Below are 72,089 nucleotides of genomic sequence, written 5' to 3'. Positions count from 1 at the left end.
GGTTTGCTAGCATTCAAAAACCTTTTGTATTCTTCAACACTGAAAGTCAGTGAGATGGAGGCTTACATGCTGTCATAGTAAAGCTTTCGGTCTAATTTGAATTCTAGTTTCAGGACCTATGAGTTAAAATGTCACTAGAAAAGGTACAGTAACTAGAAGTCCAAAACAATGAAAATACTGAAATAAAGCAGTGTGGCATCAAAATCATAGTAAGTACCTGTCAAGATGAAAATTATTATTGCATTGTAATAGACATCAAATTGTTAAAAGTTTTGAAAGTAACAATCTTAAGAAGCAATTGGTGTTTTCTTAGAGTCTTAGGGCCCCATCCAAAGCTGATGGAATAAAATTAATGGAAAAATTCCCGTTGTCATTAGTCATCTTCTTATCGCTACTGTTCATTCTCCTGATTTCTTCCAGGCACCACTAGGTAGCACCAATATACAGTCTTTTCCCTCCCTTCAATCCTTTATCTTTCTTGATGTTTTTAAAGAAAAAATGTGTTTTCTACATGCTTCCAAGTACTAAAAGGTCAGGCTTTTTTTTTCAAAATTCTTTCTAAATTGTCTTGCATATAAATAATTCTGCCACTTTTCCAGTTAATATCGACTTTTAGCTTACATTGTTATTTTTTTTAATTGGAAAGAGATGTAGATTTTAGTCTGATCATTTAACATCATGCTTTTCTGTCTGAGGACAAAATGTTACTGATTAATGCAAAGGGACAGATTCTGTCTTCTCATTCATTCTGAACTTCATGCGCAAGTACTTCTTAACAAACCAATTTGCTTCAGACCCACCTGTCAGCACTGAGAACAGTTAAAGTGAACACTGATACTCCAACTGAAGTTAGCTGGATAAAGGACAACAGCTTGCAGCCAATTCTTCCAAAGAGCCAGGTATCCACAATGTAGCGTGTTGCATCAACTGGCACACAGGTTAACAAAAGTAGCAGGTCTCCAAAAGCCAGGCTGGTTATAAAAATATTTGGAACCGTCTGCATTGATTTAATCTTAAAGAAGACTTTGATGAGTATAGCATTCCCAAGGAGACCCACTGAAATGATCACAGCATAGGTAATATAAATAGTGCACAGTATTTCTAATCCTGGAAAGGAGTCTTCAACCCATCTTGGATCTATGGTATCGTTGTCAGCAACAGCTCTCACTTCTGTACCATTTACAGATTCATATAATGTCTGATTAGCCAAATGCAAGTGTATCCAAGACATTTTCCCCAGGCTGTCTCGAAGTTGATCAAAAATGTTTAAAACCCGTAGCGTATAAGCAAGACCATATAAAAGTGTAGAATTGTGTTTGAAAGTGCAGTTCCCTAGTGCACAAGCTCATTTCTGTCACCTCTCCCGAGTCTGAAAGCATGCTTTGGGTAAATGCACACAGATCCAGATCCAGTTCTGAAATGTGTGGGAGGTGGAGAAATGTTTTATTGGCTTTTCAGCTACTGAAGGGGAGAAGGAGGAGGAGAAAGTAGGAAAGTGTTTCTTAACGGTTTTATCTGCAGTGATATTTCTCTCATTGTGAAAAAGGTGTTTTGATACTACTGCAGCAGCTATGTTTGTATGTTATTTAGCAAAGATTCCATAAGAAATCCTAACAGTATTTTTACAAAAGAAATGTACTTCTTCAAACCAAAAACCTGAAACATATAAGTACAAAATCTGCTAACATTGTACTAAACTTAAGCTATTCTTAATATTGGATAAAAACATTGCAACAGTTAATAGATATCTGTAGCAAAAGAAATAGAGACATATGGCAGTGCTTGCTCTATCCTGATTTTTTGCTCATGTCATAAGAATGCAGTGGGCAAATTGTATCCCCATTCTGCTCACTTAGGTATTTTTAAGTTTACCCATCTGAAACACCCCTTTGACTTACATGGATGAGCTTATGCTTAAAGTTAAACATGTCTATAAGAGGTTATGGGGCTGAAGCCTGTTATTTGTGATGACCCAGACTTCAGCAGGTGAACTTACAGCACAGACCTGTGGCAGACCTATAACTTGCTAGCATCTTTCCTATTTCACAGTATCAGTTAAAAATTGCCAGTGCTGTAGTTTTCAATGCCTTTAGTTTAGCCAGTTAACAGTCAAATCTCAAATTCTGCTCTGAGATGATTTCATTGACTTGCATCTATGTAAGCAATGGTACTGGGACCTGGACCCCTGGGGCTGATTTCCAGTTTAATCATTCCCAAAACTTGGAGGAGGAAGGGAAGACTAGGGATTGAAATTTGGGCATCCAGAGTTGGAATGCTAACTGGAGATTTTTTTTCTCCATGTCTCTTTGCTGCTAGATGCTAGCTTCTTCTCCTGTATTGTAAATGTCTGTAAACAAACATGAATTCACGATGGATAGGATCCACCCAATCTCGGTACCAAATCACGGCATAAAGCAGGCCTCTTTATACAGCCACAAACCATACCCAAAATGCATGATTTTCTTTGCACCCACCCCTCGGCTCCATGTAACGTTCAGGCAGCCATGCAGGACACAGACCCACAATGAGGCCATCTAGAAGAAGAGGTCATGCATGCATAAAAGGTGTGTGAATAAAAATTCAAATTAGGACCTTTCATTGGTCTTTTTATAGAAGACAAGTTCTTGTCACGATCAGTTCTAATAGGTCCTTTTAAATGGGTACAGTATGTAGGTTGCTCACACATTTAGGTGCTGCTGAGAATGCCTGATTATGTTGTCCACCCACACTGGCATAGTAGCGCACATTATGTTTAATACAGAGTTCTGCAACTGTAGCAGATTGTGACAGCTTAATGTCAGGTACTTATGTAAAATGTTTAGATTTCCTGTAAAGGAGGAGTATGTATCTCCAAACACTGGGAACTAATTGCTTTCATTATTTTTATTCACTGGGGGACAAATACAATCTACCAACTGTTGAGTACTCAGAGTAGCACAGAGAATGAAACACCAGGTGTGTGAGTAACTCAAACTGGGATTGATCTGAGATAATCTTGTAATTTGCAGTTATGAATGCATGAGAGATTTGCTCATGTTGCCGTGTTCGGCTATGAATTCGGATCCAAACTCCCCACCTCTCTCCAGTCTCGGGATATTCCGATGCATTGGAGAGATTGGGGCTCTTGGAATAAAGCCTGAGACTCACATTTGCCTTTGCAGTTTGAGCATTTTGTACCACAGTGTCAGAAGGGAGAGGAGGAAGAGCTGGCCCTGGGAAAATCCCCTCAGTGTTAGGGATCCTCTGGTAGCATGGAGGCTCCTAAATCACCAGCCCTCCCAGCAGGTGGTAGAAAGGGCACATTCAGGGAAAAGGGATTTTCCTGGGACTCTCAGCTGCCGTGTTGGCCGCTTGGGTCTGCTAACAGTTGGCACAAGTTAAAGTAGACCACAAAGAACTCAAAAGCCCCTTTTCAAGCACACTTCACTCTGTGTGTTTCTCAGCTGAAGCCAAGGGTCTGTGATGGATTCTGGATCCAAATCTAAAGGTCCCAAGTTGATATACGGATTCGATGCAGAGTTTGTGTCAGGCCTTTTCCAAAATGTTAACAACAGCAGGTGAACGAAGAAAGCAAAGACAAACCTATTCCGCCTGCCTTTATCTCTGATGTAGCATAGTATAACTGCATAACAAGCAACACTCCAGCAATAAGCTTCTTGTTCATGTTTGCTCTTGTGATGCAAAGACCATGTACGTACCAGCTTCATACGTCCCCCTTCTCAGATTCTTTTGGGCGGGGATTGGAGGCCGTTTGCACTTATGATGGAGTATCTGGCTGCCGACTTAGCAAACCAGCAGTGTTTTGATTTCCAGACTGGAGAATATTTTCACAGCTGAAGTGTCAGAGTTAGGAATTGGAAATGTCAGCTTGAAAAAACCAAAAAAAAATCATATGCAGATTGTTCATCTTGTGAAGTTTGAATTTCTCTGTCCATCCATCCTCTGCTGTTCTCTAGTTTCACAGAACGAGCTTGCTACATTGAAAAAAAAAAACTTTAGAACATTTTAAAACTAGATTCCAGTGGATTTCAGTAATGAAATTCCAAACCAGAAAAGGAAGAGAATGGCATCATCACTCTAAACAACCAGAGAGATTATTTTAGAGCCATTTCTTCAGGTGTTAAGAGAAAATCAGTCTGGGTAATTTTGACTGTTCTCAAAGTACTACATTACAGACATGCATGTTCCTTTTAAACTCAGAATATAAGTAAAGCACTTTACAGAGTGTTTTATTTCACTGTCTTTGAATGCAAATACTCTATTTTAATGCAGCCTGATTGCTATCTTAAGTCATTTTCATATACTGTGCACCCACTCAGAAAAATTCCTTTCGAAGGCATTTGCTCTGCATCAAACCAAAATGTAGAGAAAACCACAATTTTTTTAGGGAAATACATTTGCCTGAGATATAATTATTCTCAGTCAAGATTCTTTGGGTAAATGTGATATTTTTTATTCACCCAACTAAATATTCTCTGTAGCATATTTCTATTATATTTTCATCATCCTATTGGTCATGCAGAGTTGATTGCTTTTTGTGAAATCAATCAGAATGTTTCATAGCTAAACTGGCAGTTATACAGATTTATAAACAGGGATATGCCACAAAATTCACTAACCTATTTCCTTCAGGATTATTTTAATTCACCTTGGGCGCATCTATATATGCCTATTAATGCACATCGATAAACTCTGAAGCATATCACTCCAGAGCTTATTGCTGCCAGGCGTGCATTTGCACGTGCACATGGGATCGCAGCATGCTGGACTGGGGCGGAACAGCCCTGGCTGACAGCGGGGTCCAGGGGTCAGCCTGCCAGCCCAAGACTGCTCCCCCTGGTTCAGTGTGCTGTGGGGGGGCTGGCTGAGGCACACAGGTACTTCAGTATGGGGCTAGCTGGCAAGCAAGCACCCTTGTGTCGCAGCCAACTATGTGCGCTGCTGCAGAGTTTTTTACTCTGTAAAATACAAATATTATCCTGCTATGGAGTAAATTAGTTAACTGCAGCCTAATAGGGGTGCACAAGTAGACCCTGAGATGTTTACTGCACAGCTAATTAGCGTGCTGTGCAGTAAACGTCTCGTGTAGATGTGCCCTTTCCTAGGTTATTTCTATTTTACTCTTTGTGCATAGAAATATTTAGCTGCCTTTTCATTTTTTTTAATGTCTCGAGCTTGATTACTGCAATTGCTTTGACAGTCTCACTTAATAGCTTCTCCCATCTGTTTGTGTCTGGCTGATATATGTCTCTATCTTTTTGTTACGAGGATTGACAATCATCTTCTTAAAGAGTTAAATAACAGTAAGGAGTTGCTGAACTGGCTGTCTACTCCTGATTTTGGGGAGCTATGTGTTCAGGTCCCCTCTCTCCTCATGGGTTCTGATAGTCTTGTATATGCCCACACTGAAGATATAAGTTTTACAAATTTAGTCTCAAGAGTTGACACACTTGGCCATTGAACTGTGGCAGAGCCACCCGTTTTCCCAAGAGAAGGGCTCTCAGGTGTGAGGATGGGTCAGCCATTCTTCTTGCCTAGAAAACAGTCCCCACATAGTTGTGGAGACGGTTCAGGGAGGTTTCCTGTCAGCCAGCTTCCTCGAGTGGTTCCCTAGCCACAAAAGGGACACTATGACAAGGCTTGCTCTAGATCTCAGTCCCTGCTGTCGCCTTACTGACCACAAGGATGTTTCTTTTATAGACTGGCCCCTTCTCCCAGGAGATCCAGCTCCCAGCCATAAAACCCTTCTGAGTACTCCATCTACCAGGATCTCTAGCCTCACAGGAACTGATACCCAAGTAATGGGAATGCAGACCTGGTTCACATGCTCTGTTACAGATTCTGTGACCTGGGAGCCTCTGAAGTTACAGATTTGCCAGCATTATCTGAATTGCTTCTGCTAGAACCATAAAAAGATAAGGGATCATGCACATTGTTGTAATCTCTCTCTCTCCCCTCTTGCCTTGCTCTGTCTGTTGTCTTCTCCAGTCTCTGTGATTCATAGAAAAGCCCAAAACAAACCTCTGCATTTTAATTTCTATACTTTCTTTATGATAAGACAGTATTTTTAGTATCCTTTTTCAAAGAGAAATATGTGACATCTGACCGAACAGCATGGATGATACCTTCCTCACCTTAGCTTCTATTTGACAGGTCATGAATATTTTCTCTGTATTAAGGAAGTTGTATATGGCCTAGGACTCATATAACCTGTGACCTGCCACACACAGAGCTGGGCTTTAACTTCCATCATACACCTGAGATACAGCTTTAAAAATTTCTGTTTAAATGGAAGTTGTTCATAACATTAAGTTATGACAATATAAGGTCACTGAGCTGAATACAGCTCCCACCAATGGTGAAATTAAAGAGAAGTGGTGCTGGCTCCTACCCTGGGGGTCTTTAAAAGGAGGCTGGATGAACACCTTGCCAGGTCTTTTGACTCCAGTACTCTTTCCTGCCATGGCACGGAGTCGGACTTGATGGTCTGCTCAGGTCCCTTCCGACCCTACCGACTATGAAACTATGAAATTATTATCCGATAAATACTCGGTAGCCTGCATGATTTATGGGATTTGTTTCTAGTCCATTTGCATGTGCCCACCTGGCAAAGTACAGTGCATCACAGAAAAACTCTCAATTAGCACAAACTGATACCTTTTTAGGCAAGATCATCAGAGAGGCCCAGAGCTCAAATGCAGAGAGTGTGAAATCTCTCTTCACAGATGTCCTGAACAAAAGACTGGCAGCATACACCTCTAGGTACTATTTTCAGCTCTTCCACTGTTTAATTGTGTGGCATTACTTAATTGCTCTGAGCCTACATTAATCCCTCTCTAAAATGGGCGTAATATTATTACCTGTTCTCTTCAGTGGTTTAAGACAGCTGATACTTTTCATGATTGTGCCCCATTCCTGACTTGCCAGGCATGTCAGAGGAATGTAAGAAAACTTGCACTGAAAAATGAGGTAGTTGAGTTTCTAGGGCTGTAAATCTGATGCCTTTCACCACCAAAAACTAACAAGGCATAACATTTTTTTCAACTTTCAATTTAATCATTTCCACTTTGCTGCTGGCCCCTCTCTTCAGAGGGTACCTCGTCTCCAGCAGCAGGAGACAAAACTCATCAAAACAGGCAGCCTCCCTTGAGGAAACTCAAGTAGCCATTTAGTTGGTATTGCATAACTCCAAACAGTATCTGATGACTACTTCTCAGACACTATTTCTTCATGAGCAAAATAGCCAGTATGAATATAATGTATCCAGTATGTGGGGCTTAATTTGAAATCACATATGCTGTCACAAGGCTACAAAGTCAGGAGGAGACAGACTGGGTGACAAGAGCTCGTAGTAACATCTAACTAGAAATGAGTTCTTAAATCTGGACTTGAACCTGAGTTAGCCAAATGCACTTTCAAATAGTTCACGGTTTATCATTATCTCTAGGGAAACGAATAACACCATCCCACTCCTTCAGTGTTGCAGAAGGGCAGTGCTGATGAGCTGTCAGAATCAGGGTTCAATGATGCAGCACCAAGAATGATAACTTCTTGGTTAAAGCCTGAGAGAATGGCTTCCAAACTTGTTAAAAAGTATAAGCTAGACCATTCGGTAGAGGAGCTGGTGGAATTCAATTAGCTTTGCAATATTTGACAGGAGATGAAATGCATTTAGTAGTCATTAGCTCCAAACACCTACTGTCATTCTCCCCCAGTGCTGCATCACCTCCCCACCTTCTTGACATCTTGCAAGGATCCTCAGTTTGCTTCAGTGAGTGAATGGTCAGAATCTGTTTTTGAATGGATTTGGTATCATGTCTGAGCACAGAGAGAAGTGAATATAAAAAAAGAATCTTAATTTCTCATAGATGAATGCTCAGCAAATTGAAAAAACACATCTAGAGAAATTCTTATGGGCATCCTTAAAACTTAAATATGTCTTTAATGTAGATCCATTAGCTTGCTATTATATGCTAAATACTCTGAAAGTTAAAAGTATTGTGCACTAAGGTTTAACAGCTAAATGATGCAATAGATAATTATCTTCCTCCATATTTTGATTTTTAACCTCCAAGCAGGTTTCCCATAATGACTTATTCTTCAGTTGCCAAATAAAACCCATATTCTTATATCTAAAATGATATCTAAGGAGAGCATGCACATCTAGGGAGATGCTATGCATGTAACTGAACCTGCTCCAGTTGGGTGATAGGACATCAACAGATAATTTAAATTGAGTTGTACTAAGGTTTAACACTAATCCAGTACGTATATGTCTGTTGAGCTGTGGTTAAAGTACCATAAGTAAGTGGACTAGAATGCAATTTGGCCTACATACCCTTGCAGGAAGATGCAACTCTGTGGGCACATCTACACAAGACACTAAAAGTGCAGTAGACTAATTCTACTGCACATTAGTGTGTCATGGCGAAAAGCACTAGCGCACTAATGTGCAGTAGAATTAGTCTACCTCACATTAGCATCATGTAAAAGATGTGCACTGGGGCTACTGTGCAGTAGCACCATTTATGGTGCATTAAGTTAGTACCTGGTACTACACTTAATGCACCAAAATTATGCACATGTAGATGTGTCCAGTGTGAGCTGCATGGTCCTTGGGTTAAAAGGCTTGAAACTAAGCAGCGCTGGGCTCCCATTTGCTTCCCTTTGGGATCCGCCCCACCCCTCAGGGGCAGTTGAGGCACTTTGTCTTCTGGAGCCAGCGCTGGGGTGCTGCAGGTTACCCATCAACCTTTGTGTAATGTGGACCCTCACGTTTCCATTCAACCCAGTGTTAAGAGCCAACTGTGATTTGACATCCAATAGTCAACACACATTTTTTTCCTTAAAATCCTTTCTCTAAGCCAGTTTAAAATAGAACCTGGTTTTCCAGTGTACGTATGAGCTGTAAACAAGCAATTTAAGGGTAACTGAGAACAATTTAGCAATCAAAAGGGCTTTAGTTCAGCATAATCTCAGAGAGAGCACACATGGCTAAATGCAACTGAAACCCTGGTGTGGAGGCTATGTTTGTGTTTGTAATGTACCTCAAACCTGCAGTTCATATTCCAAGCCAGACCTGCAGCATCAGAAGCTGTTTCCGACATTTAAAATAAATGATGAGTGTGTGAATCACAAGTGCATAACAATTTTTATTAGATTTGTCTTTGTGTGTCTCCTACTCCTGTGAATAATATCACTGCGCAAATCTGTGACAGAATGCCAATGACGATATGATGCAGGGGAGCAACGTAATGCCACCAGCGCGGGAGATATTATTCGAGCCCAAAGAAAATTACACATCTTCATCCTTGCTGACAACCTAAACAATGCTTCATTTGAAACATAAATGATATACTGCTTAGCTGAAAGAGCCGTTAGACATATGATGGAGAGTGGAAGTGAGCTAACTGCCTTCTTAGAACAAATGGTTCTTCGTATTTTGCTTTAGCAAGGTGACCGATTTTTTTAAAATTTGCTTTCATATTTTGCTTTTCAAAAAGAAAACAAAATGAACAGGGATGACTGAGGACTGAAAATCCACGTGCTGGAAGAGTGCTCCTTTAACACTGGAAACAGACTGACTGATTGCATCTCACCAACCTGAAGAGCAGCCCCCATTCCAGCATCTCCTTTTCTCATCACTTATCCATTTTCTTGGTTCTTCTCCTTGTGAGTGTCCTTACCAAAAAGTTTCAGTAAATCAGAACAACTTCTGTCTGCTGGGTGATCTACTTATTACATCTGTAGGCTCAGACTGCCTGGTTTCTTTATCCAGTTATGATCTTCCTTGTACAGCTCCAAGCCACTGGAGAAATGAAGTGTAAGTTGCAAGGATTTAAATCTGCATGTATATTCCCTTCCACTAAACCCACACTTTATCACAGTATACACGTTGTTTTTGAAACGCCAGCCTGGAAAAATCTTAGGGGGTGTAGCATAGCTTTGGAAATTTTTGTGTGCAGTGGGGGGGGGGCATCCAGGATTTGGCAAAGTGGGGTGCAGGAGCAGCAACCGGTGCTGCAGGAGTCCTCCTTTCAGGCTCCACCCTGGCTCACCACCACTGCTTTCCCTGCTGTCCAGGAGCTTCCAAACCCAGCCCCTGCTTAGCCCAGCTGGAGTGGGCAGGAGCAGCTCTGAAGCTCCCAGGGCAGGAGCCCCCTGGTCCCCTGGACAGCAGGGAAAGCAGCAGCACCAGGCAAGGGATGGGGGAAAGAGGAGGGTAGGGGAGGTGCCTCTGAGCACTGAGGGGAAGGGAGGGGGGAGTCTCACCTGCTTTGGGGACTTTAAAAAAGTCCTTGGAGGCTCCTGGGGCATGATCCAGTCCAAAAGGGGGGGTGCAGCCACCCTACTGCACCCCCTCTCGATGTGCCCCTGTATGTAAGCAGCCTGGTGGGCCCAATTCTCCAGGCCAGCTGGGAGAAGCAACGTATATGGCCTGAAGTCACTTTTGCATTCCCACACTGGAGCAACCAACTACTTGATACCACTTACACCAGAAGGTCATTATTCCTCACTTTCCACAGAGTAGCTTTAGCCTGGAGTGAAGTGACTAACAGCAGTGTGATGCTGCACATCGGGTGTCCTCTCCACTTCTATCACAGAGTAAAGTCATTTTATTCCCCTGGTGCCATCTCCAGACCTCCATGTTTGGAAGGCACAACGCAAAATCTCACCCTGTGTCCTTACCCACCTCATTTTTCTGTGGCCTTAAATCTTCAGAAAAAAGAACACCTTCTTAAATACTTTGTCATACACTTTCAAAGATGTTTAGTAATGGACTTAAAACTCGTAGCTGATATAAACAGCACTGCTGAAAAAGAAATAGGTAGCCCTGCACTTACCCAAATTGTGGGTGTCAATGCAAGTGTATCTCTGCCAGTTGCTGAATTGCATCTGATACTAGGTTCCTGTCTCATTAACAGAAATTTCACATCACAGAATCATTAGGTGGGATTTTTTTGCTTGTTTGTTTTTAAACACTAACCTTTCTCCCACAGTGCCAAAAACCTGAAGGTTATCTGTCTAATTTCAAGTAGGCTGGCTGTAGCTTCTGTACACTGAAATATTCATCCTCCCCACTAATTGCTGTGTAGGAGTTATTCACTGAATAAAAAAAACCTTTATACTTGCTGTTGCAAATATAGGCTCTAAAGCATCATTCCATTATATTCCTTCACTTTTTGTCATTGGAAAAGGTTACTCTTTCAATGTATTAGAGAGCAATTATAAAAAAATCTTTAGATTGATAATGAGCTTGAATGATATAGAGGAAAGCATTCACAAGTGAAGCTTGGCATGTGAGTCACTGATTTAAACATACTGTAGTTGGGGAAGAAAGCCTTTTGTAAAAGAGCAAGCTTCCCATTCCCTTGGATGGTATCCTTATGCCAAGCAATAATTCTTATAAAGATCAAATCCATACTTTACAGAAACAGCATGATGACCAGAGGCCTGATCTCAATTCCTGCTGGACCCACTGGAAAAATTCCCACTGATTTCAGCAGGAGTCGGATAAGGCTTTGCACAATGCAGGGAAGTTGTTTAATCAATCAGGCAGGATTAGCAAGTGATATTATTCTAGCCTCTGTGCTGAAATGTTGCCATCTTAAGAAACCGTAATAGCATTCAGCTCCTAATGAACTGAGGACAAAGTGTTTCTTCAGAAAGGGATTCAGTAGTCAGCTCCAGGAATGGTAGAATTGTGTATAAAACAGATTATTTTTTGGCAGGAAGAAGCAATACTCTGCATTATTTATTAATCATTCTCAAGCCATACATTCAAATGTCTGTTATACTGATTATCAGGGCTAGACGAACTTAATTTTACCTCATTTTAAACTTCTCTTGAAGATGCTGGGCAATATTGTCAAACATGTAATCGGGCCCCTAAACCTTGATTTAGATTTCTAAATCAAAATGCCCTGATTTCCAGAAGCAAAGAGTGCTCACAGTTCCCAGGAGCTCAGCACATTTGAAAGCAAGCACATACCACTGGAAGGGATTTCCTGAGTTATCAAGTCTAGTCCCCTTCCAGCACAGGCAGCTGCTTCATATAATCACTTTCCCAAACTGGTCAGGCTCTATCCTAAGAAGGCAAGTTCTCAGCCTAGAGATCCATGTCTGAAAATATCGAAAATACTGAAATGGCACAAAAGCATGGCTGAAAGCTGAGCGTTTGGGGCACATGATCCTTAAAAGAAAGATGGGGGGAAAGGAACTAGAAGTATCAGATGAGAAAAGGAATAGAGCAGGTCGAGTAGAGTGCAGAAAGAGAGAGGCTGCGAGAAAGGGCTGGGGTGGAGAAAAGAATATTTTCAATGAGAAATATAAGTAATTCTCCTTAGAGAAGCCACCTTTTATTTTTATCCTAGCTTCTGTGACTATTCAGTAATATATACTAAAAGATAAGATAGGCTTTATTTTAACAAGAGAAACTTTTTTTAAAGAAGGCTTTATAGGAAAGGGTAAGGTGCTGACTGCATAAACTGAAGCAACAATAGTTTGCTAAACCCATTAAAACTCAGACTCCACTAAGTTTGAGATTTTTCTATAAGTTCCATGGCTGTTACAAATTATTTTCCCTTAGAAACACCACACCTAATGTTTTTCGTGTGTTCTTTATTTTGTTAATTGTAAATTAAACATAGCATTTGTATCTGGATCTGATTTGAATGTCTTGATGCCAGTTAATTAGTATACCAGTTGCAAAAATAATTAAGAGATCTTTGTATAATATGCCGACCCCCAGCAGCATACCGTTGTCAAATAAACACTAACCAACTGGGGCCAAATTTCATAAAATCTTACCCACATTGGTATGCTAATTTCTCCATACATGTACCATGAACCCACTAAAGTTAATGGAGTTGCATCAACATGACTCAAAGAAGACTTTAGCCCTGTAACCATCTTCAGAATGCTAATTATATCATTAAAATAAATATGGATATCAGCATTAATTTGTACACGGCACAAAACAAGACAGTCATCGGCGTATCAGAAATAACTAGATTGAGTGTCACTGTAAGAACCTAGACTTCTGAGTACAGTGCAGTTGTACATCCACAGGTGATACTCTTCTTGTCCAAGGACATCTGGCCTCATGATCAGGTGGCATCAGAGCACCTGGATTGTAATGCACCTCATCTAGACAGAATAAACAAAGTGTGATTTTTGAGTAGCCATAGTTTCATTTCACTCATTTAGAAAGACACTTTTATGTGCTGATTCTCGTTACAAAGCCTTATTAAGAGGGAGACAAGATATTCTTGGGAAGGAAACAATGCCAACCTTTCAAAAACAAATTCTGATTTTGGGTGCCCAAGTTTAGAGACCTTTAAAGTGGGGGGGGGTGCGGCACGGGCTGTTCTTTGCTGGGATTCTTCTTTTGACAGCATCTCCACTTAGCTGTGCCCAGCTGAAACAACCTGTAAGGGAGAATTTAGCCCACTGTTCTAATCTGGCATAGACGTGGTGGGAAAATGTCTCCTATTTCTATACTTTGGGGTCTGACAACCATTTGGTTTGCTACACTTTGCGTTCATGGAAACCGGTGTACATTGCTTTCCTCTTACCTATTCTGAAGTTCATATCCAAAGACGTCCCCTGTAGGCAGCTGGAGCCATTGAAAGTTGAGCTTGTTGTATTAGATTTCATTGACGTAGTTGACTTCAAGGAATGGAAGAATAACTTATCCTCTAAATTTCTTGGTTTATATCCTGACCCTGACCCACTCCAGTCTGAAATGAGAGAGTGCGGAGTTTGGGAATGAGACAGCATACAGGAGGCAAAACTTTTGGTACAAGTGGCTTAGGGCAGGCGTAGATTATAGCTTGGTCATTGTGGGCTGTGCTTGTTTGTGGTATTTATTGCAGATGGGAATAATCTTGCTTTGATAAACCTACCTTAGAACTGTAAGCACTGACCACTACTGAAGGCAGGGTCCTGGCTAGATAGACCTCAGCTCCAGTCCCACCTTGCAGTTCTAGCAGTATCTCCATGCTTGGTGCAAGAGAGGACTGATGCTGAGAGCTTACACCTCCTTCATCCCATGCAGGAATCAAGTACAATTGCAGCCTTTTGGAGAGCCCCTCCAAAGGAGATGGAAAGCAGGGGGAGTCCTGACCTCATCCTCTCTGCATCAGACAGAGGTAGCCAAAGCCCTGGGGAGAAGATGCTGTGGATGCCACAGAGATGCACTTGTGCTCTCCTCCTGTCTTCCTGTCACAGAGCTGCACCATCCCCAACACTAGCCTGTACTTTAAAAGCACAAGCTGAGGTTATACAGACTGCTTCATTATAGATTATACATTTGGTGCACTAATCTTTCTGAGGCAGGAGGTTTTCAACTGGCTTCTCTATGGCAGCACATGTAGGGCTTCTTGAGCTGTCATGTCACAGGAAGTACTGAAGGAAAACCAGGGGACCAGCTATCTAGTAATTTTATGCCACATCTCCAAAAACAGAACCTAAAATTAGGCCCAGGATGCAGCATGCTCATCTTTGCATGTGCAGTATGTATTTGCCTATGCAGATTAACATTCTGCATAAAAGTGCTATTTGCACCTACCCTGAAAGTGGGTGAAATGTGTTGTAGGTACAGGTTCAGAGGCAAAGCTGAAGCACCCTTGAAATATATGTCCTGTAGCCTCCTCAACATACCAACTATTCACAGCGTTAACTGAGGCCCAGTCTGCAAAGTCATTCATAGAGAGGCACCGAGATCTAATATGCTTCTACCACGTACTGGGAATAGCAGAAAATCTGCACTGTTGGGGCACCACCTCTTTCCGCTGTAGTGTGAATGTGCCGTGAAGAACAGCCCCGGTACTGGGCAAGGGCATAAGTGTTTTCAGAGCCTTGAATAGCAGGTACTATATGGCTGCACCACAGGAAGATGGTGACACAAAGAAGTTGTTTAAGTCAAGTCAAACGCTTCCGTTAACAAAAATTATGACATTAGATGAAAGTATACCAAACAACTTCCTTCCTTGCAGCTATCTCATTAATCTTAAATGCCAGCATAGTTGTAATACTAAAGCATTCCCATTTTAATTCTGATGCCATTAATAGCTTTACATGATGAGCCAAGAAAAGCAAGAAGCTTTCATGTCTTACCAGAATAATTATTCAGCCGAAACCTTCCCCAGCAGAAGTGTACACGGCACTGCTTCCTCACGTTCTCCTTCATGAGGCAGTGATACACAAAGATGAAGACCCCTGAAAGGAGGGGAGAGAAGAATTCAGGTGGTCTCCAATCGATTCACCAGCCTTCCTTTTCCTTCCTAAATATCTTGTGCGCTTCTCAGTCGCAGGCATTTCCCCCTGCTTGTATTTATGTGAGTGCAGACCTGAACTGAGGGTTTTCTTCTGTTGATGTCTCCACCTGAACTGGCAGGTCACTGGAAAAGTCCTCTAGGTTTGGCATTGGAACAATCAGGTCATTCAGTGGGAGCCAGCTTTTTTGGCAGGTGTGACACAAATTAGCTCCATGTCCTCCTTGAGTGCCTCTCTGATCCCCTTCCCCTGTCCAATCTGCTGCTCTGCTTTCTGCTCCCCACCCTGTACTCTCTGTCTGATCTTCTCCTCTGCTTTCTGCTTCCTGCCCTATCAGCTGCTGTACTGCCCATCCCCTTCCTGATATAACACATGCCACACATAGAGGCTGCCCATGCGACCAGCAGCCACCTGCATGTTGGCCACCCTTGGCCTAGTCCCTGGAAAATCCCAGCATGCATTTCTGTGCCCAAACGAAATGGATCGTGCTTGCCCCTGAAATGGCACATAAATGAAAGGTGTTACAAGTTCTTCCCTAGCAGCCTATATTAGTGATATAAAGACATTCCAGATACCATCTTATTTACTCAGGGCAATGTTACTATTACAAAATCTAAGGCTGCCTATACACCTGCTTGGAAAGGTGGGCATTTTAATGAGAGTGGTGCCTCAAGAGCCACTGTAATTAAAACACCACAGTGTCATGTGTATTAAGCCCCCACGCATTTAAAAATGGCTGCAGGATGCTTTATCTAAACCTCCTTGAATGAGGTTTAGTTAAAGTGCCTCCATAGCCATTTTGAAATGCAGGGGCTTAATACACATGATGCTGCAGCTACGCCAGGTCATTTTTATCAGAACATGAAGCAGACTCAATTAATCGAGTCTGCTCTAATGTATTCTAATTAGAAGGCCAAGAAGCATGTGTATAAGCAGCCAATGGTCATGCAAACAAAGCCATGCAACACCTTCCACACCAATCAGATGATGCTCTGAATGTATTTACATATTACCCCCCCCCCCCCCGAATTGATACTGTGATGGCATATTTATGTCAGCCCTTCATACAGAGGTTACCTTGCAGTGTGTTACAAATGGTGAAGAGATACAGGAACCAAATCTTTACTGGTCCCCAGGCAAAGAAGGCAAAGCCCCATGTTAGACCAAGCAAGACAGTCAAGCTCATGGTGCCTTTCAGGTCATGGAGAAAACCCTGCTTCCAGTCCTTGGACCTTGTTCTTGTCTTTGATTTCATGAAATGGATTTGAACAAGAACAGCAATGAATACCACTGTGTTTATCAAAAATATGAAGCAGAAGTAGGCCACAACAGAGATGTAAAAGATGACATTATTTTGAATCCAACAGCTGCAGGAGGGGAGAAAACATACAGCATTAAAAATGAATAACTAGGGACCTCTTCTGGTATCAGCAGAGTACAAGGGTTGACTAGTTAGATTGTCTACAGATGATATTCAGTTAAGCCAGGAACAGATTCCTTCCCTCCTTCTTCCCCTTTGCTCCAGCATGGTAATACAGAGTCCTGTGATATGTAATTGCTTCCTTATGCAGCCATGTCTGTAGCAAGTGCAAACACTCAACCTAGTCCTATTGCTAAGAGAGTCAGTATTCTCTTAGCTAGGGGCAGCAAAATGCAAGTAGGAGGCTTTCTAATGTAAAGATGGCAGAAAGAAGGTTAACAGACTTCCATTTTCCTTCCCTGGAAAAGAGGAAAGATTGAGTTGACCTCACTGAGGAGTCCAAAATTATAAGCGGTGTGATATGATGGATAAGATACAACAATGAGAAGGGAAAAAAATCTGGGGCCTTTGACAATAGGTGGGACACCAGGCCTAATTATTCTACACATAGGCTCCACTGAACTCATAGAACGTATTGGAGCATATGAAGATGTCAAATTCGGATGCTCCACTAGCAGAGAGTCTCCCAAAATGAAGAGGAATTGACACATAAGGTGGCTGAATAAGGAGAAAGGGGTTGGAATGCAACAGAAGAATTAAAAGGAGGGAGGAAGTTTCTTGTAGCCTTTTTTCTCCTCTTCTGGCCTTAGCGGTCTACAGGTAAGGGACCAACAAAGAGCCTCAAACATCATACTCACAAATCGGTGAATGGTCTGTTGCGTTCAGACCGTGGTGGATTGCCATAAAAGTCTTTTTTTATTATGAGTACGAGAGCAACCACAACAGCTGGTAGTCCTGATCACATGGGAGGCAAGAGAGAGATAATTAGCTGAGTTCATCTGAAGTCAGGCAAAAGGTGGGATCAATTTGCAGCTTATAATATAGACTAAATCAGAAATACATAGCATAAGCTTTCATAAGCAATGGTTTGCTTCATCAGACACTGTGAAAGAGACATTAAATTAAAAATAAGACAATGTAGAAGCAGCAACCTCTGATCTCTATGCCAATATTATTTTAGCGCAGACATACATTGGGGAAGGGTGGGAGGTCAAATTATGCTCTGTTTTCTGCCCCTGAAGCTTTTTTGGAAATTGGTGGGATTCTGTCTTTGTGATAGAGTATGGTTAGCACTTTTATTTATGTAAATTGCAGATGAGTGGGAATAAAAATATCTCTGTGCAAAATTTTGGAGAGCTCCTGCATATCTGCAAAAGGGATCCAGTCTGCTAAATAACACCTACTGATCACTAGAAAAAGCCCGATGGTGGCAAAAGACAAATTGGCAGCAGTGCTTTGCACCACCAGCTAATGGGGGCTGGCATTTTTCAGCAGGCTTATGTTCATGTCTCCGTTTCCACTCTCTTTTCTGTTTGCCACACTCCTGGCATCTCCTGCCTTTTTTAATCATTTTATGACGAATGATTGCTGCAGACAGCAACACTCGCACACGGCTGCCCCAAAACAGAGCTTTGTGAGGCCAATAGTCAGTGGAGTAAGTTGTATGTAAAATCAATATAGGCAACATATGACGGATGGTTTTTAAAAGAGGTCATTAAATGTAACAACTCTCCAGCCAACTCAACAGAACAACAGTCCCAGGACATCCATCCTGCTAGCGCCCACAGGGTGACCATTGTGCCCATGCGGTAGAGACAGGCAGGGAAGCACCTTAAGCCCAGGCTCCTTTTCCTTATGCAGGTAGGGGCCAGTTACAATCTTGCTCCAACAGTGGATGTGGCTTACTCAAAAAGCCCTTGAGCACAGGCACTGACTCACAGACAACACGGCTCCACCTCCCTTGAACCCTGCGCTTGATGGACAGGAACTATCTGCTATTCTCCCCATGCATTCTCCCCTATCTGCTATTCGTCCCATGCAGCTATCAGTAGGACACGCCTGGACTGCGGCATCCATCCTGAATCCTTGCAGTACTGCCCTGTCCTGACACACTTTTGCAAACAGAACACTATCTCAAAAGCACAGCTATCCAGAGAGAAACAGTTTACTTACCCCACCCAGCGATGCAAAATTTTAGGATGTAGTGTGGAACGTATGTATTGAAGACTCTGATGAGAGCTAAGTACATGTGAACAGATTCCAAACCCATCCACGTGATGGCTACAAGCAGGAAGTAGTGAAGGAGCACAGCTATTGTGATACAAAGGCCGTGGTTATTAAATGATGACAGCCAGGAATTGACCAGGAATACCAGGTTCAGCATCAGCAGTGCAGCACAGAGGTTGATCAGGATTTTGGAAGGATAATCTGTCTGAAGCTTGCTAAAATAGAAAGGAAAAGAGATGTGGCACCCATCCAGTGTTGTCATAGTGCAGTTGCCGTTGCAGCTGAAGCATTCTCCTATTTTTTCTCTAACACAAAGTAGTAGGAATGCATGCTCAGTAGCCTTAAAAATGGCTTCCTGTAGCATGAAGTGACTTACAGTGAAACCCATTTTTACCTGTCACTTCCCAAAGGAGAATTTCAAGGCAGTGTTTATATAGGAAAGGTCTTTTTCTGTACATTTCATTCAACACCTTTTATAGAATTGGGACTATATCATTGAATGCATATACTTTCAATAAAGCTATCTCAGCCCCCTGAACAGATACTCTACCCATACCCAAGAGCATATGCAATGCATGTTAGGAACAGAAGACTTGCCAAGCCCCTATAAGAACAACCAGTGTCAGATGCTTCAGAGGCAGCTGCAACAAACAATTCTGTAGGCAATTCTGAAATAACATATCCTGAACCTCCATGAGTTGGAGGGTGGCTTATGTCCTGAAACATGGTCATTTCGATCCAAATTATTTCACCATATTCACATATCCAAATCAAGTCTCATATCAAGTCTCATATCCAATTCAAATCTCCTTCTGTCTTGTTAATCATAGTATTGATTGTACTGAAAATTCCCACAGTGATTGTAAAGTCATTGTTGCTGATACTTTAAAAAATAATAAAGCAAAGAGGAATCAACTTACTCAAGTACAAGGTATATCACCAATACTACCCCTAGGAAAAGGGAAGAGGCACCACATCCTGCATGGCTTATCAGAGTTAATATACGGTAATTCACAGAATCTATTCCAGTCCGGGATATGTCCTAGATCATAATATAAAGAATTCCAGTCACTACCCTGACCAGATCTGTGTCCGGCAAGAAAAGAAAATGACTTCATTTGCACATTGGGGAAGGAAACCGATTTTTATTCTGTGTTCTTTTAAATTGTTCTTAGCATTTTTTACAAACAGTTGACTTAAGATTATTGAAATCCTAGCAATGATGACAATATCTAGAGTTTAATATTTTGTGAAGAATTTAGAAAGGAAATATTCTTCCACTATCCCACAATTCCATCAGGCTTCTGATACCACAGAACTTAACCATTTAAGTTTAAAGGCTGATTTGCAGAAATCCTCAAACATTTGCTATCCATACTAAAAGAAGACCCAATTCTTAAAGAGATCTTTCCAGACACACTCATCCTAGCCTTTAGACAAGCACTGAACCTTGCTAACCTCATCACCAGAAGCAAACTTCCTATAACCCAAACCACACCTAACAGATCCATACCACACCAGGATAAGAAATGTAAAACCTGCCAACACATCTCCACCTCTCCCACAATAACTGCACCCCACAACAGAACCATCACCAGTCCTGTATCTTACACCTGCACCTCCAGAAATGTAATATATCTCATCCAGGGCACTAAATGTCCTGATGGAAAATACGTAGGAGAAACCAAACAACTGTGCACCATAATGAACACATACCAGAAATCCGTCAAAGACAAATATACCCAATTACCTGTGGGTGCACACTTCTCACAGGACAATCACTGCCTCTCTGAGCTCTCAGTTCTAATCCTCAAAGAGAACTTACAAAACACCTTTCATAGACGAGCCTACGAACTTCACTTCATCAATCTACTGGATACAAAAAATCATGGACCCAACACAGACATTGGATTTATGACACATTACAACTTGCCTGACATTTGACACACCAGGTAACTTGCCTTAAGATGATCACTTGCATTTCTTTACACTTTTCCCTCCCTTCCCTCCCATCTCTACCCTTTGTCTTCCAAACTTCCACTCACTTGCATCTTCACCAACTTCTTGCTAAGACTTTAGCTTCTTTTCTACCTCAGAGAACTCATAACAGCAGCAGAGTCTCCCTATGCCTAAAGAGGGGTGTTTGTGCCCAAAAGCTTTTCAAAGAACTTTTTCCCAACTATTTAGTTGGTCTAATAAAAGGCATCACATCTACTCAAGGAACCTTGCCTGCCAATTTGCAGAAGAAACTCTAGCTTGTTAAAATGGTGGTTGCTGGGAGTATGGGCTGTAGAAACGTGCTAGATATATCCATGTCTGAGAGGATGCATCAAGTCAAAACTACTACCAAGCACAAGGCTCTGAAAACTATCCAACAGAATGGGCCTCCTTCCCATACAGTAGTTCCCAAAGACGTTCGTGACATGACTCTGGTTTGCTGCCATAGTCTGTTGCTATCGCTATTGCTTAATGTGACTCTGGAACCCTGTGTTTGCAGAATCCGGTACCCTCTGTGCCGTTAAACAGTCATTACACATTGCAGGAATGGCAGTGGATAAAAAATGTGGTTTTAAAATTAAGTTTAAGCCCATTGCTTTAATTAGAAACAAGATACACCGCCTGAACTGCGCAACCTCCAAATCTTCCCGTCAAAGAAACATTTTTACTACCACAGACGGTTCTTGCCTCTATCTCTGCGTAGGGTACTGCTGACCTCTAGGGGACACTTAGGTTAAGCACAACTATGTGTTTAGCTTTGTGTTGCATATGCCAAAGGCAAATAATAGATCTCAAGTTACCCCTTGTGACGTTTTTATCTCTTGGCTGGTATCCGATCCCTACTTTATATGGAATTTCCCAGCCGTCGTCACTTTTTGTTGCAACTCACTCCTCATTCTTCACCTGTACCTTGCCTGTTTTGATATTAAGTTTTGGGGAGCTGGGATTTTGCTAAACAAACTAGTGCATGCTTGATGCTGTATATGTAGAAGATGATAATATTGGTCTTTTCCATATTTACATTCAGATCCATTTTTAGATGGATGCTTTCAGTAATAAAATTTTCAGAGAAATATAACAGCAGTTGACAGGTATTTGGCATTACCACCATATTTCCAATACTGAAAATTATGCAGTAACATTAATGAAGCAAAATTGTAAAGATGTAGGGGCAGCTGCTGCAAAAATGAATTTGTACTGGGTTTGAGGGTTCATTCAGAGTGTGGCTTGGTTTTGTTTGTCATAAAATTTCTTATCTTCTTGTTATTAATTTTTAAAGCAAGATACAGTTCTCCAACAGCTAGATTAGAAATAAACTTTCTCTATTCTCTCCTAAGAATACAGTGCTGATAGTTTAGTTTTAGAATTTTTTTGCAGATGATTCACACAGTACTTACCATCAGGACTCCAAAATGGGTAAGATGGTTACAATAACAGATTGTATAATTCATATCCATGTGTTTCACTTCACACCCAGATGTATTCCAACCACCTAGTCCATCTGCCCAGCACAGAAAAGAGATTTTTATCTAGAGTTAGTCATGCCCAGTCATTTATAGCTCTGCAACATGCACAATGTGTGAATATGAGCTGAAGTTAGTTCAGTATACAGGTCAGCTAACAGCGCGCATGGGTGAGATTTCACACAGGAACATGCAACTTGGAAGGCTGCCTAAGATTTAAAAAAAATTCTGACTACATTTGGAAGCTGAAGAAATATTGGAAGTAATATTATATATCTATAAATACATATTTATAGAATATATTCTTTATTAAAGACATTTCTAGCATCGTAGTTACAAAGAAAACCTCCCCCAAACCAACCGACATTAAACCAGTACAGTCTTGTCTTCCTGAGTCTACAGAAAACCCCAGAATTTTGTTCTTTCCTTGCAAAACCACAGATATTCAAAGCTCTAATTGTGCATTTTGGGGGAAAATAAATGATCTTCCAGAAACCCTCAATTTCTCCTTTCTTCTCCCTGCTGTTTTGGATGTGCATACCCTTCCAGAGAGAGGTGACCAAAGGGACCCAGTGAAGACGGGCATGCAGGAACTGTTTAGCATTGTCTGCACGTCTATCCTAATAAAATCAATATGTTTGAGTGTGCTGACAGGGATAGGCTGCCATATTTAACCAGCAAATCAGGCAGGCTCTCTCTTGAGCCTCTCATTGACTTGAGTAGGGGAATTTTCTTTTTTTAATGGGCACTTTACCAAGTGTGTGTTAATGATGCAGCTGGTCTATGTTAAAAGCAGAGGCTGAGTACAAGCAGTGATGAGCTAACCTCCAAATACTGGTCCTCGTCCCCAGGAATTCTCACAACTTTCCCATCGGGACACTGGCCAAAATGCTGTAATGGGTCCAGCAAAACCCAGATGCAGATGTCCTGAGAACCCAGCGGCCTGACCCAAAGTTTTTGGCCTCCCCTCACCCCAGCTCCAGTGTTCTTATGCCCCTTGTACTACATTTCACTCCCTACGGTGAAGCCAGTTGAGTTGCTCCTGATTCACACCCATGTAAACAAAGGCAAAATTAAGCCCACTAACTGTGCTTAGAAAACACAAGGAAGCATCTTCCATAAAAATTGAAGCATTAGTTTAGTTGGTTGTGATTCAACCCAAACACCTGTTTAATAAACTGCAGTTATAAAAAGCACCACTTTATACCAAACTCTAACAGCACCCTCTACTGAATGAGTCCAATCTAGTTGTACATCTCAGGTGAAGTTGACAGCAGCAATACTTTGTACTTCTGTTTTTATCTGAGTGTTTTATGGTGTCTTAACACACTACGGTCTCACAGCAGCACTGGTAAGAAGTACAAAACGGTCATCTCCATTTTACAGGTGACTCAACATCAGAGTAAGGACAGAACCCAAGTCTCTAGTGGCCGCCTGTCTTTATAATGCAGTGATCACTTTAGTAGCTATCTCCTGACTCCCAGTCGCATGTCCATTTTTCCCTTTTGGAGTTTTATTATTCACAACAGGTCACTAATACCAATTTTAAACTTGAATTACATTATTTCTACTGTTAGTAAGATTTAGCTTTACTTAAATTTATCTTTGCTTTTATTCTATATAGCACTTACTGTTCTTCATAAAGTCCCAAAACACACAGCTCACTGAAGCATAGTCCTGAAAGAAAAGAGAAGGGTTGTTCTTTGACATTTATTCACATTGCTTTCTAGCATCTGCTGTGTAACAAGAAGTGAATTTTTAACCCCAGGTTAGATTCCAAATCCTAATCTTGGTTTGGCAGAGCTTTTAGCAGCAGGATCTGGCTCAACAATAGCCACAGCATGGACCAAACTTCCTTCACAGTGCCCTGCCAACTTGTCCCGAGTTCAGCTAACAATAAGAAGACACCTCTGTCTCTATGCTTAGACACATCTTAGTCTTCACTAGGACTATGAGCCATGTTCCTGAGTGTCCTGGTATTTGTGAGGGTTGTTGGTTGTTGCTGTGTTGGTCTAAGGACACAGGCAGACAGGGTTCTTTGGGTAAATCTGATATCTTTTATTAGACCAAGTAAATAGTTGGAAAAATTGTTTGTGAAGGCACAAACACCCTTCTTCACTATGCCTGAAGAAGAGCATTTGCTCTGAATTTTTCAACTATTTAGTCGGTTTCATAAAAGATATCACATCCACACAAAGAACCTTGTCTGCCTGGTACTCATAAGGTACTTATCTCCGGTTGGCTTTCTCAGCTATCTCTGGACTCACCAATGACTCTCCTCCTTACTGGAAGACTGTCCTCCTTATATCAAGGGACTGTTGACAACAAATTATGGGATTATGGAGACCTAGAAGGCAGGGTAGATATGCACCTTATAGACTAACCAAAGTAGATGTGTATGTATATATAGCACAAGCTTTCATCAGGAAAGGTGCAATTCTACCCTGCCTTCTTGACTTTAGACAACTAGGCAAACTACATCTCTCTGCTTATGGACATCTGCCCACTGAAAACTGGACTATGAATACCAACAATATCTCTTGCACTGCCAAAATCCATCAGCTGGTAACAGTTTCTGTCTGTCATCTATCTTGGCTAGATTAGACAGGGCATCCTGGAGGTGAAGGATTTTTCCATCACCAGTCTCTGAGTTCACCCTGCCCTTCTTTCATTATAGTAGCTATGTTGTTCCTTAAGATTTAGTATACTGTAGCGCACTGGTGCTCAATCTTTTGGCCCTATGAGCCAGATGAGGAGTCTGGAGTTGGTCCACAGTCCAGATTGGACCCCACCTGCCACAATCAGGCCCCAGGGATCTTGTGCCACCTCCACCTGCCAGGATCAGGCTCTGGGGCCCCATGTTGCATTTACCTGGTCCTGCCCACCAGGATCAGGCCCCGGGGCCCTGTGCCATCCTGTGGCCCCGTATACTGGGATTGGGCCCAGTGTCATCCTGCACACCTGATCTAGACTACAGGGCCATGGCCTGCAGGGTTCCCTAAAGACCCAGAGGCAGCCCCAGAGGCCAGATGACAGTACCAGGGAACCAGTGGCTGGGCACCTCTGCTGTAGTGCGTTGTGTTTCATGTGACTGTCCATCAATTACTACAGAAAGAATGAAGGAGTATCATGTATTCAACCTAGACTGATTACTGTACTTAATATCATTGGATCTGCATAGTTTTCTGCGGAGGCATAGCTAGTTACAGGCAAATCTCAAATGATTCATCTTAGTGTGCTATTCTGAGAGTGCATGCAGTTAGAAACTGGGCTGAAAAGAAAATCATGAGATGTAATACCTGCTTCAGAAAGCAGATATGTCATAAAAAGCTTTTTTAAAACATTTTAGTATTTTGGCTAACAGGCAGTTTCAAAGGTACACAAAAATAGAACTTAACAGCCTATTTCAAGCAGCATAACAGAATAATGGAATTTCCTAGTAAATGTTGGAGTTGTTCTTATAACATATTATCCAGTTCATCCATTTAAATCATATCATAATACTATGGTTAGTTTGCCCAAGATACAATTTATCTAGCTTGCTTGCTTGCTTTCTTCCTTTAAATATATTTGTAGGCACAAGCAGCTCCCCAACAAATATTCTACGAGATTTGAGAATCTGTGGACTGTTAAGTACAATTAGTTGGAAGGATGAGGATGCAGGTTGGCTAAGTTTCATTAAATATTTAATCAGGATGTTTTAAATGGTTGGGGGAAAATCAGAGAGCCCATATGGCCTATTGGATTAAGAGTAAAGGGGGGAGTTTTAGACTCCATTTCTAGGCATTTGTTAATTGCCAGAATTGAGCGTAAAGAGCATATTGCTTTAAATGTAAAATTTTCAAACTCAGATTAAATTTGATCATTAACCAAGTATACCTTATTAAATATTTAGGTTGAACCCTGTGCTGCAGTATATGGGTAGCCATTGCACCATAAACATGTGCAATGTAGGCATCTTATGAGCGAACCCTATCTTCAAAATGGGTTTATCTGTGTTTGTGGTGATTGTTGCCTTTTTCTCCCATTGAGAGAATGCAATGATGCGTTTGTTCTTTTTTGGCAAGGAAATTTGAATTGAGTCACTGGAAGACAAATATTAGAGTCTGTTTTATAGATTAGAAAGCATGTCATATGATCACCTTCCACTACTGCATACTAAGTCCTATTTCTGCAGGCCAGCTTCCTTTTGGGTGGAGCACTTTTGTTTCTGTAGCCATAGCATCCCACCTCAGGGCTGAATTAAGGTTTGTTTCAAGCTGATCTGACACTAACATTTTTCCATTCCCCTCCCTACTCACACCTGCAAAGAAACCTCAAAACATTTCTTCTGGATCTAATAAAAGCCATCTCATTGTGTTTTTAAGTAGCAGTACATTTATTTTTCTTTAAATGAATTTCAGGTAAACGTAGACTGAAGCATTGTTTCAAAACAAAAAAAAATCCAAATATTTTATTTTGAAAATCTTATCAAATATTTTGATGTTTATTATTATTATTATTTGCCAGATATTTGCAGAATTTATTAATTAACAAATAGTTCTGGTTGACCCAAGCCTGCATTTTTCAGTGACCAGACTGTTCAACCAAAATTTTTCACCCAGGTTTACTCAAAGCAAGGAAGGAAATGAAATGCCCCTGGCAGGTACCTAGAGATGGGATAAGCAAACACATGCCTCAACAGCTTGTGTGCATTAGACAGCGAGCCTGAAACACATGCAACATGGTTAATCTTGCTTTTGATGTGTGGCCTACAGAGATCTGTCCAGTAGGAAAGCTGTTTTTAAACTGGCAGCAAGAGAGACAAACTTATTGCAAAGATGAAATTTGGAGACCTGGGATTAAATGAAAATGCCATACCACTAAATGAAAATGCCATACCACATTTTGATTTATATGCTCTAAAATAATATTGACTGGCTCTTTGAGGTTCTGAACGGATACGTTTTCAATGCTGGCGCTCACAACGTAAGTGTTCAACGTTTCATTCCTAGAATTGCCACCCTGCAATGGAAAGATTAAAAAAAAAGAAGAAAAAGTTCAGGTTACTCAATTTTCTAGCAGAATGACTATTCGTTGCTGATTCTGTTTTTAAAATTGTCTTTCTTGGAAGTGGCAATGAGCCAAACACACTAGGATCCTACTTTAATTCAGCTCCCTGCTATTTTATTAGAAAATGTAGTTAGTGGCAAAATCACAGAGACATACAGTCTCCCAATTAGCTGAAGCAGAATACAGGGGAAACAGCATTGAATAGATCGGGAAAGCTGCATAACTATTTCCCTCCAGCAAGATATCCAACAGCCTGTCTATTAAACCAGTGGTCTCTAAACTTTTTTGATCGCGCACCCCTACCAGTAAAAAATTGTTGAGCACACACCCCTAATATATGTATTTTCTTCCCACACCCCAATGGATCGTCGTCTGCGCCCTCTGGGATGCGTGCACTCCACTTTGGAGACCACTGTATTAAACTACTAGCCAGGAAGGCCTACTGCCTGTGAACTCTACAAAAGGTAAGCTAGGCATGCCTCCTTGTATGTGCAGAGACATGTGCTGAGTGCTATAGCAGTCTGTCTCTTGGCTTTTTTGATGTGCTGCAAGTGCATGCCAAAACGTAATGGTCTTAAAGGTTTCCTATCGGCATTGTTATTCCTTCTGCAAGCATTCATAAATCACACAAAGGGAGATCAGGTTTTGTCATTAACCTAGCAGACCACAGTTTCTACAGGTAGTGATCATGGAAGTGGAAAGGGCTAATTAGACCGAACAGCATGCTCCCCACCATGGCACAGATGTTTCTTACTGCACATTTTTTGGTGCACGGTCCCATCTAGCTGTAAATGTGCCAGTGATGTAACTTCCACTGTATAACAGATCTCAGCACCGGGTACTTTCCCCTGAACACTGCAGGAAAAAAGAGTTTATCTAAATGCTAGGTTGCTGCTAGTGCAAGCAAATGGCCATATTTACCACAAAGAGTGAAGTTGTGCCAAAGAAAGTAAACTGGATCTTTGGATGATCTTCTGGATCAAAAGAATGGATCCCCAAGTATTCCCTCATTAATCTTGGCAAAAACACGGAGGCCGTGGACTTTTGAAAGGGCGTTTCTTGTATATCAATCTGTCACAAAGAGATCAGTCTGTCAGAGATATGTTTGCCTAAAGTTTTGTGGCTGTCATACAACCACAGAACTGCTGTTTTTTGCACTTGGGTACAGCTTGCAGTCTTATTTCATATGCTTTCCTCTCACCTTTGGATCTGTGCCTCTGTTATATGAGGTAACCCCAAACGCCAGTCCTTGGAAACTGCTAGGATCTGGATGCATCACAACCAAAGCCAGGGCTGCCATTATTATCGATGCATTCCTCCCAGGATAGGTCATTCTGTAACCTATCTGTTCAATTGTCCTTAAGACCCTTTATTGAGTACAGCAGCAAGAAAAAGAAAGACACCTTGAAAAATTTCTACTATGAAGACTTTCCCCACCCAATCAGCAGGAGATTTGTCTGGGTAAGGATTGTGGCTGAGTCCCACATGGTCATATTACATATTACATATTACTGCATTAAACTGGCAAGTCTTATGGCTATTTAAAAATGGAAATGGAGAAAGCTAGCTCCATTTATCAGCTGGAAGACCTGACAACAAAGTACATGCCCCATATTCACTTTTCTGTTCAGCCTCGATGGAACTGGTTTGCCAGTCTGAGACTGCAGCATTGGAAAAAGGGTATTTTTTATTTGGAGAGCACATAGAAAGATGCCCTGCAATCATAGCCTGGATGAAATCTGAACTCTGCCTCCTTGAGCTGGTCTCGCTTTCTAAGACACCATTTCAAAATAACCCTGCTTCAGATATATTTCATCAGGTCCAGGTGAACTAGGATTCACTGTGGGAGTCATCAGGTGGCTCAGCATTGCAAAGTCTATTCTAATGTTTCCCGAAGCATCTGGATCCAAGATTTTGGTCTGTTATCAGGGTATCATGCCAGCACTTATGGAATCATTTAGGGACAGATATTTCTGAGAACTCATCATCATCATCATTCCCTCTGGCTCTTCATCAGCCGCTGGAACCAGATGGACCAGTCCATGCATCACCCTTCTAGCACACCTTTTCTGCACTTTATATAATGAATGAGGCTGAATTATGGAGCATTAACACACCAGGGGGTTTCTGCCTGGAGTCATTTAAAATTATTATTATTAATTTGTAATAACTAGAGTCTCCAGGTTGTAATAGGACCGTAGCACACACATGTGCTAGACGATGGTCTCTCTCCAAAATTGTATAGTCCCAATGAGAAGCGTTCTGTATAAAAAGAATTCCTTGGGCTTCTTCACTTTTTGTACTTGAAAGCACACCCTGTAGAGCAAGGCTAGTTCTGTGCTGGTGGTAGGCACAGTGCCCACCCTGCACTTTGCAGCGTGGATGACCTCTGTGGGGTGGAGAGTATTGCTAGAAGGATCACAACACCACCCTCCACTTTATGTCTGGCACATTTCACATACTATTTTGGCATCTTTTCCTTTCAGGCTTCTGCACTGAGAAAAACAATGCACATTTTCCCACTGTAAAGAGCTCAGCAGTCCCATGCACTTTTCCCCAGCCAAAGAACAAGACACGAAAGCATCATTTTCTTTGGAAATGTTGTTACAGGCCAAATAGGATCTGAGCCTGGGAAACCTGCAAATAGCAGCAGTCTGTAAGTCAGAGGGGGCTGGAGATACGAAAAGATGCGAATCTGGCGCTGAAGGACATGCAGATACTAGAGGTGTTGGTTGTAGCTGTCTTGGTCTAAGGACACAGGCAGACAAGGTTATTTGGGTAAATCCAATATTCTTTATTAGACCAACTCAAATAGTTGGAAAAATTCTCTTTTGCAAGTTTTCAGGTATAAACACCCTTCTTCAGGCAGTGGAAGTGTCATGCAGGTACTAGTGCCTTTATCAGGCCAGTTTTAAAAGCTGGTGTCTGAAGGTAGGTTCCTAAGTCCAGCCACAGCTGTCCAAGCAAGAAACATGATTTTCAGCGGTATTGAGCCAGCCACCTGGCTAGGACTTTTGAAACCCCCCCACAAAAGGAACCCAAAATGGGCTTTCAGCACCTGTTTCTAAAAATGTTTGCTGAAACAGGCATCATCTGCATGAACCCCAGGAGTGTATCCTGCCCACTTCACCAGGATGGCTTCTCCCTAATTTCTGGGGGTCCAAGCTGAGATTGCCAAGAATATGGCCAGTTGTAGTGACCTTTGTGAAACACATGCTGGTGACAACACTGATTGTCAACACTCTTTTCTCAGATCAAGCCAGATTTTAACATTTTCTCTACATCTTCTTGGAGTGTGATATCCATGGGGCAGACACAAGAGTGCATCCTCCATGTTTGTGCAACCCTTGGAAGCAGCAGCAGCTGAGATATTTAAACAAATTGGCCCTAAACTTTTTGTCCTATGTGGACATCTCCAGACACACTTTGGATCAGCCAATACAGTACGTAAAATAATTCTCGCATGTTTTTCTCTGAACATTTGAAACCTTGAATTTCTCCTGCCTCTTAGGGTTCTCTCTGCTGCACAATATTGAGTGCCCACAAGATTAAAACCAACTGAATCAGCCACATCTTCCCATAAACATGCAAGCCTGGGGAATATTACAACATTCGAGATACAATCACCATCTCTTCTCATGTGGAAAAATCATGGAATAGCTGCATTAGGACTCAAGATTTTTTTTTAAACCAATGAAACGTATAAATCATTCCTTAATACTTTCATTTGGCTTTGTGCAAGTGAGTTTCAGGCAGTTATTTAACTTACTTGTTGGTCACTTTGTGCAAACTTTCGGTATTATTTTGTTTCAGCAAAACATTTTTCAGTATTTCTAGTGTGGTCTGTGCCAGCGTCATGCTTATCTCACTACAGTTTGCAATGTCAGCAACTGTATCTACGATGATTTTCATTTCTTCTGCCTCCAGTTGTGTAAAGTTTATAATCAGATTTAAAATGTGCTCTGCAACATCCTGTGCATTCTCTGCAATAGGTAAAAAACCATAGGTGTGACTTATATGACAAAATCCCAGTGCAGCTCCAGTGTTCAGCTGACATCAAACAAATGTGTGCCTCTACTGAACTGGCCTGTGTAAGAACAAATGTTTAATAATTAGTTAAAGATTGAAAGATTTGAAGTTTCTAAATCAGAAGTGAAACCAGGGGGATGCAATGGTGCAGTTGCACCTTCCCTCTTTGATTCCTGGCCCACTGAAAGCATAAAACCGACTGCCTGGCAGTGGCAGCAGTATTTCTATTCAGGCAGCAGGGAGGGAGTCAATTGGCTTCATGGCTCATTCAAATCTACCTGTTTCCTTCTAAACACTTCATTCCACAGGTGTTAATCACCTTCTCTTCCTTTTAATGGTCTTGATGTTCCACCGATTAACCTAACATTTCTTCTACAGTTCTGCTGTCCAGTAGCTGCTCCTGGTCATGTAGCTCCTATTTTACAGCCCTGAAAACTATTTTTAACTCTACCTAAAAGCATTTACTCAGGCATGAAAATGTTAGCTCAGGTGAATATTAACTCAGGTATGCAAATACCTTTCAGTGAAGTATTGGATGCCCTATCAAGATGCTCAAGAAGGCTAGAATGTTTTTATGCATTTGAAAAAGACGTACATTAAACTCTAGTGACTACAGGACTAATAAAACAATATCTTTTGATTATCTTTTGCTTAGTTTGTTGTGCTTTTTTAATACATGATATATGATGTATCAAATTAATGCACATTTCAGTGAAGATGCACTTGTTCTTCCTTCAATCTTAAACTAAATACTATAGCCCTTGGACCCTAGCATATTAGTAAAGTTTCTAGTTTCTTTTTACATGGAGAAAAATGTGTTGTGTTGCATTTGACGGTGCACCAAACCACTTGCACCCCCCTTTTCCAAATAATGGATCTGCCTATGTGTCTGATCCAGAAGTTTTGTTAAATTATGTAATAAACAACCCTAGTGCAATTAAAATGATTTCTCTAAGATTCTATTGCTAGCAGAGCTCAATTATACATAAATTTAAATACACTAGTAAACTATATGCATACATTAACAAGGACATACACCTCAAGATAGCAGTGATCTGCTCTTTCTTGCATCTGGTCCATTTCTTTCTGAAGAACTCTGATTTCCAGTGCAAAGATCTTGATTTTTTCCTTCATTCATCTTTTCATTTTGGCCCTTTGATAGTTCTTCTTCATTGAAACGATCTCATTTCAGCCATAAAGAGACATCAGATATATCAGAGGTATGTTAAGCATATACTTCTGAGGTTTTAATTCTGTAATGGAATAATACGTCCCCATAGGTCTGTGTTCTGTTTTGCTTCCTTCTGTTTAACCACTTTGGCCTACTCAGGGAAGTGAAATAATCGGCAGTCCCTCAATCCAAGCACGATCTCTACGTAATTAAGAGTCCCATCCTTGAGCCACAGACCCATCTGCAGAAACTGCAGGTCTTTCCACAGGGAAGAGTAGGCTGCAGGCTTCAGGCTCCTTTTCCTTCCCCTCCACTCCCTCTTCTTTGCTTCAAGGGCAAGACACTTTACTTGGAAACAGGCTGCCACTTGGCTGAGGTTGCAGCACCACTGGAGTCAGTTGGCAGTCAGCTCCTCCCAGCTTTTGATGTTGGCATCTGTTTTCTTGAGGCCTGTCTTCAATGTGTCCTTGTAGCATTTCTTCTGGCAGGAGTATTGTGGAGTTCACTTTTCCCAGTGCACAAATAGGCTTGGGGAGGTGAGTATGTCAGAGGCATGGCATCTGCTGTCTATGGAGCAGTTCCATAGCTGATATTCCAGTCACTGGAACTGGCTTCATCACTGGAACAGGAGCTGCCATTTAACATTCAGGGCTGTTTATTTTGTATATAAACCTAGTCAACTGGCTTCATGACAAGTCCAAATAATATTTTGTTCAACAATGAGCTGGTTTGGAGTTTGCCTCTTCCCTATTCAACACTGCACAGTCCCTCCAGAATAACTTGGCTGAGAGCCGCCTAGGCACCATACATAGGCAAGTGACTTTCATCCCATGTGAGCAACAAACTGGATGAGCATGTCTGCACGCAGGGTGTGTCTACACAAGACGCTAAATGCACCGTAGACTAATTCTACTGCACATTAGTGTATCGGGGAAAAGCTGTGGTAATGCACTAATGCACAGTAGAATTAGCCTACTGCACATTAGTGTATCGGGGAAAAGCTGTGGTAATGCACTAATGCACAGTAGAATTAGCCTACTGCACATTAGCATCACTAAAAAACTGTGCACTGGTGCTAACTGTGCAGTAGCACTGGTTACTGCACATTGAGTTAGGACCTGTTATTACAGGTACTAAACTTAATGTGCAGTAACTATGGCACATTAACGCATGTGTAGACATACCCACGGAGGACTCTGAGCTTAAGGATCTGAGATTTGGTCTTAATTGTCTTTCAATAATGCTAAATTATTGGCTTCCAATATACTGCTAAATGATTGCTTAAAAACAGAATGTGTCAATTAGCTGTCACTTCATCTTGCACAGCAAATTTTCAAATATCAGATCAAATTTTCAAGGGACAGAAAATAAAGCTGTTCTAATTCAGAGTCTAAACTATGGAGGAAATAATGGTAAAAATTATTGATGAACGTTTATTCAAACTCCAAGTGAATTTCATTTCAATCGCATTCACAAGACTTTGGCTTTGTTTCCTATGAGCATTTGCTTGCTCAAACTTTCCTGGCACAAAGACATCCTAAAAGCGCATGCTTAGCATAGATACGCACAAAAAGCAGATTGTGGCTTTTCCATGGTGGAAATTTGCTATTCGACATTCACATTCTGCTCCTCTTGCTGCAAATGCTCTACATCCACTGGGTTCCACATCACATATGAAGTCAGCATAGCTCTATGTAAGCACAGAGGCCCTTCACATGGCTTAGTTTGCTGGATCAGTGCCTGGTTAGTTATATAAGCCACATAATATTGTCTCTGTTTCTTCTTCGGGTGACTGATGCAGCTATTTGTCATGACACAATATGCAAATATCATCTAATGATATAAAATGGATCCTTTTTTGTACATTACATCAGTTACAGCAGTGCTTCTCAAAGTGGTGGTCCGTGGACCAGTGCTGGTCCGCGGGCCACTGGTTGCCAGTCCACAGCAAGTTGCCAGGAAAGAAAGAAATATATTTTCAGAACCATAACATCGATATGTCACAGCACCACAGTTCGTACGTTCCAACACTCCAGGTGATGTCACGTCGTGCAAGGTGAGGAAAGAGAAAGAAAAGGCCAGTCGCGCATTTGTGTAGCGCTGTTACATGCAGTTGCTGCCACCGGCTGAACTGGGCACCGGTCCCTGGCCCACTGGAAAAAAATTGCTGGTCCGCCACATCAGATAGTTTGAGAAGCACTGAGTTACAACATGGTATTCCAGTGGTCTATGTAGAGTTATGCTTCACAGTTTGAATGATCCACAAATGAAAGGTAGTGTGATGTGTTAACAAACAATTTATAAACAGGATAAAAAGGTAAAATCCATCAAGTTATTCATTGTGACTTGTTTATTTAGTTCCAAAAACTGAAATATTGAGTCAAGATAAAAAGCGAAGTCTCAGAATGACAGTCAGAGAAGGCTGAAGCAGGGCTGCAAAAAAATTTAATATTAAACAGAAAACACTCTACAATGAACAAGTGAGCGTGCCATGCATAAGAATAGTTACTGCTTCCATGTCTCAGATACTTACACAGACAAACCATTTAAAAATGTGTTATGCAAAATTTGTTTTCCTTTGTTCCATTGTATTACTAAACTTTCTGGAACCTTACCTTCTGTTATGGTGATATATTTAAGATCCAGAATATTATTTGGAAGTTCTTTCAGTAATTTGCATACAGACAGATCTGGTCTTTTCCAGCGAGCTTTCCCATGCTCAATATTAATTATACTAAGAAAAATAAAAGCAGCAAGCATTATGTTAATTGAAAACAAATATGTGATTTTCCATGGTTTTATTGGACTTGCAAATAGAGAGCTGCAAACATTTAACTGATTTATTTGTTTTCAAAAATAAATTTCAGGCCCAAGCCCTGGTGCAGTGTCCAGGTAGCATATTGCAAGCATCAGCTCAAGCCGCAAGGCAACTTGAAGTTTATCTAATATAGAAGGTGTTCTGTGTTTGGGGTGGTTTAATATATTATGGAGTATCTACTCATCTCTAATGAAGCAGAAGATTGGCTTCCCAGGGTGTCCCCTTAAATATGGTGCAGTGCAGGAAGAAAAACATGGGGACTGAGGTCCCTTCTACAGACCATGCTACTTTGGCAGTCCCCTCCTATCTTGTTCCTATTGTGTTCCCTTTTGCTGTCCATGCAAGGATCTGTGTAATCAAGGATAAAGGGAAGATGATCTTCTCACTTACCAATGCCTATTGGCCAACTGTTGAGGATTTTTCGTGCAGTTGAGTTCAGTTCTGCCAGAAGCAGTAGTCAGTGGCCACAGGTAGGTCCCTTTGTATTCTGAATGTGTGGGGTTTCCTGGGCAGTTTCCTGGATCTAAGAACAACATTTTTAGAGCTATTCTTCATAAAGGTTGCCTGAGCTAAACGGATGCTTCACTGACCCTCATCCTAACTAGGCTAGATATTCTTTCCTACTGGAACACCACTATAATTTTTGTCTCTGCTGTTGCCTTGATGGGAATTTTACATGTTTACTTGACAAGTCTCTTTTTTTACCTACTGTTTCCCCTGAGGCACTTTTCCTCTTAGTCTAATGAGTTCAGTTCTCTGCAAAGATGCTGGATTGTCAGCACAGGAAATTACATTTAATCACTGAGTACATACAGCGCCATAAGGGACACTGCAAGCTTCTTTGGTAGATCACCTGTGTGGAGAGTGAAAAAAGTTAACTCTGTTATTGACCCCTGTAGCACTTCCCTCACTATCTTCCCCCTACCTGGTCCATAATATTTCTCTAGCATTCCTTCATTACCCACTTAGTAGCTTTTCAACAAGGACTATATTTTCAATGCTGTACTCTGTGGTTGATTTTTTGTAGTAGTCTTTTTTTATTGATGAATTGTGTCAAAAAAGTTTTTGAAATTCAAGGATGTGCTGGGTGCATCTACATGAGACGCTAAATGTGCATTAGACTAAGTCTACTGCTCATTAGCACATCACGCAAAAAGCATGCTGTGCTCGTGCACAATAGACAGTCTAATGTGCATTAAGTGTCACAAAAAAAATTCATCTGTGCTAATGCGCAGTAGCACTGATTACGGTGCATAAAGTTAGTACCTGTTATGACAGGTACTAAACTAAATGTGCCATAATTACAGTGTATTAATGAATGTGTAGACATTCCCACTATTCCTCTCTTTTCTCATGTCTACTTCTCGATATTCAGAGGTTGAAAAGAAGTATATACAAGTCAATGAAAAATGTTGTTAGCAAGCCAGGGTATGATCTAGAACCCAGTGAACTCAACAACAGGTTTGCTGCCCACTTCAATGATCCTTACACCTGGCCTCCTGGAATCAAATATTATTTGCTGCTATAAATTTTCCAAATGACTTTGGCAGTGCATCTACAGAGAAGTTAGGATGTAATCACAAACCTGTGACCTAGAACAAGATGAATGTAGTATGTGGTTCACAGGGGACCTTGCAGCTGCAAATAAGTTAATTCTTTTTTCTTTTTTTTTCTTTTTCTCTACAGTGGCCATGTCTGCATGAGATACTGACTGCGCAATAGCCTGAGACTACTGCACAGTAATGTCATGTAGTTTAACCCATAATGTGACACTACTGCGCAGTAGTCTCAGGGCTACTATACAGTAACATCACAAAAATGGCGTTTGTCAATGATACTGTGCAGTAACTCAGGTTACTGAGCAATTTTGGTACATGTTTATATAAGTACCAAATGACTGCACAGTAACAACTGCGCAGTCAATGTCTTGTGTAGACACAGTCAGTATGTATTTCTGGAGGACAGCAAATATTGTAAGTGGAGACACAAATAGTGAAAGTGGCATGCTCAAGACCATAGACCGTAACTTAGTTCCCTGTGCTGTTCTCTGGCACTTATTCAAAAACACATTCTACATTACATGTGATTCAAACCCCATATAGCAAAGATTAGTCAAGCCATCATTTTGAGGAATTTTGACTCATTTGAAGTTCACTCTCCAATTCCTCCCACCTCTAAAAAGTGTGTTTTCATGAGAAGAGCAAAACAGTTGAAGAACTGAGGGGCAATCTTCTCCTAGGGATGCTACATTCTTTATTGTGGGATTTAATGACACATCAACAGTAACACCAGTAAGTAGGAGTTTTAGTTCTGGTGATGAGCATATGTTCCCATTTTAATAGCCATCCCAGACCTCCACTTTCACACCTTTCAAAGGGGTTCACATTCAAGATTCTGCCCTAAGTCAAGCACCTAGTAAACCATAACAGCTATCAATAAGCTGCATCAATAACCATAACAGGCCAAATTCAGACCTAGAGTCATGTCTAAATGTGCGCTTTACTGGCCGCATCTACATGAGATGCATACTGTGGAGTAGCTCATTAGTACTGTGCAATCGCTTGTTACTACTGTGAGGTAGTGTTGCCATCCATGAACTGTGACATGACACTACCATACAGTAGTACTGAGCTACCGTGCAGTAAGCATCACTAGGCAATTGTGCCAGGATGCTGCTATGCAGTAACTCCAGTAACTGCACAGTCATTTAATACTTGGTTATGCAAATACCAAATGACTTTGCGACAACAACTGTACAACGGGCAGCTCGTGTAGACGCGCTCCCAGTGAAGTACAATAACTTACTCTGCAGTAAAGCATCACCGTCTACATGTGCACTGCAATTAGGGCACAGTAGATTAATTTACTCCAGCGTAGGATAGTGCCATCAGACACAGGTACTACCTGATCGCAGAGTAAAACACTGTGCTTAAACTCATGTGTAGATGGTGACATCAGGATTAATCTACTCTGGCTCAATTTGTGCCAGAGTTTATTCAGTCACATTAATTTCACATGTAGATGAATCCAGGGTAAGCAGGTTCCTTGAATGATACAGAAACCACTTGCACCTTAACACGTGGAATGAAGCACTGTAACAAATTACTGATTTGAGAGCCTTGACATCCAGGCTGAGTATCTATTTCTCAGCAATGTCCTCAAGTCAAACCACCAGGTTTGGAGCTTGCTGGAGGAGGAACCATTACGTAAAATTTTGTGACCTGTGTGATGTTAGGAGTGAATCTCATTGATCATAAAGCTCCTTTCTGACCTCTTTTTCAATTTGACCCAACCCTCTCATAATACTTGTAAATCTAGCAACAAATATTCAATAGCACATAATAAAAATATTACCTATTGGGGCAACAGTCACATTGTCAAGTTCCAATGAGAACGACAGTCGTCTCCCCACACGCGTGCCAGTCAACAGCTGTCTTATCTTCTCAGTCAGTACTTCTTGTGTTTCAGAAGATTCAACCTTTACAATGGCTTTGGAGCCATAGCTACAAATACAAGATATATTACTTTATCACTTTCAAGGAGCTTAAGCCTCTTCCATAATTAAAAAATACTAAAAAATAATTAATGATTTAAAAAGAAATAACTAAATAAGGGTGATCATCATATTACCAGACCATCACCTACAGACTATATAAATGTGAGGGTGGGAATTGAAGCACGCAATGACATCAACAGCGATGCAAATGCAACTCAAGAACATGGATCCTACCTTCGGGAGTTCTGCTTTTCCTCCATCTTCAGCTGACAAGACAAAACAATAGGTTAGAATAAGGTTAGGAAGCTGCAGTTGGCTTTAATGTAATAATACTTGATTTCAGTGAAAGGGAACAGCAGCAACTCGATACCCTCATTAGATTGCAGCCACTTGCTTGAAATGAGTATCTTTCTACGTGCAATAAGAATACTTTGCAATTCACAATATCTATTGGGTGCTGTAGCAGGACACTAAGGTGCCTGCTACCTTGAGAGCAGAGATAAGGACCCAGGTGCAGGTTGCCGAGCCAACCAGTTAACGAGGGTAAGGATTTACACCTGCCTGGTCAGCTGACCAGAAGGGCCAGGGCCTGGTGCCTATATATATAAACCACAAGTCTGAGGCCAGGGTGTGTGGGCTGCTGGCCACCAAGGGAGAGGGAGCTCTGGCTATGTGAGTAGAGAGGAGAAGCTGGACTGCACGAGCAGGGCGATACGGGGGGAAGAGACAGAGTACCCGTCGGGTGGCTCGAAGGATGTTACAGCTAAGCATCTAGAATTTGTTATAGCCCAGGGGCTTATGCTTTGAGCTTGTGGTTTACACCGGAGGACTGGGTGAGGCTATTAGGGGTTGGAGAAGGCCTCATAGGGGCTCCACGGTAGCGTGGGGACCCCGGCGCCAGAGAGGGTGCCGCTCAGGTCAGCCCCGAGGAAAAGGGGAGCGGAGAATCGGAGGCTAGGTAAGGCTGAGGCCACCTGAGCCCAGCAGGGGGGCCGAGACCCCAAGGAGGAGAGCTGGGGCCAGGCATGGCTATGGCCACCTGAACCCCAAGGCTGCAGTAACCCCCGAGCAGGGGGCAGCGAGAAGCCCGAGCGCCAGAGGGAGCGACAAAAGCGAAGCTGACCAAACAACGTCCGGTACATCTGCGAGGCTGGGGGCATGGTAAAGGGGTGGTTGGAGCCACGCATAGCCCATAAGGCTGGGGTGCCCAGGAACACCCATTAGCACTTCACTCACCAGTTACAAACTCAGCACACGCCTGACTCCCTTCCTGGACACCCAAACCCCTTGCCTTGAAATGAAACTTAAGCCAGGACTGCAGGAGTCTAAAATCAGACAGTGTTCAGCTGAGCTTTCTCCAAGGGACCAGCAGGAGTTATAAAGTTCATCCCTGAGTTAATCTGATCTTTACAGCTTCTCACCACCCCTGAGCAGGGACAATACATTTGAATGTACAGTGTCTCAGGGTAGCTACCTTTCCGCCTGCAGCTAAACTACGTTAAGAGGAAAGGTAAGGAAAAGCATGTTGTGGTGGATTTTGGTATCTGAAGACAAGTTGACTTCTTGTTTCATATGTACCTGAGCCTTCTTCTGGACACGTCCTTCTGTCAAAGCCCTGTAAGCAAAGCAAAAGAGAGTAAGTATTCCACAGCAAACATAATGATCCACATCATGGACGTTGGTACCCAAAGAAGCTGCCACGGATCATGTCCCCCCTTCCCAGAACTGCCTGTTGTACCTTTAGGAATATTTACTACATTAACGAATTGCTGGTCAGCCAGGAGCATCACTGATGTGCATCTTATAAGAGCCTTTTTGACCTTCATGGCAATGGCACTGATGGAGCTCACAACCCCCTGTCCTAACCACTGGAGTTAGAGAAATCCTTGGTCTAATATAAGATATCACATCTACCCGAAGAACCTCGCCCTCCTAGCAGCAGAGGTTTATGAGAAACCCAGCAATGCTGGTTCTGTCCAGCAGAGAGCAATGGAGCATGTCGTACCAGCCACTTCACTACAAAACCTTCCTTCCAAATCAGGTTCGTGTACTTCCACAGCTGCACATCGTAACCAATTCATACTTCTCTACAGAGCATGTTGCTTTAAAAAGCTACTTAGCCAAACAAATCAGACTAATCAAAATGTTATGTAAGATGCCTTCATCATTTTCGTATTCTTTACAAGCCCTTCAGTTTCGCTTTGAAAAAAGTTTAATCCCTTAATTCCTAAGAGATTTAAGTACTGCATCTTGTATATGATTATACAACAGATGCACAGGGCCAGACACTTTAAATCCTAATCTCTCGCTCTATTTATTCCACATTCTGCCTTTATGCTTGCCTCTGTGGTTTTCAGAATCAGACACACTATGCAGTGTTTTATTTTATTGGTGCAACCCAAAATCTTCCCAAATCAAGGGATGTTTGGGAAACCAGGAGAAGAAGCAAGAAGTCGGTATGTGCATGTTGATAAATAATATCTCAAAGTCCGTACAAGTCCTGGTGCTGTCAGTATAGCAAATGATAGGCTCTGTCCCCACCAGTAAAACAGAGATATACAAATACGTGTTTCTGAAGTATCATGCTTGGTACATTATTTCTTAATGGGACTTTGCACCAGTAAATCCTGCAGTAGATTCAGGCATTCAGACTTCAGGCATTCAGATGCTGGTATGATGAGAGCTATGTAAATACTGAGCCAGACAGATTATCTGTAGCCCACCATGGTTCAGGACCCTACACCCCATTTCTGAATGTTCAGGATCTTGACCTTGCCGAGATTCACGCACTCCCCTACCCCCACCCCCACAGCAGTGAACATTCATACCTTCTTAACCCAGAATGTGAAATGAGTTCCCAACTTGGCCCTCGGTTGTCAGCTTCCATTACTCAGGATGTGAGAAAACAGGAGTATTGGGCCCAAAAGGCAGAATTTGAACCCTTCTAAAGGTCATAGGTGGCCGGATGTGGAGTCCCAGCTTATCCCATACTAATGAGAGGGGTCCATGACAAACCGTGGATCTAGAACTTGATTGGAAACTCTTCTAAAGTTGGAAGGTTGTGGTGCAAATAACTAACTACAGTCGCACACTTACCTGCCTACTGTCTGTATCTTGTAATTTGTAACAACAAATTCAGTGCCAGACAATCTGTCATTAAGCTGGAAGGTAACAAATAAATAAATAAAAATACAAACTGTAAAATAGAGGAAAGGAACCAAAGATGAAATAACAAAATAACTCACATGCCAAGTTTTTAAGTAGGCAAGACCTGCATGTAAATTCAATTCATGCAACACCTTTCATCAAAATTATGAATTTCAAAGGAAAAGGGCAGATTTTTTTTTGCCAAAACATTGGCAAAATGTGTCCTCTTTTTGACAAGCTCTAATTTTAACCTGTCAAGCAACAGGATTATGAAATCTCATGCTTTTTCTTTTTCTGTGAACTGAACACTCCTCTGTAACTTTGCTGGAGATTGAGAATCTTTTATTTAATTGTCCTCATCCTCTATCAGTTATACAGAAGGAAAGGAAAGTCAAAACTACTTACCCAGGTTTCAGTAACGTTCCTTACATCATAATAATCAGGAGGTCTCTGGGGTTCATGGGTAACAGAAAAGTTCACCTGAATGTTGTAGAAGGTAACTGCAATAATGGAAAACGCTAGTCAACACACACACACAAAAAGCTTGTGTTCCTGGTCTCTATATCCTCACATACGAGATCTTCTACTGTTGTTTTCAGTCATTTTGGAGGCACCTGAGCTGTGCCACCCTCAAGGGAAGTTGGATGCCTAGTTCTGCAATTCCTCTTTACAACCCAATCCCCCTCCCCTCTTCCCCCAGTACTCAGATCCTTGACTTTGCCAGGGTCTGCCTGCTGAGTGCTCACTGTAGAATCGGGGCCTTCAGCTTTGGGGGTTTGGGTCAGGACTTTTTATTCTACTGTGCCTAGCATATTTGTACTATGACTAGGACCTTGAGGGCCCCCTGGGTATTACAGTAACACAAAAATAATCTTTCCACACAGGTTTAATTCACAGAAACGAGTCACAAAGGTAGATATAAAGTGATTGCTTGTTCTGCTTTTGTGACACTGAAAAGGCAAATGGCATCTCTTCCTTTTTATGCACATGATCATAAAGCTCAATCATGTTCTGAGATAGGCAGTAGTTATCTGGCCTTCTGGCTAATGTGTAACAGGAAGCTGCTTAAATTGCTTTTCTAGGAGAAATATTTAATCCCAGCAAAATGTTGTGTACTAAACGTAGCCTAGGATTCCTGGAATAGTCTTTGTATAAACGTACATGGCTGGAACCAACAGCCAGATAATTATCTGCAGATACCTTCAGCAGCTATTTTTGTGCCAGCAGTGAGCTGCAGATGGAAATATTACTAATTACAGTCTAAATACCTGGTTTAGACTAACAGGTAGCTAGACAGGTATCTACTAATACAGACGTGCTTGCCAGTTTGCATCAGCAATGAATTTACATGGAAAACAATGCAGGCAGAGCTTTTAGCAACTTGTAGGCTAGGCCTAACCTACAAGTGACCGAGAAGCGATATAAAAATCACACACCCAAAAATCAAACTAGAGAATCTATTTTATGTCCCTTTTTAATTTATAGATTTAATTTAATCATTGTAAATAACGTTTCCATTCATTTTAAGCAATGCTCTTGAGTGGCTGAGCAATGCTCCACAAAACTGCTGGCTCTACAGCTCATGGAATTAAGAAAGACAGGGGTGCTAAGAACATTAAAGGGCAGGGTCAAGTGTGCCCGAACCATCCCTGAGAGACATTTGTAAATATTTGTTCCCAAAACCCTCAGTGGAATAACCTCCTAGATAACCTCATCCAGTGCTTAACTGTCCTTATAGTTAGAAAGTTTTTCTTCACATCTAACATAAATCTTTGCTGCAAATTAAGCCAATGTCCTCTTGTTATCCCCAGGCTGGGCATGGAGAATGGCTGACCACCATCCTTTTTTACAAATGGGAAGACGGCTCTCATGTGTTCCTCTAAACTTCTCTTTTCTAGACTAAAAAAACCCAATTCCTTCAATCTTTCTCATATTCTTTCTAGTCTTTTATCATTCTTGCTGCTCCAGTCCAGACTCTTTCCGATCTATGACACCCTTAGGACCATCTACACGTCCACATTTACTGTGCAGTAACCAAAATTACTGAGCAGTATGGATGCACATCTACATGTGCACACCCATACTGCACAGCAAATATAGTGTCTTATGCCAGCTTCAGCGTAAATTTGATACCTGCATCATGCAGGTATCAAATTTATGCCCAATTAGTTACCGCGCAGCAGCGCGTGTGTAGATGCCTTACTGTGCACAGTAATACTGTCTGTGTAGACTGACTTGTGACTAACTTTCATCCCAAGCCAGTCCACACACAGCATTAATGCACCTTAACACCTGCACATGTAGCCTATTCCTGATTACTAAACAGTAACTTACTGCACAGTAAATTTAAGCTCATGTAAATCCACATGCAATGCCAAAAACCAGATACAGTACTCTAACTGAGCCCCTACCGACACCAAGCAGAGTATTTTTTGGTTCGAAGATGTGTTTCCTTTAGTGTTTGGATATATGGCTCAACTTGAAGCATGGTATTCTGTGCAGAGCACTACTCCTTACCTACAGAACCATTTACACAAATTCTGTACTTTTATTACCTAGTTTATGACCTGTCGTGGATAGGTCAGGTGTAGATACAAATGTAAACTCAGAGGGCCTGGATGTCACCATTGATCTGGAAACAGGCATAGTACTAGTAGTTTTGATAGGTGAGATAGTCACAGAAGTTAGTATCCCATCAGGTTTGGAGGTGGGATCAGTCTCATCAGGTCTGGGTGAAGCTGTGGTCAGTGAAAGTGTAGTCTCCGACACCAAAACAGTAACCTTGGTGGTTGTTGTGAGAAGAGATACAAGTGCCTGTGTGGTCCCTCCGGGTTTCGTTGCTGGCATGGTTTCTGGTGCCTGTGTTACAGCAGTAGTTAAGGACGCAGAGCTTGTCTTCTTCGTAGTGTATTCAGGGGCACACGTGGTTTTGTTTTCAGTCGTTGCACCTCTTGTGGAAGCAGTGAAAGCTAAACATTTTAACATATATTATAATCCAAATATAAAGATAGACACACTTAGCTGGGATAAAGAGATCCTTTTTTGGGGCTCAATTCTGTGCACCTGCAGCTGTAGCTGAAGTCAACTCCAGAAGCTGGTCAGCACCTCACAAAACAAGGCTACCTGTAACTAAGACATCTCGTTAGGGGAGAACAAACTCACGGTGCTACAACGAGTCTTCTGCAGGTAATAAACACTTAGGAATGGATTTACACTTAGGATTTCAGGCAAAAATGAATGGAAGATTTCACTGTGAAGGTTCCTGAGCAAACACGAATATTGCATACAACCAGCCTCTGGTTGATATCTAGCTAGCTTACTTACGTTTCCTACTTGCTGATTCAGGGCTGTGTCAATCCAGTTCTCCCCCTGCGTCACTCCAGTGATTTAAGTGGACTAACAGCATAAAACTGGAGTGATCCTGTGCTGTTGTTGTAAGGCCCAGGTTCCAATGGGATTAGGTTAAATTGCACCAGTTGAGACCAACTGAGGGTCTTTCAACACATAGACAGGGACTTTTTCCACTGAAGACTGTCCTTGCCTATAGGAAATACACTTGTGTAACCTTGTGGAAGTCTTTGTCATGGTGAAACATCCCTTATGAAGGATGCCAAAGATTCATTTGAAGGGAAGGAAGCTAGCTCGGTCATCTGAAAAAACACAATATTCAACATAGGACCCAATTTACCACCATGTTTCTCTAGTTTACCCTGGTGTCCATTCATATACTTCTGGACCAGATTCAGCATTTCACTTTTTCTTTTGATCTAGTTAGAATTATAGCTATTTTTAGATAAAACTACAATAAACAGAAATTTAAAGAGTCTAAATCATCATGGATAGAACGTGTGTGTGCATGTGCATATATATATGATCTTTGTGTATGTGTATATATATATATATATGACCTATATATGTATGACATATAGATAGATAGATATAGTAATGATGAGTACTTTAGCATTTACAATATTCTCTGCTAGAAAGACACATACTTAGAGTGATACCACTAGTAGTTTTAGCTGGAGATGGTGGAGCTAATGTAGCAGCAGTTGTTGAGGTTGATCCTTCCCAGGACTTTGCTGAAAAGAAAAATAAGAAGAAAAACGAGGTGAGGGCAGAGAAAAAAATGGAGCTCAGATTCTCTGGCATAAGAAGGGCAGGTTGATCTAGGGACTGTTGGCTGCAGAAAACCTACTTCCTTTTTCATGGCTGTATATCTGTCTGCATCCATTCCCCTGGTATCATTGCTCATCTGTCTTATGCTATACTGAGGTCACAGCATCTGCAGAATATGCCCACCTTTCCACTGCCTAAGCCATGGAAACCTCATCTGTTCCATTTGTTCCAGACACCTCTATTCAGGCTGGCACGTCAGAAAACAATTTGCAGTGATAACGAGCAGTGAAGACAGAAGGACAATACTAAAGAGGTAGCAGATGGCTGGATAGTCCCTTGATGTGACCAAGATTTATCGACCCAGGGGATAAGAATTGACAGGAGCAAATCCAAAAATCAATGTTAACCTCACCAACAGTACCGCTTGATGTTCCTGATAACATGCAGTTAGTACGTCTTGTCACGCACCCTGTGAGTGCCTCTCCCTCCCCAGGCCATTACGCTTTTGAACGCACATTCCAGAAGGAAAGGCAAAGTTAGAAATCCATTGGCTCCCATCTCTGTGGGCGACTGTGTGAGCCTAAGTCTGGAAGCAGCATTAAGTCGGATGTGGCTTCTGCCAGAACACCCAGGCACTTCTCAGGGAAGATGCAGTTCCCCAAACCTCCTCCCACCCACAGCATCGTAGAAGCAGGCTTCTGCGAGGCAGATGCAGGGGAGTTTCTGCAGCTTCCCCAGAAACAAGGCATTATACAACTCAGATGTGGCACTGTCTCGCATCTGTATTCTCCTCCACCCCACTCCAACCCTCTCACCACTTTGGTATGGGGCAATATGGGGTTCTATTTACCAGTAAAAACCAGTTTGAAGACGGTTGCATGCTGGCTAGATGGCACAGTGAAATCTGTGCATTCCCTTCTGACTTGGCTAACTCTTATGTTAACTTTCAGGGGGAGACTTTTGCTGAAGACACAAAGGTCACTGGTTTAACATGCAGTAATGAAAGTGAAATGCAGGTTGCTCTTCATATACTCTGGCATCGTAAACACCAGGACAGCTTCCCTGTTATTTTCCAAATGGAGAGTTCCTAGCTAATTATCCTTGAAATGAATCACCTTGTCAAACCAGATTTATTCTTTGTATTCCACGTGCAGTCTGCCAGAAATAATAGGGATGACACGTCTTCACATATAACGCAGAAAATTGCAATGAACCAAACCTCTTTATGGCGTTCCAGCCTAAATGACAAGGCAGTAGCATGATATGACATTTTGCCCACGTATTGCATTTTCAACCCCATGCCTGGACTTCCACTCAGACAAATGTCAGAGTCGGACATTACTAAGAGCAATGTTTCCATGTAGAAAAGAAAAATATGCGAAACTAAGGATGCATGGATCAAGTTCAGAGATAAAGAGGAAACTAGCACTCTTGAAATATACCCCTGTGTTTTTCTTGATTGTATTTCATGGTTATAGAAATCACCCCTGAAATCTTTTGCATGTTGAAAATAGTTACAGTGGGCTATTTCCAACCTACAGAAATCAATGGAAAACCTCCGTAGACAGCAACAGGAACAGGGTTTATTTTCAAAAGTTACTTCAAAGTCCCCTGTTTTATGGTTTTTGCAGCTGAGAGGGCACTTTTAGTCCAAGGTCACCTCTGAACATTGGAATACTTGAGATTTGGTTACCAGTGAGTGGGTCCTTCTCTTGCTTGTTCTAAGGCATGTGCCATGCACGGCCTGTATGGGGTCAAAACCCACCCTGGGGCACAACTTCATCAATGCATAAATGGACAAGACAACATGAGCTCCAGCCCCAGGTTTCTTACCAGACTTGGCTGCACCTTAGAAATCACACTCAGAGCTTCTCAGACACCTTCTGGGTCCTTTCTGCCACAGCTCAACCCCCACTTTCAGGCAAACCCCAATCTTAGACCTACTTGTTGTTTATTCATTACCTCCAGCTTCAAGGGTACTGGTAGGTGGGACAGGCCAGGGCTGGACCCTGTCTCCCAAGCAGTCCCTCCATTAATCCCACTCTGTCCTAGTCCAGCTTGGTATCCACCCACTGCATCTCTTGGGAGCACACACCTGTTCCAGTGTAACTCTAAGAGTGACCATCACTGGGAAGCAGTGGTCATGTCTACATGTGTCGTTATGCATGCCTAAACTTAATCTGCCTTTGCTTAAGATGCGTTAAGGCAATGTAGACACGCTAACGCACATTAAGATGCACTAAATTTAGGCTTGCATAGGTAAGTCACATTAGCCCACATGTAGCCATGCTAATATGCACACCACGTTAATGCGCATTAAGCGTCGACACATGGGCTAATGTGACTTAGGTAAGTGTGCCAAAATTTGGTACCTGCTTTAAGCAGGTATCAAATTTAGGCAGGATTAGCCTATAATCACCGTTTTTAAGGCACATTAAGGGTGCACATGTGTGGACATGCACTCAATGTGCCTTAAAATGGTAATTTTAGGCTAATCCTACTTAAAGGTCCACATGTAGACAAGCCCAATATGTGTAGGAATAAGCCAATGCACCCAGGGTTGGCAAAGAACTGGGTCCCCATGTTTCTGTCGACCAGAAGTTGACAAAAAGGGTTGCAGAAACAATGCTGTGGTTTCACAGGTCACCCCAGAGAGCAAGTGTTTCAGCACAGCCCACTATCTAGTTCACACCCTTGTCTGAGACATTGTCAGATGTCGGGGAGTCAGCTGCCCAGCCACAAAGCGCTGTGCTTGTAACTCAACCCCACACTCAGAGAATGACTTCGTGCCTCCGTCATGCCTAGCCTGCGCTAGGGAGCAATAAAAGCAGCAATAAACAGTGCTTTTTTGAATGCTGGTGTCCTGGTCTAACCAGCTGGGTGCTGGCAGGGGGGCTGTTTGCCTGCGTTTAGGTCTCCTGCTTTTGCAGGAGCTCAGCTATGGTGGAAAGAAAAAGTTTCTGCCAATGTTTTCCCTTCCTCCAGATTCCCAGGCATTTTCTCCCAGCAGCCCAGCGTCTGAGCCGTGGCTTCCCCATCTGAATCAGTGCGGGCAGGAGGACAGAAACTTGAGCTGACTGTATAGTTGTTTGCTGATCCTGTATTTGGAAGAGACTCCTCAAGCTTGAGTCAGCCAGCTGCAAGACAAACAGGGACCCAGAAGCCTCCTGCCAAGGGTGTGATTAACCTTCCCCTGAATGCTGCATGCTATGGGTAGGGTAAGAAGAAGGCAAGAATCTAGAAAGACCACCGACTCCAAAAAACTCACAGCAAAGAGTAACAATCCCCTGGAAAACAACACAAAGAGCTGAAGCTGGAGGGTAAATGGAAGGGTTCCCTCTCCCAAAGCACCGTCTCTTCCTACAGTCCATATCTCGTGGGCAAAGCAAGACAAAAAGCAGCAGAGAAACTGTTCACCAGTGCCTCTGGGAATCTGAAAGCTAAGAGCTGCTAGATAAACCAGGCCCTCTCATGGAAAGCCCTGTGCTTTCTGGGGGCTGAGCTCTCTGAAATGCACATTTCTGTTATGCAGACTTTGCTCTCGTTTCCTACTGACTGCAAGGATAGAGGGAAATGGTTTTATAACCACAATTTTCTCTTGGAATCTAGTGGCCTTTCCTTTACAGAGCATGGGCCAGGTTCTGCTCTCAGTTATACCCATGCAAATCCAAAGTAACTCACTGATTTCACTGCTGCTGATGCAGATATTGTTATCAGAGAATTATTTATTCTGCATGAATGATGCTGGCATTACCTACAGCTAAATATGGCTCTGCGCCTGTCACGGCACCTGCCAGAGATATTATTTGACACAACACCTCCGAAGGGGCACAATACGGATGACATCACAGGCCTCCAAAACAATCCACATGCGCCAAGCATCGTTTTATCTTTCCTTATTGTTTCTTGAGTCTGGGCCCACACTTTACACAGGATCAATAAAAAATGGGGACCACAGGTTGTGATTTCAGAAGGGCTCCCATATTGTTCAGTCCTCCTTAACGGATAAGGAGGACCTTGGACATCAGCCGTGGTGGTCTGAGAAGGGCTGGCTTAGCAATGGGTCAAACAGGATGCAGAAGCATGAGGAAGCCAGGACCTGAATGTGGAGAGGCTACTACATCTTTAACAAAATGAGAGGGATAGACCTCATAATCCACCCCAGGCTAGTGCTGTCATCCAGGGAGAGCAAAATGCCATTCAACCAGGCTATGGTTTCAGCATACAGTCTTTTCTTTTTTTATAAAATACTTTTAGAAAAAAGTGCTTTTAGACTAAGATGTATCTAGTGCTAAACTGAACTGATCATCTGTGCCGTGCGCCAAGCTTAACCTTTAATTTGTCTTCATAACTAAAACAGATGCTGGAGATGCTTCTCCAGTAATGAGGGTTTGCGCTCAGAGCTCCATCGCTGTGGGCTGCATTCTTGTTTCCAGGGTTCACCGTGTCTTGTTGCAAGCTGCGCTGCCTTAGGGGCAATGCATGAGGTCACTCGGTGTCAGATATAATGAGGCAGGCTAGTCTGGTGAAAGAAAATTTACAGAACTGGCAAAACAAAAATCAAACCACTCTAATTAAAGATGTATCTCATGAAGCATTTTCCATTTAAGCAGTGAAAAATCAGACATTATTACAATTTCACAGATTCAAATCCCTCTCCCTCATTATCACCTGAAGAAGAAAACCTGTGTTTATTCTCACATATCAGCTATCATTACCGATATGCAGCTGTAGCACCTGCATCCCGTAACATCACTCATTTTAATTAACATGCACAAAATTCTGCTTATAAAATGAGGACTGAGAAGGGATGACAGATGAGATCTGGAATGAGAAAAATACCATGCTACTGAAATTAAAAACCAAACATTTCCAGATCATTAAGTTTGAATTCAAAGCTTTAGCAAACAGTTTCTTTGGTATCTGGCAAATGTTCATCATTCCAGTAAAAGAGCTTTACAAAGTAAACCAACTAATAAGAGAACTTCACTAACACTATGCTTTACAGACATTACTAGTCAGCTTCTTGTGCTCTATGTTCATCACCATCACCAAAGCTTACACATTTAAGTTAAAAGGGCCAATCTTTCTCTCACAAAATTTAGCAAGGGTATGCAGAGGTGTTAAATTGACTTTATTAACAGGGCTATGTATGACTAGTGAAGGGCAAACTGATATTGGAAGACGAAGATTCTCCCGTCTGTAAGCAGGGTGGGCAGCATTTTTTAGGTTGCCTAACACTTCCCTTTATTAGATCCTGCTTTCAGCTATTTCCTGGTATAACTTTGCTATGATTAACACGTCACTTTGACCGCGTGGACTGAAACTTTTCTATGCCAGCTATCAGACTGAGGCTGATATTTTTAGGTAAAAGTTCAGCCTAACCGGTTCACCTCTTTCCAAGAATGAGACTGGAACAAGATTAGAAAGAAGGATGTTGTTTTGCTCAGGTTAAAAACCTGTATGCCTTCTCCTCTCTGTGATACGAAGGCCAGGCCCTTGCTGTGGAGCAGGGACTGGAAATTTGACAAAGGAGGTCAGGGAGGGTTTTGTGCCTAAGGTGTGCTTTCCCCCTGAAAACCTACCCCAGTGTGGCAAAATTACCCCCAGTTCATACATAACGAAGAGGCACTTCTGAGACTGGAGCAGCCAAATTCCCCAAAGATCCCATTCACACAAGACACGTCTACACAAGATGCTTTACTTGAGATTAGAGCAAATTACTGTGCAGTGAGTATCACCGTCTACACGTGCAGACACTTACTGCACAGTTATTTGCCCTAATCATGAGTAAATTTGCTTCCTGTAAATACAAATAGTAAATTTGCTCCCAATTACTAATGGCACAGTAGCACATGTGTAGACGACTGACCAGGAGAAAATGTGCTCCCGGTTACCGGGACAGCAAGGGGTGGGAGATTGCTTCCTGCCCCCAGGAGCTGCCCGCTGCTGAGGCAACCTCTGCCACCGGAGTAAATTACTCTAGAGTAAACCCACCCCAGCGCATTTGCACATGTGGACACGCCCGCAGAGCATGCTCCACACAGACTGATCCAGCCTTTCCCTAGCACTGGACTGCTCGGTGATAGTGGGTCTGGGCATCTGGACTGATTGCAGAGAGATGTTCTGTCTTGCATTTTTGTGACCCCTTGCTGACACCGGGCTACCTGGAGGAGGGAACTGCTGATTCAGATGCAGAGGGGGACAAAAACTGGACTTGTGGGGGTGGGAGAGGAAGCCCGTGCAGTGGATCTAAAGTTCCCAGCCCAGCTGATGCCCCATGGGTGTGCCAATGTGCTACCACACGATGGAGCATCTGTTTTTTTAGCTTGCTTCTTTAAAAGCCCAAGAAATTATGAACAAAACCTGAGTTAAAAGAGCCTGAGCAAGGTTGCAAAGTTAATACACTCCATAATTAAGGTTGCCAGCCTGTGCAATCGCAGTTTGCTCCCCAAGGAAGGGCTACTGCCAGGAGTGAGGTAACCTCGTCAGAGAAGGTGGGAACGTCATTCCTGGAAATGGTGCTTTTAGCAACGACAAGGATATCACTCCAGATGCCCTCATTCTCATCCATAACGCACAAAAGAAAGGTGCTGTGGTCTAATGGTGACAGGGTAGAAAAAAGGGATATGGACCTAGGACTCTTCTAGGATCTAGGACTATTCTAGGGATAAGGATGTAGCACACTTACCCAGTGTGACTCATTGTGTAGAGCTAAGCAAGTCATGTGGTTCAGGATTTCCAGTGGGACTGGAGGGACACATCTTGGAAAATCCCAACTATAATTTCCCAATGCTTTAGCTTCCTCATGTATGAGACAGGTCTTAACAGCTTGCCAAGATGGTAGCACCTTGAAGCTTAGTGACTGTATGAATTGCCCTGAGATCTTTGGCAGAAGAGCATGCTAAAGGCAAAGTAAGATTTGCTTCTACTGAAAAGTAAGCCAGTGCCATTAAGCCAAGAGTTACTGTGATCTCCTCCTCCTGTTAATCAGCTCCCAGTAATCAGCTTCTTTTTTCTGCTAATAGTGTATCTGCTCCCACTTGGAATTTCTCTCACCCCTCCCCATTCTGTGTTTATTACACGACCCAGCCGGGAACGCAGGGTGTGTGTTCTGGGAAACCAGGTTCACTGCTTCACAAGCAGTTATAGGACAAGCTTTGCAGAGCTCTGCTTGAAATGCTGAGTCTTGAGTGAAGTTGCATGTTACACTTAGACCAGACTAAAAACATGGGCTGTTGAGCCGTGTTAAAGTAAGAACGAGCTCTGAGCAGCCAAACATGATGGGGTAATACTGTTTCTACCGAGCACTGCTCGGTCTTATCACTAGTCGGTTGGTAAGCAGGGTTATGGCTGGGAGCCACGACACCTGGGCTCTATCCCTGCTCCAGAAAGGGGACAGAAGCTGGGAGCAGTGCATCCTGGGATGCTAGAGGACTGCAAATTGCTCTTTTTATCTCTGTCGAGCAGCTTGACGTTACCTAACATGTGCCAAGTAGAGCAGCCATGAGCTAACCCTCACCTAAAGTGGCATAACTTTGAGATGCTCAGAGGGCGCTTAACATGAGTTAACAAGCTTTAATGTGCAGACACTCATGTTTTAAGTGCCCTTAGTATGGACTAACATGTAACACGTAACCTCCCCCTTTAAGATGTGTGGCTGCCTTACTCATGTAACTAGTTTCACTCGTTTTCATGTGACAGGTTTTGCATGAGTAGCCTCCTAGTTTTTCAGTGTTAAAGCAGATTGCCAAAAGCATGGCAAGTTGCATAGACAGTTCCCTTGAAAAACTCCACCTCGCTTCATGCTACATTGAGAACTGTGAACTCAAGTGATGCTCAACTACAGACACAATACGTGTGCATTATATACTGGCAATCAGCAGTAATCTCAGGCTTTTCAGGGTATAAATTGCACATTACAGGCAGAGACATACCTGTTAAAGTTACATCATTAGCATGCAAATTGATCTGCAAGGTGACATTTCACTACAGAACTACAATCCACATGGTTATTTCTGACTTCTGTCCCTTGAAATCCAGTGATAGCTGCTTCAGGCTTTCCCATAGGACATCCTTGTCTTAGGGCATCTGCCATGGCCCCATGACAAGCCCAGGAGTGCCTATCCACAGCTCCACAGTGTATGGCAAAGCCCAAAAGTCAGGCAGCCTAGCGTGTTTAGTGTGAGCACACACCCAGAGCAGTTCTCAGGCAGCCTTAGGCATGCTTCTTGGCACCTGCTCAGGGTCCCTCAGAGCTCACTGTCTCACCTGATCTGGGGGGCCTTGGTGCACCTTGAGCAGAGCAGATGGACAGGGCATGCTTCCCAGTGGGTGCATCTACATGGGTAGTTAGCACATAGCAATAAACTTGGGCTCAGTTTGTACCGGAGTTTATTGCTCCCAGGTGCAGCGTTTACACATGTGCCCAGGACTGCAGCACACTGAGCAGGGGTGGAGCAGCCCTTGCTGGCAGGGGGCCCAGCGGGTCAGCCTGCCAGCCCAGGGGCATGATGCTGCCCCTTGTGCCCCCACCCAGCCAGCCCCGTTAGCATCAACATGTGCCTTGTGGCGCACACAACTACTCTGCTGTACTTGTCTGGGGCAGTACTGTCCTACAGTGGAGTTAATTAACTTACCGCATGCTACTATGGTCATATGTGTAGATAGTGACACTTTACATCAGAGCTAACTAGTCAGAGCTGTAGTAAAGCACATGTGTAGATACCCCAGGGGTTAGGTCACTCCACACATGCCCTGTGTCTAATGCGTCTGCTACTTGCCACTGTCAGAGAGGCCGAGGGGCTGGGGGGACCCTTGTTCTGACACCGCACAGCATTTCTTGTTGTCAGGCACTCTGGTCAAGCAGGCCTGGCAGGGCCAAGCACAGGAGTTACCATGCCTGTCCCTGATCTCTGGCTAATGGGGCTAACCCAGTTCTCTGCAACCAGGTTGGCTGCTGGAAGCACCACTCATCCTTTTTAAATCCACCTGCCGCCTCGGGCTTGCAAGCGTGTCTTCACACAGCCTCAGTCTGTTCTGGCAAGCCTCGTGTTCACAGCTCTCCCTGGTTCTCCTGACTTCTGGCTGGGCTTTGGCTTTTCTTGACCCTGATCTTGGATCTCCCCTGAAACTCGGCACTGGTTCTGCTCTCTGCTTTTCTTAGCATCCTGACTTGGTTTGGCTTCCTGGACCCTGATCTTGGATTCTCCAAAACTCAGCACTGGCTCCCTGACCCACGGCTCCTGACCTCAGCTTATATCTTGGATCTCTTAGTAACCTGTGTACCTGCCCTGCTAACCTCCTAGTTGCCCCCAAGGCCTATCCACAGGCCTGGCTACCTATATCCTCACCAAACCCTCACACTTACATTCACCCATGTGCCCTTAATTACTATGAATAGTGCATACAAATTAGAGCTTACTGAAATGTGAACGTCGGGCCAGCCAGCCATGTGCACACATCTTAGCATGTATAGCGGTACCATTCACTGCTATCCCAAACGCATCTCCCCGTTTCTATTTAGGGGCTATCAGTACAGTGGACTGCTCATAAATTTCAGCTGGGTGAAGCAGGGAGGATATTTATAGCATATGTGAAGGTCTATCCAAAATGTGATATACAGCAGGCTCACAACCATGATTCAGCTTTACAACCTTCCCCATATCTAGGATTAAAAAACTGTAGCTGCTGCAGCCTTTCTTCAGGAAAGCAGGATTCCTGACCTTTACCCTAACAAAATACTTATCTCAAGCCTGGTGACATTATAGATGGGACATTACAGGCCTGTCATCAAGGTAGCACAACCCTTCCCATTATAAGGCCCTGTTTTTAGTTGCTTGTAACTTGGCCAGACTTCAGCCATTTAGGCTGAAATTTTGCATGCAGGGTTGTCTGGTCACAAAATTACATGTGCAGTTAGCGCTTAGCTTCTGAGGATCAGATTAAGGGGAAATTTCATAGATTTCGTAGACATCAGGGCTGGAAGTGACCTCGGAAGATCATCGAGTCCAGCCCCCTGCCCAAAGGGCAGGAAGTCAGCTGGGGTCATAGGATCCCAGCAAGATAAGCATCCAATTTACTCTTGAAGGTGTTCAATGTAGGTGCTTGAACCACCTCCGCTGGCAGACTGTTCCAGACCTTGGGGGCTCGGACAGGAAAGAAATTCTTCCTTATGTCCAGCCTGAAACGGTCTTGCAGGAGTTTGTGACCGTTCGACCTCGTCATCCCTTGGGGCGCTCTGGTGAACAGACGTTCCCCCAAATCCTGGTGGTCGCCCCTGAGAAACTTATAGGTGGCCATCAGATCACCCCTGAGCCTGCGCTTTTCCAGGCTAAAGAGTCCCATGGCTCTCAGCCTGTCATTGTGAGGTCTGTTTTCCTGACCTCTGATCATGCGCGTGCCTCTCCTCTGGACTCTCTCAAGCTTCTCCACATCCTTTTTGAATTGTGGAGCCCAAAACTGGACGCAGTACTCCAGCTGCGGCCTCACCAAGGCCGAGTACAAGGGGAGAATGACGTCCCAGGATTTGCTCGAGAAGCATCTATGGATGCACGCCAGCATTTTGGTCGCTTTACTAGCTGCAGCATTGCATTGGAGGCTCATGTTCATCTTGTGGTCAATGATGACCCCCAAGTCTTTTTCTTCTGTAGTGCTAACCAACGTAGCACTGCCGAGCCTATAAGGGTGCTGCAGGGTTTTCTTCCCAAGGTGGAGAACCTGGCATTTTTCGGTGTTAAACACCATCAGGTTCTTGTCCACCCATTTCCTGAGCCTGTGCAGGTCAGCCTGGATTGCCTCTTTTTTTCCCCTGGAGAAAACTTCTAGGGAGTTTTGTTTGAGCAGCACCCTGTTATTTAGCAGGGGGTTGCCTTGTGTCTGTGCCATGTTTCTTTCGTGCCCAAATTTGGCCATTTTATCGCTCTTTGCCCGTGCACAGTGACTTGAGGAGCAGAATCCCCAGAGGGTCCTGTCCCCACTGAGCAGGGCTGAGTATCTCACAACCAGTGCTGGCCACACAGCGCTGGCAGCCCAAGGCTGCAGGGGCTCAGAAGGACCTTCCCACTTGCATTTGGTTCCTCTGCCAGCAAATATCCTGGTAAAGTGTGTGTCTCATTGCCCCCTCCAAAACTGGTTTATTTTGTGGACGGCAGCCTCCTCTCACTGTCAGCTAGCCCAGGTGACAACAAAGCAAGACACTCACCGCAGCGCAGGTGATGGTCGGTGAGTGGAATGATGCTGTCCAAGTCCCAATACTCTGTGTTCCAGCTAACGACGTTTCCCTGGGAGCAGTTCATTAGCTCCTCCTGCTTCAAGACCCTGTCCCACATTTGGAAGTAGTACAGGTTGCCGAGAAAGCCGGTGTTCACCTGCACAATGATGGACCCTCCCTGGTTTTTGTGCAAATACCCCAGCATCAAGCTGCCCTTCGGCCTCAGGCACTTGGTACTGTTCATGGCCTCCTTCCCCAAGTGCTGCCCATTGTTGTAGACCTGCAGCAGCCCCTCCTTGCTGTCCCACGTGCAGCACACACTATGCCATTCAAAAAGAGTTAAGTCAAGCTTGATTTCTCTGGTGGTGCCAAAGAGATACAACTTCAGATGCTTGTTTTCCCCAGAGAGCCCGAGCTCTGCATCATGGATGTTGGTGGAGTTGTTGCTTATATCGTATGAAAAAGCTGTCCAAACACTGACATTTGTAGTCCTGTTTAGATCAATGCACACAGTGAACTGGCAGAGCTGGGGGATGCTGGCGCTGGCCAGGGATATATACTTCTGATACTTCCACGATACATCCAGCTTTTTCCCTCGCAAAGAACTGGTTTCTGTAAAAATGGGGGGAAAGGGAAGGGGAAGAGAAAGTGTCAGTTTTCAAAGAGAAAACGTGGCCTCATCAGGATAATTACTGCATGTATATGGGTTGTACTCATCATATGACAGCAGTTTATTTTGCAAGTCATTCTATTCAGTAATATCACAAGACGATCAAAAAATTAAAGGTTTCTCCTATTTCTAGTTGCTACTCCCTTTGAAATGCAAAGTGCGGGCCTCCTACACCACCAACAGCCAGTGCCTAAATGCCTGATTAAGCAAGAGAGAAAAAAACAAATGGTTTTTAAAACCTGCTAAACAATCGGGCAGAGATTTCAGTTCTGGATTTCAAATACCCCCACGTCAGCCTGGGGGTTTGGTTCAGAAGTCTTAGTGACACCCACTCTGAAGGTAAAAACTGTTTGCTAAGTTTGGTTCCTAGCTGGAAGATAGGCTGGTATCTAGCCACACGGACCTGACTCTCTGTTCCTCAATGGACACTGTACACTGTGACACAGAAAGTCCATAGAAACTTCTGGTTTCAATGCCCTTTTCATCATTAGCAAGGTAGACTCAATAAAATCATGGTACACTAGGACTGGAAGGGACCACATGAGGTCTCCAGTCCAGCCCCCTGCTAAAAAAAACCCACTCAGTGACATGTCTGTCTAAGCTGCTCTTAAAAACATCCAGGGCTAGTGATGCCACAACCTCTGCGGGCCTGTTCCAATGCCTAACCTCTGCCACAATGAGAAAGCTATTCCTAACCTCCAGCCTAAATTTCCTTAGCTGCTTTTTAAGGCCATTGCTCCTTGTCCTGTCTCCTGCAGCCACAGAGAAAAATCTATTTTTATCCTCCATATAACCCCACAACCCCTCAGTCTTCTCTTCCCCAAATTAAATAATCATAGCTCTTTCAGCCTCTCCACATATGCAGAGGGACTTCGTTCAGAGGTGCCTGTGGGCTGAGGCTTTTCTTTATTGGATCTTCCTGGAAACTTTTTAACTCTCATGTAAACAAATGAGCCCATTGTTGTGCTAGGATCATCGACTCCAGTGCGAAGATACCTAGGCTAGGGTTTGTAACGATGATAGTAACTGTAAGAACAGGGCCTTTTGCCAGGACTGCGAAGAGTTTGTTGGGACGGTGCTTTTTTTAATAATTCTTTAGTCAGTCCTTTTGCGTGTAGTACTCTCCGCAGGTCTGGAACAACTTGCCTGCTCAGCCCTGGCTCTGCAAGCCAAGAGTACTACTTAACATACCGGGGTAGGCACACTGAGTGGAGGCCAAGGAGTGACTGCAATGCTGGAACTGGGATGTAGCTGAGAGACACAAGAACAAACGTTAAACCAGCTAACTCAGGGATCTGAAGCAGCTGAGCAGCTCCTTTACATTGCAGATATAATCCGGCCCCTCTATGGTGTAAGACCTAAGGACGATGAAACTGAGACTACTAGAAGCACAACTCAAGATGCCCTTGTCCTGCTGAGTTGCCTCTTCAATTTATATTTTACTCACGCGTTTACATGTGTTTCATTAATTAAAGATTTATTCCTTGAGGAAGAGAAGCGCCATGAGGATGAAGCCTTTATTACCATAACTTAGTGTTGTTTTTCTAAGCCTGGTCCCTAGTGACATCAATTACACTAACCCCTGATTGCCAGCCATATAAAGCCAGCATTGTAAATCTCTTCAGATAAACCAGACCTGTAAATCTCAAGTGATTATTTGCACTTCTAATAAAGGCTACGCACGTCACGAACCTGCGAAAGCAGCAGACACTTCTCCCATCTGCTACATGCACTTCAAATCAGAAGCAGGCGATGAATGATTGATTTGCAGAGCCTAATTCTGTAGAGTCAACCAAGAATGGTATGCGGCTGTTCTAGCAAAACCCCTTTCTCCCAACATGGACAGACAGTACCAGCTCAGATAAAGAAGAACAGCCTGCTATCTAAGGTTGGTCCCTGCTTTCCAAAGCCCAGCATCACTGAACCCTTCATCAAGTCCTAGCCTCCCAGTCCTTATTCTGATCTCGCTTTCATCAGTGCAGCTCCACGGGCACCAGAAACAGTTCCACTTTTCCATTGCAGTGCCAAGGCCTAGATGTTTTCCCTGTATGGATTTAGCTGGGGGTGAGAGGTCCCGACTTTGTGGAGTGGGTTAGTGGTTTAGCACTGACAAGAACATCAGTTGGACCATTTCATGGGATGCATTTAAAAGCTGGAATTTCCCTTGCTCTTGGAAAGCCAAAATAAGCAAAGGAAATAAGCACAAGTAGCCCTGAAAACAATTTTTGTTCTGCTGGAGCATCAGGAGTGGGTGGCCCAGTGTCTAGGGTGCTCCCGAAACAGAACGTGCAATGGCTGGCTCAGCGAGGGGTTTATTTGAAGACAATCTGGTGCAGCTCTTAGCTTTCATCTTCCCCCAGGACACTCTGAAGGCAGCAAACATATACATTATGGTGAGATTTGTGGTGTCACTCTGTGGTGACATAAAGGACTGGACCCATGCAAAGATGTAGAAGTGTAAGGAAACTTCAGCAAGCACTTGACCTCCAGCTATAGCCATAGCTGTGAAGTAGCCAAAAATAGTTATTTACTTCCTGCTACGTGCTGGCTCAGATTATTGTGCCAGTGGACAGCAACCATTGCGATTGGTTTTCCCCATCTGTGCTATGTGCAGGAAATGCAACGTCTTGGTAGCAGCACGGGAGACCTCAGCAGAGCTGCAGAGGCAGAAGGGATGGAAGGAGCCTGCCCAGGGAAGAAGGATGTGAGGTAGGGAATGGACAAGGAGGCTTAGCGCTTGGTTGTCTGCGTTCGAAGGGGGAGATACAAGCGTGGAGGGGGATAAGCAGGGGTGAGACAGCCAGGACAACAAGAAAGTGCTTTCGTGGCTGGGTGAAAACCAAAGACTTGCACCTTCCCAGAGAGAAACAGATCGTGCCAATGCGGCTGCAGGATTTGCTCACAGCCAACAGAGGCTAGCTCCTGCCACGCGCGGAGGTTGCCAACACGGCCAGAGCAAGCCAGGAAATGGGCAGGTCTGCACAGCTGGTGCTGGGCAGGGTCTGTGGCAGTGGGAAGCACTTTTCTACCTCCTCACAGCAGGCACAAAATCTGCCTCGTTCAGCTGCCGCCCACCCCTTCCTCCCCTGGCCATGCTAGGAGCACTCTTCCTGCTTGCACCCGAGCAGAGGTGCTTTGCTTGCCCCCTCCCAGCCCCTTGTGCGCCCACTGGAAGATGTAGCCCCCGGGATGTGTTCACAGGTACCTGAGAGCAGGAAAAGACTGGCGGTAACAACCAGGCCACGGAGCAGCTTGTCAGGAAAGCCTTGTCCCCGAGCTCGCACGTGCCTCTTCATTCTCTAGGCATGTTCTGAAAGAGAGATGGCAAAACTCACGGATTTACTGCCCGGTCTGGCTGAGCCATTAGAAGCGCTTCATGCCGATGACTGAACAACATCAGCCTCATTTCACAGGTGGGGGAAAAAGTGAAGCACAGAGAACAGAGGCAACTGGCTCAGGATCGTACTGGGAGCTGGAGGCTGTCACAAAAAGGGAACCCAGGAGTCCTGGCTGCCAGTCCTCTGCCCTGGCCACGTAGACATGCTGCCTCCTCACAAAGCAAAATATATCCCTGTCTCACATCTTCAAAAAGAAGTGTTCCTGATTCCACTTGGGACAATACTGTAAGAATTCTGTCAGCTACATTGATTGGTATTTAATTCTCATTAGCAAGATTCATATTTACTGTGTCTGTTTAGGCTGGCATTTTTACAGGTGCCCAGGAGGCTTAGGCACCCAGTTGCCATGAAACTGCAGCATTCTCTTAGGTTCATTTGCAAATCCCAGCCAAAATGTCTAAATTTTTAAGGCTATTGATAATGGTGTACGCCCTACAGATGTCATGTGCCCAGAAGACATCTAGAATACAGTTTCTTGTCAAAATGCAAATGCATTTTTTACTTAGATCAGTGGTTTTCACCCTTTTTCCATTTGCAGACCCCCTTGGAAATTTCAAATGGATATGCAGACCCTCTGAGTCGTAAGTGTGGGTATTCACATACTTTTGGTTGGTCATAGTCAACTTTTGCAGACTCCTTAGACGTCATCTCCAGACCCCCATGGGTCTGCAGACCACAGGTTGAAAACCACTGACTTAGATCATTGTTCTTTGATCTGCAACTATTTAAATTGCTATTAGCAAATAATTTGTGTTACCAAAAAGACACACTCCTGGTTCTTCATTTTAAATCTAACCAAGGCTGCCCTCATCGGAGACCTGCTGGCTGGTGGGTCCAATGTGTTACATGAACAGATGTGATAAAGTATCCAAGCATTCCTGACAACATTACTGGGTAATTACACCAACACAGAGTCAAAATTACTGGTTAGGGTCACATGCACAAATATATGTCATGCTGATACCTAAAACCTAGCACCTCTGTCACCAAAGGTGAAGCTCTCCCTTGGGTCTTAGCAGCAGCCTGCTTGTTCTCCCTGTCTGACACACCAGACTAGCAGTATCTGTACCAGCACCATGGCACTTCGTATGTGAGCTGCCCCTGGGGCCACTGCCCACAGAAAATTGTGTTTCTAGACACCAGGAACTTGCCTCTGCTCTTGTCTCAGGCAAAATGTCAGTGACTTCAAAAGCCCCAAGCATTTTGGAAGTCAGACCTATTCTCTAGGTTCCTGAACCAGGACAGAAACTTCAGATAGACGTGAGTCAAGCAAAACCATCTGAGGTTGATGGTTCAATTGTGAACACAGTCGAATCAAATGTGACTATTTGATTCAACTGTGTGAACACATTTACTTTGGTTTTGAAGAAGTTCAGTTCTGATTAGTTCTCAGCCAACTCCCCCTAAGCTCAGAAAAGCCTGGTGCACAAGCACATCCACACTGCCCTTTGCCCCCATGACAAAGCTGGCTTAGTTAAAATAGTGCAAGCCCCTGCTTCCTATGGTGCTTTCAAGTTCAGGTTTCTCTCCTGGTCCTGAGGCCCTGTGAATTGTTGGCACCTTTTCCATTCCCTCCAGTAGGAGTGAAAGAGACTCAGCACCTCCCAAGTGCATTTGTCACATTGCAGGATTGAGCCATAATTAAGAACGTAGCATTTAAACTGACTTGTAAAGTGTGGGCCAGGTCCAAGCTAGCATAAATATGAGTTGCTCCATTAAAATCAGTTCCTTGGATAGAACTGAATTAGATCACACCTGTTGCAGATCTTATTCTGTATTCTCAACTAGCATTCCTTGCAGACAGATCTTTAAGAAAACAGCAAATTGTCCCTGTACAACCAAGCATGCTACATATAAGATTCAGTTCAATAAACTGAGCTAATAGTAAACGTCAAAGCAGTTATGGTTAAAAGAATAGATTTATAAGGTTTAAACTGTAGTTTAAAAGCTTTTACAAAATGCAGGGACTAGAAGACGAGGGAATACAAGCATCTTGCATAAACAGCCACCCTTACACAGTTGAAAGGGTTCATATTTGCTTATAAAATATACTCATTGCAAGAGGTATTTCAAAAACTCACCTGGCTGGCAGACAGCAAATAAAAGTCCAGACAGATTTTTGCCAAACACTGCTCGTGTTTCACTCTCTCAGGCAAGAGTACATTTTGGGGGGCAAGGAGAAAGTCCAAAGGGTCACCTGGAAGCTTTCAATGGATCCTTTCTTGAAAGGGAGGCTATTTCCCCTTTGCAGTCTCACTCCTGAAGGTGACTGAAACAATACACTGCAGTAACCAGCCTGCCTGGCTCACCTTCTCCTTTATTGTATTCGCCGCAGGTTGATGACTCTTGCAACACCTTTCATTGACAAACCATTGGGTCCTGCCCTGTAGCCCACAGGACGTCACAAGCATATGCGTCCCTCTGCAGGGAAAATTTGGTGGAAGTGTGAGAGCAAAGTCCAGACCTCCTGTTAGCAAATGTGCAAGTAAAGGCAGGCGAGTTGGGGTGGATCTCTTCTGGCTGTTGCAAAAGTGTCAGGAGCACGAGTATTACCTTTAATATCTCTTCAGCAGGTTTCCAGCCTCACCTGTGCATCTCTGTGGGGTCCTCACATGGACCTCCTTCTCTTTCCAACACCTCTCTTACCAGCCCTTGGTTCTAGAAATGTTTAATTTGGCCACTGGAAAATCCCTGCGTGAGAGGCGGAGAGCCACTGTGAGCCGATAGCAGCGGGTTACTTTACTCTGTGGCCATGCCATGAATGGCCAGGTGTCAGGTGCAGCACTGAGATTAGCCACATAACTTAGCTCAGGGTGGAGGCTGCTCTTGTCTGCCCTCTTGCCTGACCCAGGGCTTGGCCACTTTTACTTGGGAGTTTTTCTCCTTCTCTCTGGTCAGGATCCTTATCTTCCTCCTTCTCTTGTCAGGAGTGGGCTTTGGAGAAAGGGAGACTTAGAGCCCTGCAAAGAGTCCGAGTGGAGCCCGCCCATCTCTCCTGCTGGAGCGGATCCGACACAGAATGCTTTGTCTGTCACTCCCCAAAAAAGTCACTCTATGAGTCCTCGTCCCATGGCACCCAAGCAGGGAAGGGAGAGGAGAAAAGGGGCAGGCAAGCTGCCAAAGGGAGCCCAGAACTGCTCCTCACTCCCCACTCTGTGCCACCAGGAGACACAGCAGCTAAGTACAGACAGTCAATAAGCCAAAGGCTGAATCAATTTGGTCTTCACAGGTTAGTCTAAGCTGCGCAGACTGAACCGATAAGCAAGTGAGCAGACATTCACTTTTGATTCTGGAAATGCAGCTGTATCCTGCAACGGCTCAGGCCAGAAGCCGGGGGGCACTAGAGGACTCCTGCCTGCTCAGCTGGAGCAGACAGCCTGGATCAAGACTAGCCCACCCACCCTGCAAGGGACGGTTTGCAGGGAAGATGCAAAGCATCCTGGGATGTTGGGGGACTGTGAGTTAACTTGAATCTGGACGGGATCTGGGACAGAAATTCAATAACATGATTTAACTTAAATCAATTAAGTCTGATACAACATCCATCCAGGTTTATCTTAAACTGGTTTCGGCCATTTTGAAAGTGGTTTAGGTGCACTGAACTTCCACTGCTTACAGATTTGAACCAGTTTCTGATCACTTTTACCAGTTTACATGTAATTTCTGTCCCTAGCCAGGGTGCAGGGCTGGAGGGACCTGTGGTCTGACCCCCTGTAGCAGCTCTGATGTTTTTGCTTTGGTTTCCCCTAGACACCCTCACAAACCCACTGCCCTGGCTTCCCCCATCTGACCCTCTCCACACACCAGCTACTCCTCCTCAGACACCCTTCAGCTCCTACCCACCACCAAGAGCCAGTAAACCCTCCCCACCACCCCCACCCCCCAATTCCTGCTGCTGCTACTGCTGCTGCTTCTCTGCCTCTGCTTGGGGTAGGGTCATTGGCCTTCAGCCAAAGTTTCTGTTCTTACACTAATTATTTGAAAGTATAGATCTAAAAAGCAGACAGCACTTCCCTTTCCCCTTCTCCTGTTCCCCATTGCTTGTTTTCCTGGTATTTAGTTTAGAGGCAGATCTAATCCAGGAATTCTTTTCATTGAGCTCTGCATTAATATGACAGTTCGTGGCCTGGAGTGCCTTGGCCATGCTAATTGTCATGACAAGTCCCACAAGGACTGCTACAATAACCACCAACCTCAGGCTCTCCAGTGTACAACCTCCTAGGGAAGTTTGAGAGCAAGATGCTTAAGGAGCATGTGGCAGAAAAAGTTAAACTATGTTCGTGTAACCAGGTGCACCTGAGTTCAGCATGGCCACTGCACGCAGCCTGAGCGTGGCCTTTGGGGCCCACTAGGACCTCTCACATACACACAACCTCTTAGGGAGTTTTTGCTCTTCTTTTGATATGCAAAGGTTGTTGCTGAGAAGTTGCTATGGAGATTTTTAAGATCTTCCAAACTGCTGTGTACTGTAATTACTTCTGCAAGCTTGTGTGCTGGGGAGCTCATATTCTCAAGATGAAGAGTGTGGGTGTCTGGCTCTCTAGAGTATTTTGCCACCCGTCATTTTATCAAAATGCAAAGATTCACGTACTCCTAGTCTTAATAGCTGCTTACAATTTCTAATACCCTCTCTCATGGAACGGCTGTCATCTTCCCCAACTAACTCCCAGAATCATATTTTGTGTGTTAAATGGGTGATCTTTACAGAATACCTCAGTGTTTCAATATGCATCAGTCCATGGTGTTTGAAGAACATTTATTTCCCAATTGGTCTCAGATTCCTTGATATTGTGACCATTTACATTTCTCTGTGATTAAGTTTCTGTGTGATTACGGTAGAGTTTTGTGGCACACGTTCCCTTTGGTTACCTGCTTCTGTCACGAATGATTGAATGGTGAAAGTACAGATGTTGGACAAGCAACTTGACTTCAATGTTCTCCATTTCTTCTAGCAGACTAATCCATCTTAGCTATACACCTATGCCCAGACACAATGCATCGTTAAAACAGAATTAAAGCAGCAAATACCAGTGTATAGATGGGCTTTAAATAGAAAGCACTGAGATCATTAAAGTTTGAAATAAACATCGTTAAAGGCTTGATTGAATGCGGGGGAGTGGGGAGTGGAATTTGGCTCTAGGTTTCAACCCCAAACTTTAATATTAGTTTTGTCGTTTGATACGTATGCTCACATGCTCCTGGAAGCCGCATCCAAACAAGCATGGCTGCTCAAGCAAAGATTCCCCCCCTCCCCTCTCCCACAGCATGGACCATACCCAGCATGTGGTATGCTAGCTAATGCTGAGAGGTGTCTGTGTAAGACAGAAAGGACAAAGGCAGACAGGACAGTGTTGTCTTAGGGCTTTTTAGACCTAATCAACAGGTAGCTGGTAATGTCCCTCCATTCGTTCCATGGAAAAAATTGTTTAAAAAGAGCTTGAACTAATGAGAGAGGATTTTGTTTACTTGATGGGGTGCTAAATGCTGTTCTAGCAACTCCCTGCTGGCCTGGCCACACCCCCAGCCCCACCCCTCAGCTCAGTACTGCAAAAGGGAGGAAGGACTGCTCTAGCACCCTGCCCCCACCCCTGACTTCTAGCCTGAGCCACTGCAGGCATGTGCCTGCATTTCTTCAGTCCAGAAGTAATGTCTGTGTGGTTGCAAACCAGTTCAGCCTAGCCAGGTTAGACTAACCTACAAAGATTGAAGCAATTCAGGCTCAAGCTTTTTGAATGTCTGTCCTTAGCCTGGGAGATCCCAGGGTCAAAAAAACCCATGCCAAGAAAAAGTGGGGTAGCACATGTGGTGGCAGTGCGTGCACCCAGAACCAGAGCCTGGCCAACCAGGAGGCTTCCAGGACTCCAGATAAGACTGCTGGGGCCAGCACAGTTGTTGGTCCCAGCTTCTCATACCCCATCCGGGGTAACCTGCCACACGTTCCCCGGGGACAAGTAGCAGTAGCACAAGGTGTGGCATTGCTTCTTGTCCCTGGGGAAACAAATGTCCACGCTTGTCCGGACACACCCATAATGTCCATACAATGTCACAGCCCTGTTGCAGAGTCCACTGACCTCTTACCCACACTAAGCCACCACCACTGTAGATCAAAAGCTTTCTGACCCTCACATACTATATGTATGCAGTATGAGCTGATATCCCACACTGTGGGCCTGAGGTCAGTGGATTTTGCATCAGACCATACCCCCTTTCCACTTATAGACTGATATAGAACCGCTGTAGAATAATGTCTAAGCCAAACATCCTCCACTCCACACACTTGCTGTAGGGCAGAGGTACGGACCCTAAAAATGATATAATAGTTGCTCGGTATGAAACGTAACATGCAAAGACAGCAAGTCCATACCCACAGGACCTGAACTGGCTAGGCTGTACATAACGTACCTTCCCACCTTTCCCTTGGGCTACTCATCTACTTCAACATGTGCTGAAGTACCTTGCTGGGCTGGGGCCCATCTCCAGAACAAATAGGGTGGATGGAAATTCAGCAGGACTGACCTCTGATTGCTAGCCTTCAAAGGGCTTAACGATTGCAGAAGTAGAGGTTATAAGTAATATATTAGATCATAAAAGGTAATCTTTTAGGTGAGTTATATTGTGATAGATTAGATTAGTTCACCAAAACGAAATCTAGGAGAGGCAAGAGAAAAGGATTGACATTTTTATAGAGGAAAATGCTTTCACAATGCCTAAAGCCTGTAAAAAATCAAAATATATTCTGCAGCTCCTTGGTACTTGTTCCATACAAGATATTAGGGGGCAAATCATTTTCTGTTGAAAGTGTGAAATTTTCAGCCGCCTTCTAACTTTGAACAGAGTAAATCTATTACTCTATGGATGTTTGGATCCTGTAATAGTGGATTGTGGAAGGAATTCAGGCAAATCATTACAAACTTGCAGGTATTTAAGCATTATTCATTTAAGAATTTAAGCAATGAGAGTTTTTTGCATCCTTCAGCTGGATTTTAGCATGTCAGACTAATGCACCCTTAGGTACCAAGGAAAAATAATGCTGTGACTAATTCGCATGGTTACATCTCTCCTCCCTGACACGTCTTGTCCCTGCTTGTATGCCATATGTGGTCCGGATTCAAGGCTCAACACTGCATTTATCCCGTGACAGCACGTGCTGTACTGTAGAGCTAAAGAGGGACAATGATGGCAGTTGAAAGTGAGAAACGTTATTCCCCAATGTATTCGTGGCATGTGTAGCAGAAGTGAGCTTTCAATGCTGTGACCAGAAAGATCTCTGCTGCTTCATTTTGTATCGCCAATAAACAGCTACGATGCTTTGGCACAGTTCCTTGCAGGTGCCTTTTGAATGTGTCTCTTTGGGTGTGGGCAGACAGGCAAATTGCACCAGGTTAGGAGGAAGGGGGTATGCTGCATGCCAGCTGCTCCTCAGGAAGCTTTTCATGTGTCTACTCCAGGGGTGGCCAACCTGCAGCACCCATGCCAAAAGTGGTACAAGCAGCCTTTGTGTGTGGCTCGTGGCAGACTGGGGAGGGGACAGGCAGCACAGTGGTAGATAGGGCCGGGAGCAGATCGCAGAGCAGCAGAGCAGGCAGGGAGCACAGGGCAGGAAGCAAAAGGCAGGGCAGCAGCTCGGTTAGGGAATGCAGAGCAGGGAGCATAAAGAGCAGCAGATTACAGAGGGGGAAAGCATCAGAGGGCACTCAGGGAGGCTGTAGGGCTAATCTGTGGCACATCTGCTAGAAAGGTTGCCTCTGTGCTGCTCTATCCTGTCCCACAATACTGGGAATGAATCCTACGTTTGCAGTTTACCCCTGAAAGAAACAGTGCTAAATGACTGCCGTTCAGCTTCTGCTTACTGTGGGAAAGAGCAGACACGTGGGGCAGTTGTTGCAGAACGGCGAATATGTAGCAAGTGCTCTTCCCCATTTAACTTGACATCATTTGTTCATCCCTGGGATGCATGTTACCTTCCTTCAGTTATCCATTCTGGATCTGGTTTCCTGAGCTATGACGGGCAGAAGTTTTACTGTACTAGCCCTTTAATCATTGCAAAAAAAGTATTTTTTTTCCCTTTAAGTTCTCTATGGATACATGCAAAGGTATGTCACAGAAAGCCACTCTAGATCTGGCATAACTTTTGCACCTACTCTTTAATCTATGTGGGCCAAGATTGTGGTTCTGCGCATCCCATAAATCCCATAAATCTCCTCTAACAACCCTGAGCCGGTGCATGGGCCTGATGGGACCTTACCCAGCTAAATCAGTTTAGAGCTACCCCTGGGCTGCTCTAGACTGCATCTGGAGAGATAATCAGGGAGCCTTTCTCGTTATGTCCAGCCCACACAGGCTTGATCAGTAAGCTCTGCCTGTGTGAGCCACTTCGGCATCAACGCTGCCAGTCCCAGTTGACATAACAGTCTCTAACTTCAGGGTTAGTTAACAATGAGGGATCTCATGGCTGTTTTGACCCAGGGGCAGGAGGATGCTAGGAGGCCGTTAGCCTGATTGCTGGGACTGCTGGTGTGGAGAAGCACAGCTATGTATGCCAATGAGTTAGTGAGCTCGTACCGAAAACAGCTATCACCTAGCAACAGGTTCCCCCCGAGCTAGCTCCAGGCTGCAGCAGCAGCGCTCAGACTGCGAAAGGCAGGTACAAAACCCTGGATTCCCATCACCTGCCTGCCCCTGCACAGCGCTGCATTGCCACGTATCAGCGCAGACCCAGATCCTACTTTAAGCCACTTTGTGGGTGCTCTAAGTTGCATGAGCTCACGAAAGCCCCGAGGGGCTCTGGTAGCTGTGGGCACTGGTGGCGTATGTGTGCACAGGCTGTGCCCTTTCCTCTTCATCCCCACTCCTGCCTGAAGTAAGGAATTGCTCGCAGAGGTGAGCAGAGAGCTCATCCATTCACTGCACCCCCAGGCCTCTTCAACACATCTGACAAGTCCTCCGCACTTTATAGCTGCCTGAGAGACCACTGGCCCCCTTCCCCTTCACCCTGCCCGCTGTAGTCCTGAGATGCATCTGGTGCAATTCATAGTTGGAAAAAAAAAATCTTGCTCTTCGGGCTGCTGCTGACGGATGGACACTGAAGCCGGTCGGCGGAGAACGCACATCAGGAGGTGGACATGGCTCGTGCTGGACAGCTGTTGGACCATCACAGCTGATGAAGATGAGGGCCAAACCCTATTCCACCTGTCACATGTCTCAAGCACCTAATGGGACTCTATTCTACCCCCTTCACATTTCTAAAAAACTATTCCTATCAAACAAGGGTGGGTCCTCCTCCTCTTTGCTGCTCATTTGGGACTCGGACATAAGGGGGAGATGACAATTACTGCAGAAGCAGATGCCTTAATGGATTTTCAGGGACTTGAACAGAATAAAATAAAATCACACTGAGGTACCGCAGTCCATTTAAGATGTCCAGTAGCAGAATCTGACCCCAGGTCCTCAGCTCCCCACTGCAGCTGCTTGCTCTGCATGGACATGGTGTAAGAATTTGAATAGTGCGATGCCTAGAAATCCTTGGCTTGAAGGACTCGAGGCAGGGTAGAGCTGGTGTCACTGATCCTCTACTGTAGCCTCAAATGTTTAAAGCATTTGAACACTGAATGTTCTCCAGAAACATGAGCAAACCAGCTGAGCCATATGGCATATTTTCTTACATATAACATGCCCCAGAATAAGACATGAGTCTTGGTTTTGAATGGCGCAAAGAGGAAGAAAGATTTTTCCTTTTGATCCACTGAGGCCCCTGGCACGTGTTCATTTAATGCCATGATGGGGTTTGATCCCATCTTCCCAGCTGCTGGTTTCACAGGTGCCCCAGGAACAGAAACAAGCGGGTATACAGGTGGGGCTCCCAGCTGCACACTTGCCTTTTTTTTAAAGGTCTGGGATGCACTGACCCCAGATAGGAGAGAAAGTCCCTGATGTCAAGCTCACAGCACTCCCCTTGCATCTGCCTTCAGGTGGGGGTGCTGGTCTAGGACCCAGTGGTATCTCAGCTCAATCTCACCATTTGGGGAAGGGCTTGAAGGCCAGTGAAAGGGGAGAGCTTTAGCCTGGACCATCAATGTACTCCAGCACCCACGGCCTGGGAATGGCCCCTTGGCTCTTGCCTCTGCGCAGGGAGCTGTCTCCATGTAACTGGCCTGAATGTCGCCCTTTGGAGTTATGGCCCTGGCAGGGATGATAGTGACTGGCACACTGAGGCCAACATGAATTGTGACACCAATGTCACAACTGATTTTACTGAGAGAACCTATTTATGGCCTGTGGAATTATGGATTGTGGAAAGAAACTGGTGTTTGAGACCTTGGAATAGGACATTTATTGCTCTAGTAGAGAAAGTTGGATTGGACTGTCCTTGGGGAAGATTTATTCACACTAGTGATGACACAGACACAGAGCGAGAATGAACCTAGAGGTAGGGGGCCATGGGGTGAGATGGAGGGAAGGGGCTTCATGTCTATAATGAGTTTGACATGAAATGCCAATGCATAACACCAGCTGATCTGCCCAACACCCAAACGGATGCCACGGGGGGGTGTACACGGCACAGAAGACCCATATAGAGATACCTGAGGTGCTTTAAATCAGTTTTCTTGTGTAATGGAAGCAGGCTAGCTCAGTTAGCAGGGAGACTAAGTCCTGGGCTGGCAGCTCTTGCATCACTAGTGCTTCCAGTGCCCCAGCCAGCTCACTGAAACCTAGGTATCCCTCTCCCTTCTTCGGCAATCCCTCACAGTCA

At 43.7% G+C, this 72,089-nt stretch overlaps 2 protein-coding genes across 4 annotated transcripts in view; both read right to left on the bottom strand.

Moving 5' to 3' along the window:
• The window catches only part of BRS3 (bombesin receptor subtype 3), a 7,710-nt gene extending 6,318 nt beyond the window's left edge, over positions 1-1,392 (bottom strand). The window contains exon 1 of the mRNA XM_019536425.1: positions 801-1,392. Coding sequence (XP_019391970.1) covers positions 801-1,231 — 431 coding nt within the window. The 5' untranslated portion in view covers positions 1,232-1,392. The remainder of the gene's footprint in view (positions 1-800) is intronic.
• An 11,212-nt stretch (positions 1,393-12,604) lies between these two features.
• Positions 12,605-67,838, bottom strand: ADGRG4 (adhesion G protein-coupled receptor G4). Of its 3 annotated transcripts, none has more exons than XM_019536422.1 (27): positions 67,742-67,838; positions 66,209-66,317; positions 63,421-63,760; positions 61,147-61,251; positions 57,263-57,883; positions 45,936-46,022; positions 44,496-44,909; positions 42,346-42,440; positions 41,890-41,954; positions 40,372-40,408; positions 39,028-39,053; positions 38,652-38,800; positions 35,688-35,820; positions 35,095-35,213; positions 31,049-31,262; positions 28,481-28,646; positions 28,201-28,350; positions 27,109-27,231; positions 23,859-23,904; positions 22,162-22,265; positions 19,687-19,808; positions 18,713-18,981; positions 17,398-17,494; positions 16,357-16,646; positions 15,121-15,222; positions 13,578-13,742; positions 12,605-13,149 (listed from the first exon to the last, which is right to left on the bottom strand). In XM_019536422.1, exons 4-27 carry the CDS (start codon positions 61,235-61,237, stop codon positions 13,022-13,024), a joined length of 3,813 nt encoding a protein of 1,270 aa, XP_019391967.1. In that variant the 5' UTR covers positions 61,238-61,251; positions 63,421-63,760; positions 66,209-66,317; positions 67,742-67,838; the 3' UTR covers positions 12,605-13,021. The 3 variants fall into 3 exon arrangements, with proteins under 3 accessions (XP_019391967.1, XP_019391969.1, XP_019391968.1); XM_019536424.1 differs by having other exon boundaries at positions 63,649-63,760; XM_019536423.1 differs by lacking the exon at positions 63,421-63,760.
• Between the last annotated feature and the right edge of the window lie 4,251 nt (positions 67,839-72,089).

The sequence above is a fragment of the Crocodylus porosus genome, unplaced genomic scaffold, assembly GCF_001723895.1.
Source record: "Crocodylus porosus isolate Cpor-Errol unplaced genomic scaffold, CroPor_comp1, whole genome shotgun sequence".
Taxonomy (NCBI): Eukaryota; Metazoa; Chordata; order Crocodylia; family Crocodylidae; genus Crocodylus; species Crocodylus porosus.
The sequence above is the reverse complement of the archived record's forward strand: the minus strand, read 5'-3'. Positions and strand labels throughout refer to the sequence as shown.

Bases quoted from the DNA above. Each gene is read 5' to 3' on its own strand.
- ADGRG4 (XM_019536422.1), bottom strand. From the start codon at position 61,237: ATGAAGAGGCACGTGCGAGCTCGGGGACAAGGCTTTCCTGACAAGCTG. The intron at 46,023-57,262 runs GTGAGTGTCTTG...TTTTCTTTTCAG, and splicing joins CGACCATCACCTGCGCTGCG to CAAAGTCCTGGGAAGGATCA. The intron at 13,743-15,120 runs GTAAGACATGAA...CTCTCATTTCAG, and splicing joins TCGGCTGAATAATTATTCTG to ACTGGAGTGGGTCAGGGTCA.